Source organism: Rhinoderma darwinii, chromosome 2, assembly GCF_050947455.1.
Source record: "Rhinoderma darwinii isolate aRhiDar2 chromosome 2, aRhiDar2.hap1, whole genome shotgun sequence".
Lineage (NCBI taxonomy): Eukaryota > Metazoa > Chordata > Amphibia > Anura > Rhinodermatidae > Rhinoderma > Rhinoderma darwinii.
Genome location: NC_134688.1, coordinates 216,340,652 through 216,412,740, shown reverse-complemented (window position 1 = coordinate 216,412,740; position 72,089 = coordinate 216,340,652).

The window sequence follows — 72,089 nt, the reverse complement described above, 5'->3', positions numbered from 1 at the left end:
ACTGTGTCGGAGCTATGGAGGCATTATACTGTGTTGCAGCTATGGAGGCATTATACTGTGTCACAGCTCTAGAGGCATTATACTGTGTCACAGCTGTGGGGGCATTATACTGTTTCACAGCTAAGGGGGCATTATACTGTGTCACAGCTATGGGGACATTATACTGTGTTGCAGCTATGCAGGCATTATACTGTGTTGCAGCTATGTAGACATTATACTGTGTAGCAGCTATGGAGGCATTATACTGTGTTGCAGCTATGGAGGCATTATACTGTGTCGCAGCTATGGAGGCATTATACTGTGTCGCAGCTATTGAGGCATTATACTGTGTTGCAGCTATGGAGGCATTATACTGTGTCACAGCTATGGAGGCATTATACTGTGTCACAGCTATGGGGGCATTATACTGTGTCACAGCTATGGGGGCATTATACTGTGTCACAGCTATGGCGACATTATACTGTGTTGCAGCTATGGAGGCATTATACTGTGTTGCAGCTATGGAGACATTATACTGTGTAGCAGCTATGGAGGCATTATACTGTGTTGCAGCTATGGAGGCATTATACTGTGTCGCAGCTATAGAGGCATTATACTGTGTCGCAGCTATGGAGGCATTATACTGTGTCGCAGCTATGGGGACATTATACTGTGTTGCAGCTATGGAGGCATTATACTGTGTTGCAGCTATGGAGGCATTATACTGTGTTGCAGCTATGGAGGCATTATACTGTGTTGCAGCTATGGAGGCATTATACTGTGTCACAGCTATGGAGGCATTATACTGTGTCACAGCTATGGGGGCATTATACTGTGTCACAGCTATGGGGACATTATACTGTGTCGCAGCTATGGGGGCATTATACTGCGTAGCAGCTATGAAGGCATTATACTGTGTAGCAGCTACGGGGGCATTATACTGTGTCACAGCTATGGAGGCATTATACTGTGTCACTGCTATGGGGGCATTATACTGTGTCACAGCTATGGAGGCAATATACTGTGTCGCAGCTATGGAGACAATATACTGTGTTGCAGCTATGGAGGCATTATACTGTGTTGCAGCTATGGAGGCATTATACTGTGTCGCAGCTATGGGGACATTATACTGTGTCGCAGCTATGGAGGCATTATACTGTGTAGGGTCAGCTAAGGGGAAAATTATACTGTGTAGAGGCAGCTATGAAGGGCATTATACTGTGGGGGCAGCTATGGGTGGCAATATACTGTGGGGGCAGCTATGGGGGACATTATACTGAGCAATTACAAGAGCTGCAGGTCCAAGGGGGGAGACGCTGTGTAGCACGATATACAAGGGGGGATTGTTGTATAGCACTATATAGAAGGGAGCGCTGTGTATCACTATATCTAAGGGGGATTTCTGTGTAGCACTATATACAAGAGGGGGAGGGCTATGTGATGCTATTTACAGAGGGGGAGGACTGTGTAGCACTATTTACAGGGGGCTGTGTGTGGTGCTATCTACAGTGTTTAACACAATTATATTCTGGTGCGCAGTCTATGGTGCTATAATATTTAGGGGCACAGTGTTTGTACTATTTTATTCAGGGGCGCAGTGTTTGGTGCTATTATATTTAGGGGCACAGTGTGTGGCACCATGATAATATTATCTTTGTTTATAGGTGTGGAAATGTTGGAAAAGTGAGGAGCCAAAGACATCTGAGTGGAAAATTCTGCAGAAATGGGTCATGGTCGGGAAAAGTCGTCATGAAGTCTGGACTGCATGGAGAAGTAAAGAGGAAAGAAACTACGTCGTCACCTGTGAGTCACTAGGTTTATAGACAATCTGTAATCTCTACTGACATGTTTATTATAGGAAATCCTTGTATTTCACAAAGTCTTTGTGCAGTCCAGGACTGATAGACAAATAAGTGTTACTATTCCCCTTGTCAGGAGAATTTGTCCCTACATGGTGCGATACTGTCAGCGATGGTTGGAGACTGTCAGTATGTGGGGACACAGCCTTTTGACAAGGGGAGTAGTAACACCCATTTGTTAATGTCTGGACAAAAAGGAAGTGTTAACAATAGTTACAGGGCGGCGGTGGAGAAGTGGGGCCCAAGTTTGGATAACAGCCCAGGGCCTATGGTCTACTTAATCCGCCACTGAATACAGATAGTTATACCACACAAAATAGTCACTAGTTACCATTTCCCATATGTCTACTTTATATTTGCATCGTTTTTTGAACATCCTTTTATTTTTCTAGGACGTTACAAGGCTTAGAACTTTAGCAGCAATTTCTCACATTTTCAAGAAAATTTCGAAAGGCTATTTTTACAGGGGCCAGTTCACTTCTGAACTGGTTTAGAGGGCCTTATATATTATAATGCCCCAATAAATCACCCCATTTTAAAAACTGCATCCCTCAAAGTATTCAAAACAGCATTCAGAAAGTATTTTAACCCTTTAGGCGTTTCACAGGAAATAAAGCAAAGTAGAGGGGAAATTTACAAATTTCTCTTTTTATTGCCGAAATTCATTTGTAATAAAGAAAATTGTATAACACAGAAGGTTTTACCAGAGAAATACAACTCAATATTTATTGCCCAGGTCCTGCAGTTTTTAGGAATATCCCACATGTGGCCCTAGTGCGGTAATTGACCGAAACACCGGCCTCAGAAGCAAAGGAGCACCTAGTGGATTTTGGGGCCTGCTTATTTTTAGATTATATTTTAGGCACTATGTCGAGTTTTAAGAGGTCTTGTGGTGCCAAAACAGTGGAAACTCCACAAAAGTGACATTTTGGAAACTAGACCCCTCAAGGAATTTATCTAGGGGTATAGTTAGCACTTTGACGCCACAGGTATTTTGCTATATTTATTGGAGTTAGTCTGTGAAAATGAAAATCTACTTTTTTTCTGAAATAACATAGACATTTTTAATATTTACAAGGAATTAAGAAGAAAATTCACCCCAACATTTGTAAAGCATCTTCTCCCGATTACGGAAATGCCCCATATGTGGTAATAAACTGCTGTTTGGACCCACGGCAGCGCTCAGAAGGGAGGGAGTGCCATTTGGATTTTGGAGCACAGATTTTGCTGGATTGGTTTTAGTGCCATGTCGCGATTGCAACCTCCTGGAGGGAACAAAATAGTAGAAACCCCCCAAAAGTGACCCCATTTTGGAAACTAGACCCCTCAAGGAATTTTTCTAGGGGTATAGTAAGCATTTATACCACACAGGTCTTTTGCAGAATTTAGTAGAATTTGGCCGTGAAAATGAATATAAACATTATTGTCCACTAAAATTTTGAATTTTTTCATTTTCACAAGGGATAAAGGAGAAAAAGTCACCCTAAATTTGTAACGCAATCTCTCCCGAGTACGACAATACCCCACATGTGGTAATAATTTATTTTTTTAATTGAAATTAATTAACCTTTGCAGGACTGATCCTTTTTTGCTTTTCCATTTTAGTTTTTCACTCCCCGCCTTCCAAACGCCATAACTTTTTTTATTTTTCCATGAATTGAGCGATGTGAGGGCTTATTTTTTGGTGGCCAAAAACAGTGATTTTGGCGTTTTAAATTCTTTATTTCTTACGGCGTTCATAATGCGCTATAAATGACAATTGTACTTTATTCTGCGGGTCGGTACGATTACGGCGATACCATATGTATATAGGTTTTTTTATGTTTTGCAGCGTTTGCACAATAAAATCACTTATTTTCTGTCACCATATTCTGAGAGCCGTAACTTTTTTATTTTTCAGTCAAAAAAGCGGTGTAAGGGCTTGTTTTTTGCGGGACGGGTTGTAGTTTTTATTGGTACTATTTTCGGGTACATGCGACTTTTTGATCACTTTTTATTCTATATTTTGGAAGGGGTGGTGACTAAAAAATAGTGATTCTGGCATTGTTTTTAGTTTGGTTTTTTGGCGGCGTTCACCGTGCGGTAAAAACAACATTATAGTGTTATAGATTGGGTCGTTACGAATGCGGTGATATCAAATATGTGTACTGTTTTTTAACGGTTTCATTTTTTCCCTATAATAAGAGACTTATTATAGGAAAAAAAATTCTTTTATTTTTACACTTTTGTAAAACATTTTTATTAACTTTTTTTTTATTTTTTCCTTACTTTTTACACTTTATTTTTTGACCTGCAGCTCTGATCGCTGCTAGAATACATTACACTACCTAGTTAGTGTAACGTATGTCCAACTGTCAGTGTGACGTCACAGTCACTCTGACAGTTAGTCTATGAGGGCCAGCCGGAGGCTGATCTTCATAGGCTTGCATACATGGCAGACCCGGGGACCCTTATCTGGCCCCCGGGTGCCATCACAAGCATCAGCAGCCCCCACAATTGCATGGTGGCTGCTGATGTGCTACAAACCCTGTACATGCGGGGTTAATTGCCAAAATCAGCGGCAATGAGCCGCTGATCGGCAACTAGTGGAGTGTCAGCTGTCAGGGACAGCTGACCTCCCAGTTCCCGATGCATACTGTCATCGACAGTGTGAATCGCGAACGGCAGTGACGTCCTGTCACTCTGACAGGAAGTCTATCAGGAGGCTGATCCTGATAGGCTTCCGTACATGGCAGACACGGAGGCCATTACTTGGCCTTTGATCGCCATGCTAGCCATCTGCAAACCTCACGATTTATCGTGAGGTCTGCCGATGAGCTAGAAACCCCTGAATGCGGTGATTGCAATCAATCACCGCAATCAAGGGGTTAATTGCCGATATCAGCGGAAATAAGCCGCTGATCGGCATACAGTGGAGTGTCAGCTGTCATGGACAGCTGGCCTCCCAGTTCCCGGTGCACACTGTCGCCGACAGTGTGCACCGGGAACTACGCAGTAACTGTACGTCCCTGTGCCTTAAGACACTGGCCGCATTGACGTACAGTTGCGTCCGATTGCGCCTAGGGGTTAAAAATGCCTTGAGAGGTGCAGTTTCCAAAATAGAGGTCACTACTTGGGGGTTTGTTTTACTATTTGACCCCAGAGCCCTGCAATCACCAAAATAGGCCTTAAATGAGCATTGTGCTCTTTCACTCCTGAGCCCTGTCATATGTCCAGGCAAATGATAAATGCCTTGAGGGGTGTAGTTTCCAAAATGGGGGTCACTTCTCTGGGGTTTTTACTGTACTCTGGTACCTCAGGGGCTCTGCAAACGCGATATGGCGCCCATACACCGATTCAGCAAAATCTGCGCTCTAAAAGCCAACTGGTGCTCCTTCTATTTTGAGCTCTGCCATGTATCAATCAGCAGTTTAGGGCCACACATGGGGTATTGCCATACTCGGGAGAAATTGACTAACAAATTGTGTTTTTTTTTGTCTCCTATTACGCCTCGTGAAAATAAAAAATTGGGAGCTAATTCTACATATTTTTGCAATACATTTTTTTTTTTCATTTTCACTGCCTAATTCGAATAAAATTTACGAAACACCTGTGGAGTCAAAATGCTCACTACACCCCTAGATGAATGCCCTGAGAGGTGTAGTTTTCAAAATGGCGTCACTTCTCAGGGGTTTCTACTGTACTCAGGGGCTCTGCAAAAGCGACATGGCGCCTAAAAAACAATCAAGCAAAGTCTGCATGCCAAGTAGCGCTCCTGCCATTCTAAGCCCTGCAGTGTGTCCAAACAGAAGTTTATGACCACATATGAGGTATTGCCATACTCGGGAGAAATTACTTTACAAATGTTGGGGTGCTTTTTCTCCTTTATTCTTGTAGATTTTCATCCTCACAGACGGATTCCAATAAATTCAGAAAAAAACCTGTGGGGTCAAAATGCTAACTATACCCCTATAAAAATTCCTTGAGGGGTGTAATTTCCAAAATGGGGTCACTTTTGGGGGTTTTCACTGTTTTACAAATGTTGGAGTGCTTATTCTCCTTTATTCCTTGTAAAAATTAGAAAATTCAATGTTTTTTCAGAAAAAAAAATATTTCATTTTTACAGACTAATTCAAAGAAATTTAGCAAAAACACTATGGGGTCAAAATGCTAACTATAGGCCTAGATACATTGCTTGAGGGGTGTAGTTTCTAAAATGGGTTCACTTTTGGGGGTTTTCCACTGTTTTGGCACCGCAAGACCTCTTCAAACCTGACATTGTGCCTAAAATATATTCTAAAAAAAGGAGGCCCCAAAATCCACTAGGTGCTAATTCTGAGCACTGTGCTTCAGTCCATTAGTACACTAGGGCCATATGTGGGATATTTCTAAAAACTGCAAAATCTGGACAATCAATATTGAGTTGCAGTTCTCTGGTAAAACTTTCTGTGTTACAGATTATTTTTTTTAATTACAAATGAATTTCAGCAAAAAAAATAAAAATTACATTTGTCAATTTCACCTCTACTTTGCTTTATTTCCTGTGAAATGCCTGAAGGGTTAAAACACTTTCTGTATGATTTTTTTGTATACTTTGAGGGGTGCAGTTTTTAAAATGGGCTGTTTTTTTAAGGTTTTCAAATATATGGGCCCCTCAAAGTCACTTCAGAACTGAACTGGTCCCTGAAATAAAAGCCTTTTGAAATTTTCTTGAAAATGTGAGCAATTGCTGCTAAAGTTCTAGGCCTTGTAACATCCTAGAAAAATTAAAGGACGTTCAAAAAACAATAAGTAGACATATGGAAAATGTTGACTAGTAACTATTTTGGATGGTATTACTATCTGTTTTACAAGCAAATAAATTGAAATTTCGAAAAATCATAATTGAATTTATGGACCAAATTTTTTCACTAACATAAAGTACAGTATGTCACGAGAAAACAATCTCGGAATTGCTTGGATAGGTAAAAGCATTCCGAAGTTATTTCGACATAAAGTGACACATGTCAGATTTGAAAAAATGGGGCTGGTCCTGAAGGCCAAAATGAGCTTGGTCCTGAAGGGGTTAAAGCTATACTTTAAGGGTATGTTCACACGGCTTATTTATGGACGTAATTCGGGCGTTTTACGCCTCGAATTACGTCCAAAAATGCGCCTTGATAGCGTTGGCAAACATCTGCCCATTGAAAGCAATGGGCTGACGTTTGTCTGTTCACACGAGGCGTTTATTTACGCGTCGCTGTCAAAAGACGGCGCGTAAATAGACGCCCGTGCCAAAGAAGTGTCATGTCACTTCTTCAGACGTAAATGGAGCCGTTTTCCATGGACTCCATGGAAAACCAGATCCAGTTGCGTCCGTAATGGACGCGGCGTTCAAGCGCCTGCACATGCCGTTACGGCTGAAATGACAGGGCTGTTTTCTCCTGGAAACAGCCCCGTCATTTCGGCCGTTACGGACGCTGCCGTGTGAACATACCCTAATAATTTACTACATCTGAATTGAAGTCCATAGGACACAGCTGATCCCATAGCAAATCAATAACATGACCCCGTTCTGTTTTTCCCCACCAGTTCTTTGCATGCATATTAGAAAGGGATATAAATTGAAAAAAGCAGGTTGAGTTGTAGGTGATATATGTTGATGGTCAAATCAATCCCAACATGTTATAAGGAGGAACATGCTACTGCTTGGATTTATCATAGTGTCTCAGTCTTATAGTCCTCACAGGAGGAAGCTATGGTCGAAGTAGAGGCCAACCTCTGGATAAAAAATTAATACAATTTGGCTTTGTTCACATCTGCGTCGGGGCTCTGTCCATCCGTTCCGTCTGAGCTTTCCGTCAGGGGAACCCATGAACGGAACCCTGACTGAAACAATATTGATTTCAGTGGTGACAGATCCGGTGCAAATGGTTTCCATTTGTCTCCGTTGTGCAAGGGTTCCGTCCTTTTGATGGAAGCAATACAACAGTCGACTACGCTATTCATTCCATGAAAATGACGGAATCCTGTCACAACGGGGACAAACGGAAACCTTTAGCAATGTTTCCGTAATAATTGACATCAAAGGTGAGAGAAACGAAAGCTTAGGTTCCCGTTTGCCTTTCCGTTGAGGGGTTAACCCAACGGAAACCTCAGATGGAACCCTTTAAGGGAAGGGCCATGGAGATGTGAACATAGTCTAAGATGCAAAACTCACAAAAGATAAAACCAGCAACCAGTCTGATAGTGTTCTCAATACAAAAAAGGTCAAGGAAATACAAAAAGGTCAAGGAAATGAAATCTGTTTAACAAACTAAAATGCAAGGTCAGCCAGAGCACAAAAGAGCTTCAGATAAGGCAAAAAGCCAAACAAAAAAGGGTTGTGTTGTTCAGTGGGCAGCTGCAATGTATTAGCAGTATCCAGTGCCGCACCTGCCATGAGGCGAGGTGAGCCAACAGCCTCAGGTGGCGCCACTTAGCCGAAAATCGGGGGCGGTGTCAGTGGCGTAACTACCGCGGTAGCAGCTGCTACGGGGCCCGTGGCTTGAGGGGGCCCGTGCCGCTAGCCGACACGCCCCCCCATATGCACGGTGGCGCCGCTAGCAGCCGTTATGGCTGCCATTGCTGTAGGGACGCTACTACGGGGCCCGCACCGCCGAGCCTCTACGGCAACACGGGCCCCCTCATGCCCGAGGGCATTGCTAGCACCAGGGGGGCCCAATGCTAGTGACAGCCACCCCGTCTTGCAGTAATTGTACCTGTGTCTACAGCATGCAGGTACAAATACATGCATTAGTGCTGAATGGCCGGGCAAAATGACTTTCCCCCGCCAATCAGCGCCTTTCAACAACGGTAGCGTCGCGATAACGCCATCGCGCCGCTTCCGTGCTTGAAAGGCACTGATTGACGGGGCAAGTCATCCTGCATCGCCAATCAGCTCCTTTGAATGATGCGTCGTTCAGCTACAGCAGACCTGCTCAGTAGAGAGCAGATCTGCATTGCCACCAGATGGGATCATGTGAGTATGTAAAGTTTTATTTTTTTCTCTACTAAAACTGTGAGTGGCATTATCTACAGTGGGTGCTCTACAGGGGGATCTATATGTGGGGATGTGGGCCACTATATACAGTGGGGATCTATATGGGGATCTGGGCCACTATATACAGGGGGGTCTATATGGGGATGTGGGCCACTATGTACAGGGGGGTCTATATGTGGGGATGTGGGGCACTATCTAGAGGGGGGTCTATATATGGGGATGTGGGGCACTATATACAGGGGGAGCTATATGTGGGACACTATATACAGGGGGAGCTATATGTGAGGTACTATCTACAGACACAGTGTATGGTACTATTATAATCAGGGACACAGTGTATGGCGCTATTATATTTAGAGGTTTTGAGAATTTTAACCTTGTTTATAGGTGCAGAAATGTTTTAAAAGTGAGAAGCTGAAGACATCTGAGCGGAAAACTGCAGAAATGGGTCATGGCCGGGAGAAATCCATCATAGAGGTCTGGACTGGAGGGAGAAGAAAAGAACTAGAATCTGAGACGTCACCGGTGAGTCACTTAATGTAAATGCTTATTCTGCCTCTAATCAGTAATGTAGTCACTGTGTGATCTGCAGCGAGATGATGGGTGGTATGATTTTTTTTGTGAAACAGCATCTCCCATCATATCCTTACCATTGTTTGGTCCACACTGGGAGCTGTAGTTTTACGCCGTACAAACCTATACGGCAGGGGTTGCACTAAATTGAGCTGTATTTGTTCTGGTGCTGCATATATGTACTGAGCTTGTTCTGGTGCTGTATATATGTATGAGCTTGGTTCTAGTGCTGCATTTATGCACTGAGCTTGGTTCTGGTGTTTTATATATGTACTGAGGTTTGTTCTAGTGCTGTATATATATGTACTGAGCTTGGTTCTGGTGTTGTATTTATGTATGAGCTTGGATCTAGTGCTGTGTATATATATGTATGAACTTTGTTCTGGTGCTGTATATATGTCAGAGCTTTGTTCTAGTACTGTATTTATGGACGGAGCTTGGTTGTGGTACTGTATATATATACACAGGGTGGGCCATTTATATGGATACACCTAAATAAAATGGGAATGGTTGGTGATATTAACTTCCTGTTTGTGGCACATTAGTATATGGGAGGGGGGAAACTTTTCAAGCTGGGTGTTGACCATGGTGGCCATTTTGAAGTCGGCCATTTTGTATCCAACTAGTTTTTTCAATGGGAAGAGGGTCATGTGACACATCAAACTTATCGAGAATTTCACAAGAAAAACAATGGTGTGCTTGGTTTTAACATTACTTTATTCTTTCATAAGTTATTTACAAGTTTCTGACCACTTATAAAATGTGTTCAAAGTGCTGCCCATTGTGTTGGATTGTCAATGCAACCCTCTTCTCCCACTCTTCACACACTCATTTTACAAATTTTTCTCTAGGTATGCTATCAATTTTATTCCTATGTGTTAGCAGCAGCTGTTTGGGGTTAAACTCTCTGTAAAAAATTAGTAATCATTGTATCCAAAGATGAATCAAGTTCAATGGGATCATCAACTATACGCTTGATTCTTACCATCTGACTGTATGGTAGCGATCGTAACATATTCTTAGGGTGGCTACTCTCAAATCTTAAGAGTGTATTCTGGTCTGTATCTTTAGTGTACAACCCTGTGGTCAAGGAATTAGCAACCAACTTAACATTAACATCAAGAAATTGAATATTATCTGTTGAAAAAGACATTGTATACTGTATATTCTCATCAATTGAATTAAGAAAATGATGAAGGACTTGAAAGAATCTTCTGTATCTGTCCAGATGAGGAAGATGTCATCTATGTATCGCAACCACCCCAAAACATGAGTGAAGTGGTGGGATACATAGACGAGCATCTCCTCCATCATGTCCATAAAAATATTGGCATAAGTGGGGGCCATATTGGACCCCGTTGCTGTGCCTTTAAGCTGGATGTAATATTTATCATCAAAGGTAAAATAATTAGATGTCATGATAAGATCAAGTAAGGATATAATAAATTCACAACTGCGGGCATCATAGTGTGAATTCATAAGCTTTCGTCTAACTGTCTCTATACCCTCACTGTGTCCAATGGAGGTATAGAGGGACACAACATCAAAAGACACCAGCAGAGACCCTGGAGGTGGTGTCAACATTTTAAATTTATGCAAAAAAATCACATGTATCCCTAATATATGACCTAGTCTCCAGGACAAATTCTGTAAGTGCTTTATCCACAAATATGGAGATATTGCTCAATAAAGAGCCCCTCCCCGATACGATAGGACGATCCGGTAGATTCACCAGGCTCTTGTGAATTTTAGGGAGTAAGGACAAACTAGGAATTTTGGGGTGGTTAACTGTCAAAAACGTTTGTAATGAAATATCTATAATATCCTCCTCAAGAGCACTAGTCAAACACGCCTGAATCTTTTTTTCAATGTTGCACCTAGGATCATGCTCTAAAAGTCTATACACTTCAATATCATTAAGCTGTCTATAGGCCTCTGCAAATTAACCATGTAGGACCATGTAGGAAGCTATGCTTACCTTACTTCACTATGTCTTGTGACGAGTATTTTTACATTTATTCTTGAGATTGTATTGTTTATTGAGTGAGATTGAGCTGTGGTAAAATTCCAATATTACGGTATAACCCTTGTGCTTACATGCTGCTGTGGAATTATCCAGTGGGGTTCGATACACGAGTGTTGGTTGTAGTGGGCGACGGTACACACGAGAGTGTGATATGGTAGTCTCACCAACCTTGGTGTTGGGTGTCATTGGTCATATAACAGTGGCCTTGAATCCTCCCCCTCGTATGAACTCTTGTTAATGTCCACCTATATATTATTATGATACTAATTTTAAAAAAAATATAAAATAAATGGTTCTTCGTAAAAAATTAACTTTATGTATTTAGATTATAATTTTTACTGGTCTTTTGCTGCTTCTCATTTTTACATTCATTAATTTCTATAGGATTATTTACCTTCCATGATACGGATCCAGGACATTCTTGAATCTATACATATATATTATACATACCCATATTTGGGCTTTCTATTTCATTCTTTTATCCAATGAGGGTTCAATTAGATTGGGCTTGTTCGCAACCTATATATACAAAGCTTGTAAACACTAATTTTGTATCTCTCATTGCTTGTAACCTGACAACGATTAGTTGATGCCGCTTTTGGCTCTCGTCTGCTCGGCGCATGTGTGTTGAGGGTTGGTGACGCTTGCGTACCAGGATTAGGTATCCTAGTGACTGATTACACTCGTCACTTCCGGTTTTCGTCGGCCGGCTCAGCGCACGCTTGAGGGACATGGACGCCGTGAACAGTGAGCATTATTTAAATATTTAAATATATGAATTACTTATCATGGTCTCGAATGGTTAGAGGTCCTATATAGTTAATTTGCAGCACAGCTTTTTGAATATTTGATTATCATATAATTATGTCTGTATTATGTCTTTTTTTCAGCAGACAGAATCACACATGATAGGATTAGATACAATGGCTCAGCAGACAGTATCACACATGATAGGATTAGATACAATGGCTCAGCAGACAGTATCACACATGATAGGATTAGATACAATGGCTCAGCAGACAGTATCACACATGATTGGATTAGATATAGGGCCCAGCAGATAGTATCACACATGATAGGATTAGATACAGTGGCTCAGCAGACAGTATCACATGATAGGATTAGATACAGTGGCTCAGCAGACAGTATCACACATGATAGGATTAGATACAGTGGCTCAGCAGACAGTATCACACATGATTGGATTAGATATAGGGCCCAGCAGACAGTATCACACATGATAGGATTAGATACAGGACTCAGCTCGCTGACATTGCAGCTCCAGCGCTGGACCCAGGAAAGGTAAGAATAATAATTTAGCTTCTTTGTGTTACTGATTATTTTTGTGTGTTTGTGTTTTTTTACAGGTTCGGTTGTTGGACTTCGGATTCGAGGACTTCAATGACAGCGTTTTTTTATTGTCAATAAAATGGTTAATGGGGGTTGTGTTTTTTTATTTCAATAAAATATTTTTTCTATGTGCTTGTATCTTTTTAAACTTTATTATCACCGCCTTAGTAATGGCCGCTGGCTGATTGGCAACGTCCATTACTAAGGCGGGGCTTAATGTTAGCCGGTAAAAAGGCCAACACTAACCCCCATTATTACCCCGGTACCCACCGCCACCAGGGGTGCTGGGAAGAGCCAGTACCCGACCATCTGCAGTGACGGTCAGGCACCGGGGCGGCCGCAGGCTGGTAGTATTAGGCTGGGGAAGGCCAAAAACAGTGGCACCTACCACCCTGGTAATGCTGGGCTGCTGCTGCTGTGTTGTATCTGGCTGGTTATGAAAATTGGGGGGGGGGGACCCCACATCATTCTTTCCAATTATTTTTTATTTTATATTTTTCAAATGACGTGGGGTTCCCCCCATTTTTCATAACCAGCCAGATGCAATAAAGCAGCAGCAGCCTAGCATTACCAGGGTGGGAAAGGCCACTGTTTTTTGCCTTTCCCCTCCTGATAATACCAGTGGCCGACCATCACTACAGATGGTCAAGTACTGGATGGTACCCGGCTCTTCCCAGCACCCCTGGTGGCAGTGGGTACCGGGGTAATAAAGGGGGTTAGTGTTAGCCTCTGCACCGGCTAACACTAAGCCCCGCCTTAGCAATGGATGATGTCAATCAGCCGGCAGCCATTACTAAGGCGGTAGTAATATAGTTTTTAAAAAAACACAAAGACATAGAAAAAATATTTTATTGAAATAGAAAAAAACCCACACAACCCTCATTAACCATTTTTTTGATAATTAAAAAAGCCGTCATCGCAGTAGTCCTGGAATCCGACGTAGTCCAACGACCGAACCTGTAAGAAAACACACACAAAAAAAAAGATTAGTAACACATGTGTTAGGCTTAGATACAGGGCCCATGTGTGATACGGTCTGTGGGATCCTGTATCTAAGCCTACCACAAGGTAGGCTTAGATACAGAGTCCAGCAGACAGTAATCTTATACAGTATAAGATTACTGTGTGCTGGGGCCCTGTATCTAAACCTACAGTGTGGTAAGCTTATATACAGGGCCCATCAGACAGGATCACACATGGGCCATGTATCTAAGCCTACCATGTGATTGGCTTAGATACAGGGCCCAGCAGACAGCATCACACAATCTGTGATCCTGTCTCATGGGCCTTCTAAGCCTGCTGCATCATAGGCTTAAAGGGGTTGTCCAGTCCCTAAACATTGATGGCCTATCCTCAGGATAGGCCATCAATAGCTGATGTGTCGGGGTCCGTCTCCCGGGACCCGCCAATCAGCTGTTTTGAAGGGGCCGCAGCACTCGTACGAGAGCTGCTTCCCATTAATTTCCCTTACTCGCTCACACTGTGAATCGCCGACACTGATTCACAGCGTGACCGGAATGAAGTGACCGGAATGAAGGGGAAGCAGCTCTCGTACGAGTGCTGCGGCCCCTTCAAAACAGCTGATTGGCAGGTCCCGGGAGTCGGACCCCGCCAGTCAGCTTTAGCAGTCAGGGCTACTAATCTTACCTTCCTCTTCAGCCGCGGCAGAGGTCTTGTCCTCTCGATGTTGTGCGCGGCGCATAGCGTTGTGACGTCATGCGCTGCGCACAGCGCTTGATGTCAGGACCTCCGCTGCGATCCGGAACCAGGAAGGTAAGTACAGTCTGTTACTATAGTAACAGGGGCCCGTGGCCCGAGTTACTATAGTAACTTTTTATTGATGTGGTGCGGGGGGCCGTGGGCCCCCCTGGCTTCGGGGCCCGGTCGCAATTGCGACCCTGGCGACCCCTATAGCTACGCACTTTATATATATATGAGCTTTGTTGTAGTACTGTATATATGTATGAGAATGGTTCTGGAGCTGTAATTATAGAAGATATATCTATAATAACAAAATTGCAGGGCAGATGGAATTGTTCTCAATTCATTGTATATTTCATGGGAACCTGTCTGGTAGTTTTAACCCCTTGAACCGCCCCCATGCAGTAATACATGACCTGACAATATTTCCCCTGTATGTTTTTTCTCAAATGCAGCAAAATCTTTAAAATCCACTTTTAAAATGGCGCACACTATATTCTAATAACTCATTAAAGGGTCATGGGGCAGTGCCGCTATCCTGACCAGTCACATAGTCCTGCCTCCAAACCCAACTTTCCATGTTTGATTGACATCCCCTGGCTTATACAACTTTTTCGGATGCGCCATTGCATTGTGGCACTATACACAAAGGGGGGCTGCGTGGCACTATATACAAGGGGAGCTGTGTGGAACTGTACACATGGGGAGCTGTGTGGCACTATATATAAGGGGCCGTGTTCACTACTAAGGGGGGGCTGTGTGGCACTATATACAAGGTGGAGGGCTGTGGCTCTATCTACAGGGGGCTATGTGTGGCGCAAACTACAGGGGTCTGTGTGTGGCACTATCTACTAAGGGGGGGCTGTGCAGCACTATATGCAAGGGAGGGGGGCTGTGTGGCACTATATACAGTGGGAGCTGTATATCGCTATATACCAGGGGGGCTTTATGGCGATATCTACAAGGGGGAGGTGGGGGTCACTATCTACAAGTGGGTTGTGACACTGTTTATAGGCGGGGCTGTATAACACTGTCTACAGGGGGGCTGTATGGCACATTCTACAGGGGGCACTATCTATAAGGGGGGCTGCTTGTGGCACCTGGGGGGGGGGCCCCAGTCAAGAGTTCTTGTCTGCCTGCTATAGGGCCCAGTCTTTCCTAGTTACACCCCTGGGTGGCATTTTGAACCAGGGACGGACTGGACCGGGGGGAGGGGGCATGCCTTATTTTACTTAACTAATGTGCCGCATGATGGCGCCCATCTGTAAGAACACTCGTCCTCCTCACTGACGCTGTGCGCAGCACGTGCCGCCAGAGAGGAGCAGGTCTGCAGAAGGAGCGGTCTAGTGCTCTCTCCTCAAGAAGAGGAGTAACGACATGCACGATGCACAAGGTGAGCGGTGAGCGGTTGCCTGTATTAAAAACTGAGCGCCACTTATAGCGCTCACGCTCCTGCCTTCACTAATTTAAAAGGTGTCAGTCGGTTGAAGCTGGGGGACCAGGACCTGGGAGTATACTGCAAGAAGGTCTGGGCATTTTACTGACAGCCAAGGGCTCTATGAGGGGGGAATAATCCACCCCATGGAGCCCTCACGTTACTATAATGGAAGGATAGGGGGATGCAGGGGAGGGGCGGTCTGAGCGTCTGACTTATTGCAGAGGGCTCTATAGGGGGGAGTATTCTGCCCCCCCCTTTAGAGCAGTCAGTCGGATGCTCAGACCCCCCTAACCTTTCATTATAGTAACTAGTGAGGGCTCTATGGGGGGGATTATTCCCCCCAATAGAGCCCTCTGCTGTCAGTAAAACACCCAGACCCCCCTTGCAGTATTCTCCCGGCCCCCCAGTGTCGGCTGACCCCTTTTAAATTAGTAGGGGCAGGATCGAGCTGTTACCGATCACATCTAAGTTCATAACTTAGATGTGATCGATAATAGGTGACCTAATGGATTCAGGTCTCAGCACTAGATAAATCTCCTCTGTATACAGGATACAAAGCAGCTGCATCTCAAAAAGTTTAAATAATTTTCAATAAAAAGTAATTAAAACTTGCACCAATCACATTGATATATATGTCTCCTAAGGGATTGAATATAGAATATCCTTGTGGTCCACATATATAAGGATGGGCCACTTATTCTCTCCCTAAGATCGATAGAGATATGATTGGTTGACGTCCCCAAAGGTGTAATTGTGTGTTCTTGATGTATGTTTTTTGAGGTCCTATTTTGACCTCTTTCTAACATGCATTTTTAAATTTGTTTTTATATGTCATATACATTGTGTTTTTCCTTCTTGTATATTTCAGATACACAATCACATGTCAAGCAATTTTTGAGAGATATTGGAAAGCGGCAGAAGTCTTCTTGTTTCTATTTACAAAAAAGACAAATTCATGTTTGGATTATATATATGTACTGAGCCATATGAGATAGCTTATTAAAAATAACATGGGTCGTGGAGAATTATATATTTAGATTTTTTGGTCCTTATACTGTGGACGTTCGTATCTGCATTTTGGGTATTTGTATCTATGTCTTATTATTTTTTCAAAATGTGGGCGCAGCATTAATATTTAACGCATACTATCTTATTCAGACAGATGCGTTTCTCCTTGAAGGTGACACTCACGTGGGAATGTGTTTTATTCCTGTTTGAGTGCTAACCTTCCTTATAGCACAATATCTTTATTTTTTGCCCCATTGGTGATCATAGTTAACAACAGTGATCCATTATGACATACAATTTTTTGTTTCTATCAGTAGGGGGCGCCAGAGTACACTATCAGTAGTGTCCTTTCAGCTCCCTTTATCCAAATCTCCCGATGTGTGGAAATTTGGTTCAAAACCCATATAACTTTGTGGGGGTTGAACCTGATAATCCACGATATCATGTGTATCATGACAAATAATAGTCTTGTTCTTAATACTAAGCAATCTCTGCTCTGCGTTTTTTATAAATCCCAGCTGGCGCATGCGCAATAGAGGTGGAACGCATGTTCCGATGTGGCGCATGCGCAGTGGGGATTTATTGCCAGATGCGTTCCACCGGACTTAATATCCCGTTTGGGCGCCATCTTGGGACATGCGCAGTTGACACACGTGTGTGTCGGGCGCAATTCCCTATTCTCGGCATGGATTAACGTCTGTACAGTAAGTACACTTCTACTTAGATTTAATGAGTCTCTGCCTGCTTCCAATCATCCATAATTGCCCCTAATCATAGCACTTTGTTTGTCTACCACTACACTGTTGTATGTATTTCATGATATTTATATGCTTTACAGTGGGAGAACTATGCACATGTTTTATATGTCTTTTTATATAACTGACACATTTGTATGTATATGTTTTGATGGTATTATGCATTTAATTGTGTGATTGCCAATTTATGTATACTCTTCCTATAAATACCTGACACTTTGTTTTGTTTGTTATGGCTTGAGAAAGGTTCCTGTTGAACCGAAACGTTGCTGTATTGAGGTGAATAAATCCACTTTTTGCTTTCATCTACTCTGAAGTCCTGGTGCCGTTGCTGTGGTCTATGTGTTTTTTCTCTATTCTATTGGGGAATTGATTCACCCCCAGGTAACGAGCACATGGCCTGATTTTTTGGAAACCATTGGAGAGCTGTGTTCATCTACCATTGGACTGTATATATATATATATATATATATATATATATTTATTTCGTTTTTTTTATAAATATATATATATGAGTTTTTAAAGGTGTACATGGCCTTTAAACTGTAACTAAACTTTTATCATGTCATACATGTCAGAAGTTTTCATTGGTGGGGGACCGAGCATTGAGACCCCCACCGATCACTAAAATGAAGCAGCTGAAGTGCTCATGTGAGCGCTCAGCTGCTTCGTGTCTGTTCGGCTATTTCCGGAAATAAATGTATCGGTGTACGGACTCAATAGAAAGTCTATGAGCCCGTACACAGATACATTAATTTCCGGAAAAAGCCAAACAGACACGAAGCAGCTGAGCGTTCACACGAGTGCTTCAGCTGCTTCGTTCTAGCGATTGGTGGGGGTCTCCGTGCTCGGACCCCCACCAATCCAAACTTCTGACATATCACTATGACATGTCAGGGGTTTGTCGAACGTTTAGTTACACTTTAAGCTTTTTTTTCAATTTAATGGTTAAAAGGGATTGTGTGGAAGATTTATTTCAATAAAACTTTTTTTTTTATGTCTATGTTTTTAAATACTTCCTTACCGCCTTAGTAATGGCAGTTGTCTGATTGATAGCGTCCATTACTAAGAAGGGGCTTAGTGTTAGCCAGTAAAAAGGCTAGCACTAACCCCCTATTATTACCTGCTACCCACCACCACCAGGGGTACCGAAAACTATCCAGTACCTGACCATCTGAAGTGAAGAGTACTGGGGTGGCCGCAGGCTGGTACTATCAGGCTAGAATGGGAGAAAAACCATGGCCCTTCCCACCCTGGTAATGCTAGGCTGCTGCTGCTTTATTGTATCTGGCTGGTTATGAAAAATGGAGGGGATCTCACGTAATTTTTTTTTCAATTTATTTTTAAAAAATTACGTGGCGTTCCCCCTATTTTTCATAACTAGCCAGATACAATAAAGCAGCCGCAGCCTAGCATCACCAGGGTGGGAAGGGCCACATTTTTTGGCCCTTTCCAGCCTGATAATACCAGTTGCGGCCTAACCGTCGTTTCAGATGGACAGGTACTGAATCGTACTCGACTCTTCCCGGTATCCCTGGCGGCAGTGTGAACCGGGGTAAAAATAGGGGTTAGTGATAGCCTTTTTACTGGCTAATGCTAAGCCCCAGCCTTAGTAACTGAATGCTGTCAATCAGACAGCAGCCCAAAGTATTAAAAAAACAGACATAAGAATTTTTTTTTATTGAAATCAAAACTCCCCCATGCAACTTCCTTTAACAATTTTTTATTTTTTTTTAAAGTAGATAATTGAAGTAGTCCAATTAATCTACAACGTAGTCCAAACGGTCCAGCGGAACCCATCAAAAAAAAGTATAAAATGTAAAAAATGTTCATAAAAGCTTGTTTTTGTGTCGCAACATGCTGAGTGCCATACCTTTTTTTTATACCGTCTACAGGCTTCATGAGCAGTGGCGTAACTACCGCCGTAGCAGCCGTAGCGGTATCTCCCGGCTCTGCCATTAAACAAAAGACATGTATCCCCTATCCACAGGATAGGGGATACATGTGTGATCGCTGGCATTGATAGGGAGAACAGGGGACTAAAAGTCCCCTGAAGTTTTCCATCACAAACCTCGGACTTCCGGGGTCTGTGTCGGCAGCTCCGTAGAAATGAATGGAGCGCCGGTCGCGCTTGTGCGCATGCGTGACCAGCGCTCCTTTCATTTTTATTGAGCTGCGCAGATGCCGGAAGTCAGAGGTTAGTCATGGAGAACTTCAGGGGACTTTCGGTCCCCCGCTCTCCCTATCGCTGCCAGCGATCACACATGTATCCCCTATCCTGTGGATAGGGGATACATGTCTTTTGTATGACACACTGTAGGTCAGATTTTTTTGGGAGGGGGGACGCTGTATGGCGTTCCCTACAGGGGGGGGCTGTACGGCGTTCCCTACAGGGGGGGGCTGTATGGCGTTCCCTACAGGGGGGCTGTATGGCGTTCCCTACAGGGGGGGCTGTATGGCGTTCCCTACAGGGGGGCTGTATGGCGTTCTCTACAGGGTGGGCTGTATGGTGTTCTCTACAGGGGGGGCTGTATGGTGTTAGCGCCATACAGCCCCCTCTGTAGATAACGCCATACAGCCCCCCCTGTAGAGAACGCCATACAGCCCCCCTGTAGATAACGCCATACAGCCCCCTCTGTAGATAACGCCATACAGCCCACCTGTAGATAACGCCATACAGCCCCCTCTGTAGATAATACCATACAGCCCCCTGTAGATAACGCCATACAGCCCCCCTGTAGATAACGCCATACAGCCCTCCCCCTGTAGATAGCGCCATACAGCCCCCCTGTAGATAACGCCATACAGCCCCCCTGTAGAGAACGCCATACAGCCCCCTCTGTAGATAATGCCATACAGCCCCCTGTAGATAACGCCATACAGCCCCCTGTAGATAACGCCATACAGCCCTCCCCCTGTAGATAGCGCCATACAGCCCCCCTGTAGATAACGCCATACAGCCCCCCTGTAGATAGCGCCATACAGCCCCCACTGTAGATCACGCCATACAGCCCCCTGTAGATAGCGCCATACAGCCCCCTCTGTAGAGAACGCCATACAGCCCCCACTGTAGAGAATGCCATACAGCCCCCCTGTAGAGAACGCCATACAGCCCCCCCTGTAGATAACGGCATAAAGGTCCCTCTGTAGATAACACCATACAGCCCCCTTTGTAGATAACGCCATACAGCCCCCCTGTAGATATCTACAAAGGGGGCTGTATGGCGTTATCTACAGGGGGGCTGTATGGCGTTCTCTACAGGGGGGGCTGTATGGCATTCCCTACAGGGGGGCTGTATGGAGTTCCCTACAGGGGGGGCTGTATGACGTTCCCTACAGGGGGGGCTGTATGGCGTTCCCTATAGGGGGGCTGTATGGCGTTCCCTACAGGGGGGGCTGTATGGCGTTCCCTACAGGGGGGGCTGTATGGTGTTCCCTACAGTGGGGGCTGTATGGTGTTCCCTACAGTGGGGGCTGTATGGCGTTCCCTACAGGGGGGGCTGTATGGCGTTCTCTACAGGGGGGCTGTATGGCGTTAGCGCCATACAGCCCCCTCTGTAGAGAACACCTTACAGCCCCCCTGTAGAGAACGCCATACAGCCCCCTGTAGGTAATGCCATACAGCCCCCTCTGTAGATAACGCCATACAGCCCCCACTGTAGAGAACGCCATACAACCCCCCCTGTAGGGAACGCCATACAGCCCCCTCTGTAGATAATGCCATACAGCCCCCTCTGTAGATAACGCCATACAGCTCCCCCCTGTAGGGAACGCCATACAGCCCCCACTGTAGATAACACCATACAGCCCCCCCTGTAGATAACGCCATACAGCCCCCACTGTAGATAACGCCATACAGCCCCCTCTGTAGATAACTCCATACAGCCCCCTGTAGATAACGCCACACAGCCCCCTCTGTAGATAGCGCCATACATCCCCCTGTAGAGAACGCCATACAGCCCCCTGTAGATAACGCCATACAGCCCCCTGTAGATAACGCCATGCAGCCCTCCCCCTGTAGATAGCGCCATACAGCCCCCCTGTAGATAACGCCATACAGCCCCCCTGTAGATAGCGCCATACAGCCCCCACTGTAGATCACGCCATACAGCCCCCTGTAGATAGCGCCATACAGCCCCCTCTGTAGAGAACGCCATACAGCCCCCACTGTAGAGAATGCCGTACAGCCCCCCTGTAGAGAACGCCATACAGCCCCCCCTGTAGATAACGGCATAAAGATCCCTCTGTAGATAACACCATACAGCCCCCTTTGTAGATAACGCCATACAGCCCCCCTGTAGATATCTACAAAGGGGGCTGTATGGCGTTATCTACAGGGGGGGCTGTATGGCGTTCCCTACAGGGGGGGCTGTATGGCATTCCCTACAGGGGGGGCTGTATGGAGTTCCCTACAGGGGGGGCTGTATGACGTTCCCTACAGGGGGGGCTGTATGGCGTTCCCTATAGGGGGGCTGTATGGCGTTCCCTACAGGGGGGGCTGTATGGCGTTCCCTACAGGGGGGGCTGTATGGTGTTCCCTACAGTGGGGGCTGTATGGCGTTCCCTACAGGGGGGGCTGTATGGCGTTCTCTACAGGGGGGCTGTATGGCGTTAGCGCCATACAGCCCCCTCTGTAGAGAACACCTTACAGCCCCCCTGTAGAGAACGCCATACAGCCCCCTGTAGGTAATGCCATACAGCCCCCTCTGTAGATAACGCCATACAGCCCCCACTGTAGAGAACGCCATACAACCCCCCCTGTAGGGAACGCCATACAGCCCCCTCTGTAGATAATGCCATACAGCCCCCTCTGTAGATAACGCCATACAGCTCCCCCCTGTAGGGAACGCCATACAGCCCCCACTGTAGATAACACCATACAGCCCCCCCTGTAGATAACGCCATACAGCCCCCACTGTAGATAACGCCATACAGCCCCCTCTGTAGATAACGCCATACAGCCCCCCTGTAGATAACTCCATACAGCCCCCTGTAGATAACACCACACAGCCCCCTCTGTAGATAGCGCCATACATCCCCCTGTAGAGAACGCCATACAGCCCCCTGTAGATAACGCCATACAGCCCCCACTGTAGAGAACGCCATACAGAGTCCCCCCTGTAGATAACGCCATACACCCCCCTTTGTAGATAACGCCATACAGCCCCCTCTGTAGATATCTACAAAGGGGGCTGTATGGCGTTATCTACAGGGGGGCTGTATGGCATTACCTACAGGGGGGCTGTATGGAGTTCTCTACAGAGGGGGCTGTATAGCGTTATCTACAGGGGAGCTGTATGACGTTATCTACAGGGGGATGTATGGCGTTATCTACAGAGGGGGCTGTATGGCGTTATCTACAGGGGGGCTGTATGGCGTTATCTACAGGGGGGCTGTAAAAAAGGCACTATCTACAAGGGGGGGTTGTGTGACACATAGGGGAGGGGGGCCCCAGTCAAAAGTTTGCTATGGGGCCCAGTCTTTCCTAGTTACGCCCCTGTTCATGAGGGCTTATTTCTTGTGGTACGAGTTGTAGTTTCCATTGGTACCATTTTAAGGTTCTTTCCTGGGAATGAGATTGAACAAAACACAGCAATTCCGCCATTGTTTTTTTTTAACAGAGTTTACCTGTGGGATAAATAGTGCATTCATTTTATAGTATTTTTTTTTTTTTTTTTTTCTATAATAAGGCATTTTGTAAGGAGAAAAAAGGGCTTTTGTTTCTTCATGAACATTTTATTTAAGTTTTTTTTACATATGTTTTTAGTCTTGGACATGAAATTATTTGATCACTGACATGATACACTGTATTACTTATGTATTGCAGTATATTGTGCCTGCCATTGTAAAATGAACAGGCAGCCTTTTATGTCAGCAGGACCTAAAGCTTTGTGCACACTACATTTTTGCCCTACATTTAGCGTGTATGTCTTTAGATTCGAGGACTACTTCGATAACGGTGTCTTCTTATTCCCAATAAAATGGATAATGAGGGTTGTGTGTTGGATTTTTATTTCAATAAAATATTTTTTTTGTCTTTGTATTTTTCTAAACTTTATTACTACCACCTTAGTAATGGCCGCTGGCTGACTGACATCATCCATTACTAAGGTGGGGCTTAATGATAGACATGAAGAGGCTAACACAAACCCACATTATTACCCAGGGGTACCGGGAAGAGCCGGGTACGATCCGGTACCCGACCATCTGCAGTGATGAAGGGGCACCGTCGCGGCTGCAGGCTGGGAAAGCCCAAAACCAATGGCCTTTCCCACCCTGGTAATGCTAGCCTGCTGCTGCTATGTTGTATTTGCCTGGTTATACCATGGGGGTACCCCACATCGTTCTTTCCAACTATTTTTTTTATTTTTTTTTAAATGGCTTGGGCCCCCGCCCCCCATTTTTTATTACCAGCCAGATACAACACAGCAGCAGCAGGCTAGCATTACCAGGGTGGGAAGGGCCACTGCCTTTGGCCTTTCCCAGCCTAATAATACCAGCCTGCGGCCTCCCCTGTCTCCAGCCATCACTGCAGATTGTTGGATACAGGATCGTACCCGACTGTTCCAGATACCCCTGGTGGCGGTGCATATCAAGGTAATAATGGGGGTTAGTGTTAGCTTTTAACCGGCTAACACTAAGCCCTGCCTTAGTAATGGACACTGTCAATCAAGCAGCGGCCATTACTAAGGTGGTAGTTAGAAAGTTTAAAAAAATACAAAGACATAGAAAAAATAGGTCTATTGAAATAAAAATAAACCCCACACATTCCTCATTAACCATTTTATTGATAACAAAAAAGCGTCATCGAAGTAGTCCAACAACCGGACCTGTAAAAAAACACAAACACAAAAAAAAAACATTAGTAAGGGCCTGTTCACATCACCACTGCCCTTCCGTTGACCGGTTCAGTCAGTGGTTTCCGTCGGGTATCCCCTCAATGGAAAGGCAAACTAAAATCTCAGCTCCGTTTCCCTCATCATTGATCTCAATTGACCGCCGACGGAACCCCTCAACGGAAGGGCAACGATGATGTGAACACAGCCTAATACATATGGTAGGCTTAGATACAGAGCCCATGTGCATGAGTGCTACTGTTTGTTGCACCCTGTATCTAAGCCTACCACAAGGTAGGCTTAGATACAGAGTCCAGCAGACAGTAATCTTATACAGTATAAGATTCCTGTCTGCTGGGGCCCTGTATCTAAGCCTACCACATGATAGGCTACCCATTGATGGCCTATCCTCAGGATAGGCCATCAATAGCTGATGGGTCGGGGTCTGACTACCGGGATCCCCACCAATCAGCTGTTTTGAAGGGGGTGCAGTGCTCATCCAAGCGCAGCTTCCAGTGGCGTAACTACCCCTGTAGCAGCCATATCGGCTGCTATGGTGTCTGTGGCATGAGGGGGGCTGTGCCGCCAGCTGGCATGGCCCCCTCCATGCCCGTAGGCGCCGCTGGCAGCTGCTATGCCTGGTACAGCAGTAGCAACGCCACATTCAATAGTGTCTGCGTCCTTCGGACGCAGATGCTATTGAACACTATGACAGAGCAGGGAGGTATATATACATTTGGTATCACCGTAATCGTATTGACCCGCAGAATAAAGTTAAGTTGTTGTTTTTACCGCACGGTGAAAGCAGTAAAAACGAAACCCAAAAAGCAAATGGAGGAATCGCAGTTTTATCCAATTTCACCCCGCAAAGAATTTTATTTTCAGTTTCCCAGTACATTATATGGTACTTTAAATGGTGTCAATAGAAACTAAAACTCTTCCCGCAAAAAATAAGCCCTCACACTGCTCTATTGATGGAAAAAGAAAAAAATTATGGCGTTTGGAAGGCGGGGAGTGAAAAACTAAAATGGAAAAGCAAAAAAGGATCAGTCCTACAAAGGTTAATTAATTTCTATAAAAAAAAAAAAATTATTACCACATGTGTGGTATTGTCATACTCGGGAGAGATTGCGTAACAAATTTAGGGCGACTTTTTCTCTTTTATCTCTTGTGAAAATGAAAAAATACAACATTTTAGTGGACAAAACTGTTGATATTCATTTTCACGGCCTAATTCTACTAAATTCTGCAAAAACCTGTGTGGTATAAATGCTTACTATACCCCTAGAAAAATTCCTTGGGAGGTATAGTTTCCCAAATAGGGTCACTTTTGGGGTGTTTCCACTGTTTTGGTCCCTCCAGGCCATTGCAAACACGACATGGCACTCAAAACCAATCCAGCAAAATCTTCGCTCCAAAATCCAAATGGTGCTCCTTCCATTCTGAGCCCTGCCGTTGGTCCAAACAGCAGTTTATTACCATATATGGGGTATTTCTGTTATCGGGAGAAGATGCTTTACAAATATTCGGGTGCATTTTCTTCTTTATTCCTTGTAAATATTACAAATTTCTATGTTTTTTCAGAAAAAAAGTAGATTTTCATTTTCACAGACTAACTCCAATAAATATAGCAAAATACCTATGGGGTCAAAATGCTAACTATACCCCTAGATAAATTCCTTGAGGGGTTTAGTTTCCAAAATGGGGTCACTATTGGGGAGTTTCCACTGTTTTGGCACCACAAAACCTCTTCAAGCCTGACATGATGCCTAAAATATAATCTAAAAAAAAAAGCAGGCCCCAAAATCCTGTAGGTGCTCTTTTGATTCTGTGGCCTGTGCTTAGGTCCATTAGGCCACTAGGGCCACATGTGGGATATTCATAAAAACTGAAGAAACTGGGCAATAAATATTGAGTTGCGTTTCTCTGGCAAAACCTTTTTTTATTACAAATGAATTTCGTAAAAAAAAAATGAAATTTGTAAATTTCCCCTTTACTTTGCTTTATTTCCTGTGAAACGCCTAAAGGGTTAAGACACTTTCTAAATGCTGTTTTGAATACTATAAGGGGTGCAGTTTTTAAAATGGGATGATTTATTGGGGGATTCTAATATATAAGGCCCTCAAAACCACTTCAGAACTAAACTGGTACCTGTAAAAATAGGTTTTTGACATTTTCTTGAAAATGTGAGAAATTGCTGCTAAAGTTCTAACCTTGTAACGTCCTAGAAAAATAAAAGGACATTCAAAAAACGATTCAAACATAAAGTACACATATGGGAAATGGGGAAATGGTAACTAGTGACTATTTTGTGTGGTATTACTATCTGTTTTACAAGCAGATACATTTAAATTTAGAAAAATGCAAATTTTTGTAAATTTTCTCTAAATTTTGGTGTTTTTCACAAATAAATATTTACAATACAATATGTCACGAGAAAACAGTCTCAGAATCGCTTGGATAGGTAACAGCATTCCCAAGTTATTACCACATAAAGTGACACGTCAGATTTGAAAAAATCGGCTATGCCACAAAGCCAAAACAGGCTGCGTCCTGAAGGAGTTAATGAAGCCCAGTTTTCCACTCTGATAACCTGGAGTCGCCTGAACCTCTATTAATGTCCTACCAGGTTACATAGTTAGTGTAACGTCTATGGCCACGGTCCGTCGTTTGGTCGTTAACCTCGACGGCCGTGGCCATGGACATCTTATCTCGCTGCAGCGTCGTCCTCCTGTGAGGCTCCGGCACTCACTTCCAGATCTCGAGTGTCTCCGGCGAGCGCAGGCGTCCGCGCGTGCATGGCCTTAAAGGGCCAGTGCGCGCATTTTTGCAGGAAGTCTGCAATCTAGCCCAGGATGCCCTGGGCTATAAAAAGGGCTCTGTCCTCTTGCTCTTTGCCAGAGCGTTGTGCGTTACCCTTCGTTTGTCGTGCTTATGGTCTCCCAGTGTCTTCCAGTTTGCCAGTGTACCTTGCTCCTGTATCCTCTATCCCGTATCCTGTTTCCGTGCTACCTAGTGCTATTGCCGTGCTGTGCTATTGCCGTGCTGTTCTACAGCCTACGCTTGATGTGCTACGCCTCACCTGACGACTTCCCGCCGCCTGGTCCTGGACGTGCCTGCCTCACTACTGCCTACGATTGCCTCAGGTACCCTCGCTGAACTAATTGAACTCCGTACTTACCTGTTCGGGCAGCTGCCAATCCGCTACGCGGTACGGCCCAGTGGGTCCACACCCCGCATCGTGACAGTTAGTACGGTTGAAAAAAGACAGATGTCCATCCGAATATGATGTCTATGTAAGACTTGATCCATACCAAATCTCTAAAGTGATGACCAATTATGTCCCCTGTTGGGCATATACCGTATCTCCCAGGTTTCTTTTTCCCCTCTGCCCCCCACATGATCTTCCTTTCCACTTTCCTTTTTCATTCCCTCCGCTTCACTGTTTCTGAAATCCCTATTTAACTCCTCTTCACCTGACACTATATTATGCTTAAGACTCCATGGCTTGTTAAATCATTTAGTGCTATCTCACGCTATGATTTATCCATGTTATTGTGCTTTGTATTGTTTTAAAATTCAAAATGTAAATCTTACAAGGTAAAGGCCCTTTTACACTGTGCAAATATCGGGCAGACAAGCGCTCATAGAATGCTTGTTGCTGATAATTGTCCTATGTAAACAGGGCAGCGTTCATCTGCTGATCGTATTGTTTAAAAAAACGGAAATATTATTGTTGTCGGCAGCACATCTCCCTGTGTAAATAAAAAAAGGAAGAGTAGCAGCACATCACAAACCCAGTTACTTCATGGAAGATAGTTCACCAAATTGTAGGTATATGTCCGGTGCACGCAGTATAGAATCGTAGCCAAATAGACTCCAGATATAGACATAAAAAAATTTGAGAAACTGCAAAACATGAGGTATCAAAAGAGTATAAAAATTAATGTTATTCCACCATAATACACAACCAGAAAGATGTGCTACCAACATGATAGAAATGTATAGAGACAAGTGATCGGGATAAAGACCGCTCTTCCCCATACATAGCTCCTTGTGACAGGAGCAAACGAGCTCCGGTGTAATAGGGTTTAGGCTTTTTTAAAATCTGCGCTGTGGACTCCATTTGTAACAGAAGACACAACGCTCTGCTGGATCTGACATACGTCGGATAACAACAGTGCTTAAAGGATCCCATTGACTTAACAATGAGGTCTGTAAGGGTTTCATTGTTGTATCTGTCGTTTTAACGTCAAGAATAGTGCTGCATGCTGCGCTATTCTAGCTATCAATCTGATGGAATTGACGAAATTGTGCATCTGACGTAAATGAGTTCTAATTAAGAAATGTTGAAGCCTACTGGGAAAAAAGCTTAAATAAATCCGAAAAAGGTGCTCATAACCATCCTAAATAACAGAAACTGATCAATTTGTTATTCACTGGAATGGATTACAATATGATTAATTCCAGCGAATAACAATTTCAGATTCTGTGCATCTCTGCACAAAGTTAATTTTTGATGGTAATGGGGGGCCTTTTTATATTTATTTTATTTGCATTGTGGAAAGGTGGACTCATTGAAATGCTGCCCCTGTCCAATTAAGGACTTAAATATTGTTTTCTCTTTTATGTAAAATGAGAACATTTGATTGTTTTATGAAAAGGAGCAAAATAAATAATAACAGGGCTCTCATGGCTATATTTGGAATGGGGCTATGTGTTATGATCGCCTTTAGCAGCAAGTGAGTTCAGAACATAAAATGCTTTTAATTATTTCTTCTCCAATCTGTGGCATGTGTGTTTTCAGAGGCGTAGCTAGGTTCCCCTGCACCCGGGGCAAAGATTCAGTTTGGCGCCCATCCCCTCAACTTCTTTGCCGACATCTCCTTCCCCCTCTCTATGTGTAACATCCAACGTCCGCGGACCGTCGTTCCGACTTACTCCTTTACAGCCGCGGCCATGGACTTGTGAGTGCTGACCTACATCTCCTTCCTAGGAGACGCCAGCACTCACTTCCGCTCCGCTCTGCTGAGTCCCGTAGTGTGCACATGCGCGCTCGCGCCCGGCCTTAAAGGGTCAGTGCGCGTATATGTATAAAGTTAACAATTAGCCCATGATAACCCAGGACTTTAAAAAGGGCTCTGCCCTTTCACTCCTTGCCTGAGCATTGTTGTGTATACTCATGTCAGTCTTAGCAAATTGTCCCTTAGTGTTATCCTGTTCCCGTGCCCTGCTACCTGTATCCTGTATCCCGTGCTGTATTTGTACCTGTGCCTTAGAGTGTTGGGGTCGTGATGCTGTCTTACACCACATCGGGTGCCACCTGCCACGCCTGATATCATCCGCCATGTCTGGCATCATCTGATTTCAAGTTCATCTGTGCCTAAGCCTCTGCTACTATCTGGACTATCAAAGGTACTCTTGTACTAGGACTTTGTATAGACTGTTGGTTGGCCAGCTGCTACTCCACTACTGCGGTGCGGCCTAGTGGATCCACATACCTCTAGGATCCAAGAGATAGGTCATTGGTATATCATCGGTGCAGGTTCGACATCCAGGCTCCGCACCGATATGCCTCTCTGGTGGCCATGGAACTGTGAGCGCTGGTCCCCATCTCCTCCTCAGAAGACGCCAGCGCTCAAATCCGCTTCTCCAGGCCGGGTACAGTAGGATGCGCATGCAAGCTCGTCCCTGCTCATAAAGGGCCAGCGTGCGCACCTGAAATTAATACTAAATTAGCCATTGAGTACCCTGGACTATAAGAAGGACCCAGCCCCTTCCTGCAATGCCTGAGCGTTGTCATACCCAGTTTGTCTAAGCAATTGGTTAGACAAATACAGTGTTCCCCATTCCTGTACCTGTATCTCGTGCTATCCTGGTTAAGTGCCGTGCTGAGCTGAAGTCGTGCTGTGCTGTATACCACGCCTGTCCTTCTGCTGCCTAGTCCCAGCCGAGCCTGTCTCACTACTGTCCAAGCTGCCACAGGTACACTATACGAACTATAGACTGTGACCTGCGTCCTGTTGGCCAGCTGCCATACCGCCAAGGTGGTACGGCCCAGTGGATCCACGTACCCAACGTGACACGGATTATGGCACATAATGCTATGTACGGAGCTCGGAAGCAGCTGGCTCCGTACATAGCATAGCGGCCGTGCTGCAGAACTGCAGGTCCGCTTCTGTTCACTTGAATAGGAGCAGAGCTGCAGTACTACAGCTCGGCCGCTATTCCGTGGCCGGAGCTAAGTGCCTCCGGCATGTACCTCCAGTGCACGGACGCACCGGACCAGCTGATCTGTGTGGGGCCCGGCTGTTGGACCCCCACAGATCATGTACTGATGACCTATCCGCTGGTCATCAGTTGTCAAAAGGTGGAAAACCCCTTCAAGACCCCACCAAAGCCTACAATGTAGGAGTTTTGTCAACCACTTTGTTCTAGGTATAGTGGGGGTTGCAGTGGGTGTTGCAGCGATCAAACATGGGAAAGCTCATGTCCTCTAAAATAGATTTCTATTAAAAGTAAATTATATAAATAGTTGTTAATAGCAAATACTGCCGTTTAATAAATTATAAATTGCTGGTTTAAGTCACATAGTTGTATTACAATGTCACATAATTGTATTGGCCCTCTGGCCACATACAACATACTTAGCCATACTCTTTATTTAACTTTGCAGTTTTTTTTAAATTTTACTACATTCTTCGCATTACACATTACATGGCACAGACTCCAACTAAGAGACTGGTTGTTCTATTCTTCTATTATTCCTACTGGAAATGCACACATAAATTGACATCTGGGAATTACTATTCCCCTTGTCAATAGGGTTTGTCCCAACACACTTAGACACCTTCAGAACTGATTGGACAGTATTAGGCTGGATTCACACGAGCATGTTACGTCCGTAATGGACGGAACGTATTTTGGCTGCACAGTGCAGAGAGCCGGGCTCCTAGCATCATAGTTATGTACGACGCTAGGAGTCCCTGCCTTTCCGTGGAACTACTGTCCCGTACTGAAAACATGATTACAGTACGGGACAGTTGTCCAGCAGCGAGGCAGGGACTCCTAGCGTCGTACATAACTATGATGCTAGGAGCCCGGCTCCCTGCACTGTGTTTGGTCCGGGACTTCCGGCCGAAATACGTTCCGTCCATTACGGACGTAACATGGTCGTGTGAACCCAGCCTTAGAATTAGTAGGAACACACCCTATTGACAAGGGGAATAGTAACACCCAGCTGTCAATTTATTCATACATTTTTTAAGGTGCTCCAGAATGGTTGGACAGGTCCGCTTTAAAAATAGTGTTGTCTTCAGATATTATCATTTTACAAATGTATTGCTTCCACTAAGGCCCTGTTCACACAGAGTTTTTTGCAGGCAGAATTTCTGTCTGGAATTTTGAGGCAGATATTGACCTTCCTGCATGCCGTTTTCTTTGCAGTGTTTTGTTCGGCCATGGCCATAGAGAACCGCGGGCAAAAAATGCAGTGAAAAACACTGTTTCTGCCTCCCATTGATGTCAGTGGGAGATCAGAGACGTAAACGCCCGAAGAAAGGTCATGTCGCTTCTTTTTCCCGCAAGCGTTTTTTTCAGCTCACCGGAAAAAAAATGCCTCCACCTCCCATTGAGATCAATGAGAGGCGATTTCGGCCTTTTTTTGCCGCGGTCTCCGATACAGTTTCCGTGTTAAAAACCATGCCAAAAAACTTAGTGTGAACAGGGCCTTATTGTAAAGCATTATCATTATGAAGAATATTCTCATAATATGATAGCGTGAGTATAGTCAATAAGGACAGATCAGTCTTGAGGCATGTTGGTGTATTCACCTGTTACAATCTGTCAAGCGAGATGGGTGTATCTGACAAAATGAAACATATTTTCCTGTATATAATCACTACCTACAAGATGAACTCCTTTAACCTCAATGCCAGTCCTCCTCTGCAGAGCAATCTTATAACAATAATGATAATAATAATAATAACAACAATAACTACTAGAATTACAGTTCACTTTCTTGACTTCTTGCCTCATAATCTTTCCACATTTTCTTGTCAGAGGTAAACTTGGCAGTGTAGCACATAGAAATTCCACAATTAATCTCATATTTCTTTGCCCAAAAGGAATAAATTTGCAATGAGTAAGCCCAGTCAGCCTTGAATGTCTTCCAGAGAGTATTGCTGGAGTTTACAACACACTATCGTATTCATACAATGTTAACTTTTATAGTCACTGTTCTTGTTTGTCATTGTAAGGGTATGTGCACACACACTAATTACGTCCGTAATTGACGGACGTATTTCGGCCGCAAGTCCCGGACCGAACACAGTGCAGGGAGCCGGGCTCCTAGCATCATACTTATGTACGACGCTAGGAGTCCCTGCCTCGCTGCAGGACAACTGTCCCGTACTGTAATCATGTTTTCAGTCCGGGACAGTAGTTCCACAGAGAGGCAGGGACTCCTAGCGTCTTACATAAGTATGATACTAGGAGCCCGGCTCCCTGCACTGTGTTCGGTCCGGGACTTGCGGCCGAAATACGTCCGTCAATTACGGACGTAATTAGTGTGTGTGCACATACCCTTACAGATCTCCTTGGCTTATGAATAAAAGCTTTGCACTAGGGGTTGCCCCTTATGTAAGTAGCTAAGAAATCATGTTTTTTGTATAACAGAGCTGAAGATTGAAGTATTTCATGACGGTATTTGATGCTATAAAGTTATGTATGAGTTCATAAACTCAGACTCCTTTAATCTGGCACCTGATGTGGGAAATTATCTGATAGTCCAACACTGGTATTTTCCCTAGCAGTGGTAAATCAGAGGAGGGTCATTGGCTAGTTGGCATCAGATCATTGGCAAGTTAGTGCTTTGATAGCTTGCCATTGGAACATTGGCGCATATGATTTTAGGCATATGATCTATTCTAAGGCTTAAAAGCGGCGTCAACATGAGTATACAGCAGAGTGTATACAGAAATGTGTGTACAGCAGCGGGAGGATATTTTCATTGCCAAGCACAGGAACTTGATGAAGAACAAGACATCCACAGCGTGGTCCAAATTATCAATACATACTTAAAAAAGATCTGAAATATTTCGGCACTTTCAAGCAGGAGAGTATTTGGAATGCAACTGTACATAATAAAGAAACATTTTGATCTTCACTTGGCAAAGTTTCATTTTTATCAAATACAACCAGAAGGATAATATTACCACTAAAACTAGATTGAGGTCATACATTCATGTTAGTAAATAATTGATTCGTGGGAAAATGTTCCTTGAAATTTCACCTTCAGCTTATATTGCTACTCAGTGGCGGACACAGACTGCAAAAGGCCCCTGTGCAGATAATGTGCCAGGGCCCCCCCGCCCCCCCCCCCCAATACCGACAAAGTTACCTAAACATATATATGCATATAAAAATAAACCTTACTAATAAAAATTATGAAGGAAGATTTATATTGTACATTTTATTACCAGTTTAGAACACAAGTAACACATTTTTTTCCGGGTTAAATTCTTATCTAAACTAAGTCCCTAAATGTGGGCAAAGAAAATGAAAAACCTATACTCACCTCCTCCGGCGCCTCCGTTCCCCCTCCGCAGCCCCTATCCCTTTCTGTGTTTACAAAGCTGCTGTGGTGACGCGCGGTCGATGGCACATGACCGCTGCAGCCAATCAATGCCCTCAACAGCGATTTGCTGTGGAACTACTGTCCTCAGCAGCACACCAATGAGGAGTTATTGGCAGCAGCGGTCACGTGCCATCGGCAGCGCGTCACCAGTGCAGCCTTGTACACTTGTAACACAGACCGAGACAGGAGGATGGGGGCTGCGGCGGGTGAACGGAGGCGAGGGAGGAGGTGAGTATAGTTTTTTTATTTTCTTTGCCCACATTTAGAGACTTAGGTTAAATTGAATCATTGAATATAACACAAAGCACTCATGCAACTGAGATGCAATAATTTAGATGATCTTATCATGCTTAGCTTACTGCACTGTTACCTATCAAGCAGGACTGAATCTCAAGATATCTACAGAGGGGGCTGTATGGCGTTATCTACAGGGGGGACTGTATGGCGCTATCAACAGAGGGGGCTGTATGGCGTTATCTACAGGGGGGACTGTATGGCGCTATCTACAGAGGGGTCTGTATGGCGCTATCTACAGGGGGGTCTGTATGGCGCTATCTACAGGGGGGACTGTATGGCGCTATCTACAGGGGGGACTGTATGGCGCTATCTACAGGGGGGACTGTATGGCGCTATCTACAGGGGGGACTGTATGGCGCTATCTACAGGGGGGACTGTATGGCGCTATCTACAGGGGGGGCTGTATGGCGTTATCTACAGGGGGGCTGTATGGCGTTATCTACAGGGGGCTGTATGGTGTTATCTACAGGGGGGACTTTATGGCGTTATCTACAGTGGGGTCTGTATGGCGTTATCTACAGGGGTTCTGTATGGCGTTCCCTACAGGGGGGGTCTGTAGGGAAAGTCATACAGCCCCCCCCTGTAGGGAACGCCATACAGACCCCCCTTTAGGGAACGCCATACAGACCCCCCTGTAGGGAACGCTATACAGCCCCCCCTGTAGGGAACGCTATACAGCCCCCCCTGTAGGGAACGCCTTACAGCCCCCCCCTGTAGGGAACGCTATACAGCCCCCCCCCTGTAGGGAACGCCATACACCCCCAATCACTCAAAAAAATGCGACCTACAGTGTGAAAAGACAAAAGACATGTATCCCCTATCCACAGGATAGGGGATACATGTGTGATCGCTGGCATTGATAGGGAGAGCGGGGGACCGAAAGTCCCCCGAAGTTCTCCATCACTCACCTCTGACTTCCGGTGTCTGCGCAGCTCAAGTGTGACCGGCGCTCCATTCATTTCTACGGAGCTGCCGACACAGACCCCGGAAGTCCGAGGTTTGTGATGGAGAACTTCAGGGGACTTTCGGTCCCCCGTTCTCCCTATCAATGCCAGCGATCACACACGTATCCCCTATCCTGTGGATAGGGGATACATGTCTTATGTTTAATGGCAGAGCGGGGAGATACTCCCTGCTCTGCCGTAGTGTTCCGTGGCATCGCGCTGTAGCAGCCATAGCGGCAGCTAGCGGAGATTCCGGCCAAGGTGGGGGCCCGTGCCGGCAGGTGACGCGGGCCCCCTCATGCCGCGGCCCCGTAGCAGCCGCTACGGCTGCTATAGCAGTAGTTACGCCCCTGTGTTAGGGGGAGTTCACACTGAGGTTTTTTTCGCGAAAAACGTCAGAAAGTGCCTCCCATTGAAATCCATGAAATTTTTCCTGCGAGCAGTAAAAACCGCATGCGGGAAAAAGAAGCGCAATGCCCTTTCTTCGGGCGTTTCTGTCTCTGACTTCCCATTGACAACAATGGCAGGCAGAAAATGCGTTTTTTGCTGCGTTTCCCTGCCCACGGCCCGATGGCCGAAAAACGCCACAAAAAAACGCAATGAAAAACGCGGGAAGTGTTCTACCGGCAGGTCAAAATATGCCTCAAAATTCCGGAAGGAATTATGAGGCAGATTTTTCTACATAAAAACTTCTCCCTTCTGACATGAACTTTTTAACTTCATCTACCTGTCCTCTGCAGTCTGCACGTCCTCCACTCGTCCTGTGTCTGTCCTCCGCTCATCCTATGAGTTCTCCGGCAGTCCTGACTGTACTGTCCAGCCGCCCGAAGTCTTACGTCGCACCGCCCCCTGTCCTCTCCCCTGCCTGAGCGCTCCTCCTACCACCAGCATCGCCGTCCTGTCCTATTCATCTGTGCCAGATTGGCAGTGCAGTGTAGCGGCTATCACCGGGCCCGGGCACCCGCCCCCTCCCTCCCGATTGGTAGTGCAGTGTGGCGGCTATCACCGGGCCCCCGCCCCCTCCCTCCCCTCATGCCTAGTGTTGTGATGCTACTAGGCATGAGGGGGCCCGTGCCGCCAGGCCTGGTACATAAAATGTAATGTGCCTGTCAGGGCGACACGGGCCCCCCCATGCCGCGGGCCCCGTAGCAGCTGCTACGGCTGCTACTGTGGTAGTTACGCCACTGAACGGGCCCCCTTCCCACGCGGGGCCCTTGTGCAGCTGCACCGGCTGCACATGCGGTATGTCCGCCCCTGTTGCTACTGTTTCCCTCCTAGGTCATCCTTTAGTAATAGAAGACACCAAACATTTTAGATAATTAAATCTAAAGGTTTATGTATCTGGCACATGTAGCAACAGAACCGGTATTTCTACTGTCAAGGACATAGGAGGAGATTTATTAGGGCTGGCATTTCATATTTAAGTCTTAATAAACAATTATTTAGAGTAAGATGCAACATATTTATTAAGAGGTAAATGTCTGTTAATAAATGTGTTGCATCTTTCGACTGGCCGTGCGACACCATCCATTCCCTTTTTCCCATTGGACATAAAATAAGAGAGGCTAAGGGGACCCGGAGGGCAAAAGCAGGGCGGTGACGTGAGCTTACTTTTTTTTTCACACTGTCCGATTGGGGTAATTCGATGGGGTGGTAGTCCGACCAGGGGGTGCAAGGTACGGGGCCCTGATATGGGCCTCTACCATGCAATGCCCCACAGGGGAAATGTCGATTATAATTTATGCCACTTTTGTCCTTTGGGCCCTTTTGTATCTTTTTGATAAATTCCCCCTATAGAGCTTACGCCATGTGGAGGGTAAGTATACCATAAATCAAAACTGTAGAATTTTTCAGTGTTCTAGTGATCAGACGTCATCAGAATAACAATCACGATAATAATCCCAGTATTATTATCTAGCTTCTTGTACAAGGGAATGCCCCTGGTTCTGTAGCTGTAGTTTTAAAGCATTTGCATATATGGTCTACGAATATACTTGCATACAGAATGTAAAATCGTCTAAATAAAGATACAATCTGAAAACACCAATACCCCATATATTTCCTTAATTTACCTTAAATATCTATCCATTGACCATTTTTATACATTATTTGCATTTTGAGATCCATATTACACTTATTCAAACATATATATAAGGGTTCCCTTTCCAGGAAACCAGTAAGATTACTTGCTGCTTCTTAACACCACTATCTAATACAGATATATACCTTTTATACGTTAGTAAACTTGCAGCAAGTAAGGTCTTTGCTTTTAATTATTAATCATTTTTACTGTGTTCCCAGTGATCTACATTGGAGAAACAATACAAAAACTACAAACCAGGATGATTCTTCACAGACATACAATAAAACAGGAGGTGGATACACCCGTGGGAAAACACTTCTCTGGACCAGACCACAGTTTGGCAGATTTAAAGGTACTCATTCTGAAGGGTCATTTTAAAAACAACAGAGAAAGAAAAATTTGGGAATTCAAGATGATGATAAAATTCCAGTCATTGACACAAGGCCTCAATCTAACACCAGGATTTATGAGCCACTACATGGACACACGTCACGTCCCCCATCAGACTGACTCCAGATGCCTTAACTCCTAAGTCATCACCCCTATAACCTCAGTTTTATTGCCCCGGCTTATCTTAATGATGTATCACCTCATGTACTAATTGTCATTGTGTAACATCTAAATGTTGTGCTTTTTTCTAAGTCATTCATTTGTAAACTGCCTGAAGAAGGGGCCTCTGTGCTCTGAAAGCTTGCATATAGAACTTTTATAGTTAGCCAATAAAGGTATCATACCTATTATACTTTTGTCTTTTTTGACACAAAAGTATTTAACATTTCATATTGTGTCTGGCTAACACGGTACTACACAATTTTTTACTGTACCCAGTGATTGGGGAATTTTTACCATTTAATGCCAAAAAGATTGATACTGAGCCATAGTGTTTGTGATAGTATTTTTCAACAGAAATATTTTTTGCATGCCAAACAACATAAATATATAGAAGAGATCTGTGACCTGCTTGGCATTTGCCTGGATGCCTGAGGCTTGGCTTACATTGACAAAAAGTATTATTTTCCTTTCCATGTTCTGCTTTCTTATCTCCTAAGGATTATGCATCCATCACGTTTCGAAATCAACTATTGGAAACAAGTGTTTTATTGCTTAGTTACTATACATTGATCATTCATTTTAACTTATTATATGTTGTCTTATGTAGGGGCTTCATGCCCACTTCAGTCTTTTTCTTCAGGGTGCTAGCCGTTTCTCTGACGGCTAGCACCCTGACCCATTCATTTCAATGGGGCCATGCACACTTCAGGTTTTTTTTTACGGTCCCGTTGCTCCATTCCGACAAAAGTAGAGCATGTCCTACTTTGGTCCGAGATTCCGTGACCGTGAGGCCCATGCAAGTCAATAGGGCCGTCAAAAAAAACTGAAGGCACGCGGAAGGCATCCGTGTGCCGTCCGTGTGGGACGGAGCCGTTGCCTAGCAACGGCCAGGCGGGCAGAAGTACATTAGAGATATTACACTAATCGGCAGCCACTTCTCTCTATCCAGGACTCATAGAGAGAAGAGGCTGCTGATAAAAATAAAATAAAAAGCAGTTCATACGTACCCCGGTCGTTGTCTTGGTGACGAGTCCTTCTTCTAGCTCCAGTCCAACCTTTCTGTTTGACGCGGCAGTCCATGTGGCCGCTGTAGCCTGTGATTGGATGCAGAGGCTGTCACATGGGATGAAGCGTCATCTCTGGAGGCCGGCCTTCTGACGTCATCCAGTCTGGCGTGACCGCCATTACAGCCTGTGATTGGCTGCAGCAGTGACATGGGATGAAACGTCATCCCAGGAGGCCCTGACAGGAGGAAAATGCAGGGCGTTCTGGGTAAGTATGAACTTATTTTTTAATTTTTGATTTAATTAAAATTGCATTTTGAGAGCGCCGAGCATGGTCATTCTTCAGTGCTAGTCACTGTCCAGGGTGCTGAAAGAGTTAACGCAAATCAGTGCAGCCCATTAACTCTTTCAGAACCCTGTACAGTGACTAGCTCTGAACAACCCTGCTCTTTAAGCACCCTGGACAGTACAATGCTCAGCGCTCGGAAACGGAAACACGGAGTGCACACGGGAGTGCACACGGAAACCACATGGCCGCTAAAACGGGCACACGGATCCATCAAAAACAGCCGCTAAAAGGGTGAAGGAAGTGTGCACGAGGCCTAACACTTCTGGATTATACAACAATGTAAATGAGTACTAAAACCCCAAGCATCAGTTTGTGATCAATATGGCCTTTGGGTGTTCAACTCTTTCCATTATTTCACATGTAGTGGAAAGTGATCAAATATAAGCTGACTATCTCTTTATGGTTAGATAGCGTTTATGCTTGTCAGTACTAACTATGTATTACTGAAACAGTGTGAAGGAAACATCTTCTGGTTATACACATCTCCACTAAAATTCTTGACTTTTTTCTGTATTAAGCTTGCACATAGACATTGTCAAGGTCTGTAGCAGGCTTTGAGTCCAGTGGCTGAAACGATTTGGCAAGGGGGGGGGGGGATAATAGCAAGAGTATTCAAGTAACAATCAAGTTTGGCAGACAGATAAGCGCCAACAGGTTGTAGTGTGAGGCAGAAACATGGTCAGGAAACAATCCAAGTTTGATACACAAATGAGCAGCAACAGCTTGTAGAGAGGCAACAGTGAACTGGACTACAGGCAGGAAACTCAATAGTGGGGTAAGGAGGAATTCCAAGGGCCAGGCTTATATAGGAAGCCAAAACCATGAAACGAATAAGGTAACCAAGGCAAGAAATATCAAGAGGCAAACACTAAGAGAATTTGGACAGTAGATTCAGCAGTAGAGCTGTCCACCAATACCAGTTAGCTCAGTGAGAAGAGCTGCTGCCTGGGACAAAGGAGTTTCTGGGTTTGAACTTGACAGACATCTGAACCTGCCATTATGGTAACTGGCTAATAATTAGCAAACTGGGATCTGACAGGCTATATAGAGGAAGATTAATTTTCCAGTACAATACGTTAGTTGAAGCAGAAGATATATGAAAAAGAGAATATCATTGTGTGCACATTAGATTAGAGGAGGAATCTGCAGTAATCAAGAGAAGATAGAACATCGTAGTTGCTCTTCATAACCATTTTTGATCATATTTGGACAGAGGTTTCTGATGTAGCCATTTTCCTGTATTTGAAAAAAGAAAATCCCTTGATCACATGCCCTGAACTTAAAGGAACAGTGTCATGGCAAATAATTTTTTTTATATGTTAAAGATGTTAGTGCTTTAATAAAAACGTTTTTATTCATTTGTGTGTTTGTGTTTTACTTTTTCTTATTTTTACACTTTTTCTTCCCTATGGGGGCTGCCATTTTTTGTTCCATTTCTGTGTGTGTCGATTAACGACACACACAGACATGGAGTACGGCAGCCACAGTCCCATAGGGACTGTGAACGGCTCCCGTCCCATTCACGTCCGTGTACGGCGTCTGTGTGGGAACTGCGCATGCGCCGCTCCCACACAGTCCTATTCGAAATTGGCGCCGTCCGGCGCCATTTTCCTGTGGACCGGAAGTCGCGGCCGGACTGTAATATTACTACTTCCGGTCGCGGCTTCCGGACTTGTGCACATGGAACAGCGGCAGCAAAGGGAGCGGACGGGCCGGAGGGAGCCGCGGCGGCAGGAGCAGGTAAGACATTTCAATGTATGTTAGTGTTTGTGTGTGTTTACTACTGTATGTAAACCTACTACACTGTGGGTTACCTCAAAAAATGGCGACACACAGTGTAGGAGGTTAAACCTTTCAAACCCCTCGTTTATCCCGGCACTAGCCAGGATAAAGGAGGGGGGGATGCTGAGAGCTCACTAGAGCGAGGGCTTTTAACCCAATGTTGCAATGCTGCAATTTTGGGAACTAGCTCCATCTAGTGACCAAAAATGGGTAGTATTATAAATTAGAATTAATTTATAATATTTCCTGACTATTTCCTGACTCGTGAAAAAAATAAAAAAAATTTGAACCATGTTTAATCACCCACACACTAAATGTTTAATTTTTAAAAAAAAAACATGTTTTTCTGGCAACACCATGCCTTTAAAGAGGCTCTGTCACCAGATTTTGCAACCCCTATCTGCTATTGCAGCAGATAGGCGCTGCAATGGAGATTACAGTAACGTTTTTATTTTTAAAAAACGAGCATTTTTGGCCAAGTTATGACCATTTTTGTAGTTATGCAAATGAGGCTTGCAAAATTCCAAGTGGGTGTGTTTAAAAGTAAAAGTCCAAGTGGTCGTGTATTATGTGCGTACATCGGGGCGTTTTTAATACTTTTACTAGCTGGGCGCTCTGATGAGAAGTATCATCCACTTCTCTTCAGAACGCCCAGCTTCTGGCAGTGCAGACAGCGTGTTCTCGAGAGATCACGCTGTGACGTCACTCACAGGTCCTGCATCGTGTCAGACGAGCGAGGACACCGGCACCAGAGGCTTCAGTTGATTCTGCAGCAGCATCGGCGTTAGCAGGTAAGTCGATGTAGCTACTTACCTGCAAACGCTGATGCTGCTGCAGAATCAACTGTAGCCTCTGGTGCCGGTGTCCTCGCTCGTCTGACACGATGCAGGACCTGTGAGTGACGACACAGTGTGATCTCTCGAGAACACGCTGTGTCTGCACTGCCAGAAGCTGGGCGTTCTGAAGAGAAGTGGATGATGCTTCTCATCAGAGCGCCCAGCTAGTAAAAGTATTAAAAACGCTCCGATGTACGCACCTAATACACGCCCACTTGGACTTTTACTTTTAAACACACCCACTTGGACTTTTGCAAGCCTCATTTGCATAACTACAAAAATGGTCATAACTTGGCCAAAAATGCTCGTTTTTTAAAAATAAAAACTTTACTGTAATCTACATTGCAGCGCCTATCTGCTGCAATAGCAGATAGGGGTTGCAAAATCTGGTGACAGAGCCTCTTTAAGATCGTGTGATGTGGAATCTAAGTTTCTTCATGACTTTTGAGGGATCCTCCTCTCTACTCCTGGTATCAGCAAGAATCCAGCAGCTCCTGCTGACATGAGGGTACCAGGATTTTTTTTAGACAATTCTGGAATATATTACAAAACTCCATTGTTCTACCCAATACAATCACAATAATACATAGTAATCATGGCTTTGGAATGAAATCTCTTCAACAAAAAGCTACTAAAAACTAATCTGAGATAGAAATCACTCTAAGTTGTGTGTAACAACAAAAAGTCAAAGCAGCAGTGGTTTATAAGGAAAAGATTAGAAGCGATTGCTTAATCTAATTTTAGTCAATGCCTTCTGGTCTTGTGTTCAAGGAATTTATTCATTTACGACGACATAAGACGACTTGTCTGGAAAGTCTGCACACATGATATCTTGTGACAGATTGTACATCAGTTCCACTGAAAATACATTGTAGGGAAAAATTCAGAATGCATATATTTATAATTTTAATACATTTATTTTATTTTCCTATTGTTCATGGGTACAGTATATCTCTATAAAGGCTTGTTGACCTTTTCATGCACATTTCTGAAGCACAATGTTACTAAAAAGTAGTCAAAATCTCAGTAGAAACTCAAAATCTGAAAAATGGATATACATTTGGTTTTCAGGAAAGGTTAAAGAGTAATTCCCATCTTGGGTATATATGGCAAAAACATAGAATATGCCATGAATATCTCATAGGGGTCCCACCTCACCTCTGGGCCTCACAGGACAATCAGGGTCCTCTGACCCCAGTTTTGTTAGGCAAGATGGCCCCATATGCCGCTGTCAGGCACCTTGCCTGGCAGAACGAGAGGAAGCGGCACTGGCAGCCTTGTGCTACAGAAATTTAAAGAAAAAAAAATTCTTCTGATATGTCATAGACAGGTGAAGTCTCACATCTCAGACCACAATTGATTTTCAGAACAAAAGGTTGAGAACTTAAAACCCTTTAGCACTGCGCGGATATTTCCTATACTGAAAATATGACACAACATTCTAAGCAAAGGGCTATTCAAAATCAATAGCTGTTGTTTGAATAGCAGAAATCTATGAGCAGTGCCAAGGGGTCTGAGCACTGTTTAGACTCTTTTTGTCCTAGAAATCAGTGGTGGTCCAGGATCAAATACTCCACCTATGTAATTTCACATCTGTTTGTGATATATCAAAGATCATTGTGAATACATTTGTTCTTTAGAGGCCCTTTTACATGGGTCAATGATCGGGTCAACGAGCATTCTTACAAAGGAACATTCCAGATCATTGCCCCCTCCATCAGCCCATCGCCATCTCTGAGACAATTACAGGGTGCCGATGGTTATCATGGCAGCCTGGGGGACTAAAAAAGGTGCCCAGATCTGCCATCTTCCTTCTCCTATTAAGCCTTGAGGCAGGGCTTAAAGAGGCTCTGTCACCACATTATAAGTGCCCTATCTTCTACATAATATGATCGTAGATAACAACAGTGTTATTATTTTGAAAAATGTTAATTTTTTTACCAAGTTATGAGCAATTTTAGATTTATGCTAATTACTTTCTTAATGTTTTTTAACTTTTGACCAAGTGGGCGTTGTGAAGAGAAGTGTATGATGCTGACCAATCTGCGTTATACACTTCTCTCCATTCATGTCCATTTGTATTCAGCACAGCGTGATCTTGCTGTGCTGTCACATACACCCACATTAGAATTACTGAAGTGTCTTGAGAATGAATAGACATTGCCTCCAGCCAGGATGCAGTCTATTCACACTCCCAATACTTCGGTATAGTTTGTGTGGGACTTAAAGAGGCTCTGTCACCAGATTTTGCAACCCCTATCTGCTATTGCAGCAGATAGGCGCTGCAATGTAGATTACAGTAAAGTTTTTATTTTTAAAAAACGAGCATTTTTGCAGGTAAGTCAATGTAGCTACTTACCTGCAAACGCTGATGCTGCTGCAGAATCAACTGTAGCCTCTGGTGCCGATGTGTCCTCGCTCGTCCGACACGATGCAGGACCTGTGAGTGACGACACAGCGTGATCTCTCGAGAACACGGCTGTGTCTGCACTGCCAGAAGCTGGGCGTTCTGAAGAGAAGTGGATGATACTTCCCGTCAGAACGCCCAGCTAGTAAAAGTAGTAAAAACGCCCCGATGTACGCACATAATACACGCCCACTTGGACTTTTACTTTAAACACGCCCACTTGGACTTTTGCAAGCCTCATTTGCATAAATACAAAAATGGTCATAACTTGGCCAAAAATGCTCGTTTTTTTAAAATAAAAACGTTACTGTAATCTACATTGCAGCGCCTATCTGCTGCAATAGCAGATAGGGGTTGCAAAATCTGGTGACAGAGCCTCTTTAAAAGCTGCACAGCGTGATTTCGCGAGATCACGCTATGAATGACAGCACAGCGAGATCACGCTTGTCAGCTATTAAGTCCCACACAAACTTTACCGAAGTGTCAGGAGTGTGAATAGACATCGCGTCCTGGCTGGAGGTGAAGTCTATTCACTCTCAAATAAAAAGTAAAAAAAACTGTTAAAGTTTTTTATGTACCAAAAAATATAAAAAGTTTAAAGAAAAACTTTTTCCATTTTTTTTCCTAAAGTAATGCAAAAAAAATAAAAAATTAACATAATTGGTATTGCTGCGTCCGTAAAAGCCCAAACTATTACAATATAAAAATTTTTGACCCGCAGGATCAAAGCTGTGAAAAAAACAAAAAAAAAACTTTGTTATTGTTGTTTTTTGTCTCAGCTTTCAAAAAAATGGTCAAAAAGTCGAATGTACCCCACTTGCCCAGCACACCCATCATCTCGCTGCAGATCATACAGTGACTACAGTACTGATTAGAGGCAGAATAAACACTTACATTAAGTGACTCACCAGTGACGTCTCAGATTCTAGTTCTTCTTTTTCTCTTTTCTTCTCCATCCGGTCCAGACCTCTATGACTTCACCCGGCCACGACCCATTTCTGCAGTTTTCCACTCAATGTCTTGGGCTTCTCACTTTTCAAACATTTCTGCATCTATAAACAAGGATAAAGTTAACATGGTGCCCCACAATACTTTCCTATATATAATACTACCATACACTGCACCTCTAATTATAATAACGCCATACACTGTCCCTGATTATAATAGCACCATACACTGTGACACACACACACACACACACACACACACACACATAGTGCCCCGTGTAGATAGTGCCCCCTGTAGATAGTACTCCCATAGATAGTGCCCCATAGAGCCCCCTGTAGATAGTGCCCCACATATAGCCCCCCTGTTGATAGCGCTCTGCATATAGCCCCCTGAAGATAGCGCTCTACATATAGCTCCCCCTGTATATAGTGCCCTGCATATAGTCCCCCTGTAGATTGTGTCCCACATAAAGCCTCCCCTGTAGATTGTGCCCCACATATAGCCCCCTGTAGTTTGCCCTCTACATATAGCACACCCTGTATATAGTGCCCTACATATAGTCCCCCTGTAGATTGTGCCCCACATATGGCCCCCTGTAGATGGCGTTCTACATAAAGCGCCCTACATATAGTCCTTCTGTAGATTGTGTCCCACATAAAGCCTCCCCTGTAGATTGTGTCCCACATATAGCCCCCCCTCCTGTAGATAATGCCATCCACACTTTTTAGTTGAAAACAACAAAATTTATATACTCACCGTGATCCCGTTCCCGCGCTGTGCTGTGTCAATGCAGGCCTGCTCTCTTCTGAGCAGGTCTGCTGGGTCTGAGCGACGCACTGACTGGCAGGGCAGAATGACATACCCCATCAATCAGCAGCGCCCTTCAACAATGTCATCACGCCGCTACCATCGTTGATTGCCAGGGCAGAATGACTTCCCCCACTAATCAGAGCCTTTCAACAAGTTGAAAGGCGCAGATTGGCGGGACAACTCATTCTGCCCTGCCAATCAGCGTCATTGTAAGGCGCTGAATGGTCGGGCACGGAACGTACACGGCCATTCAGCGCTTATGCATGTAATTGTACCTGTGTTCTATAGAAGCAGGTACAATTAGTGCAGGAGGGGGTGGCGGCGACTGGATTCAGTTGCGCTGTCGCCCCCTCAGAGAGGCAGCAGGACGGACGGTGCGGCCCTATTCCCTCTCAGCCCGCCCCTTTTCCCCATTAGCGGCGCTACCGCGATGCAATGTGGTTTTTTTGCGGTTCAGGCGGCAATGGGCCCCCTGGGAGACGTGGGCCCCAGGCGGCCGCCCGAACCGCCCATATGATAATCCGCCACTGTATGGACCCCACAGAGTTCTGATCTCAAGATCATCAAGTCTGTCTGGAATTACATGAAGAGACAGGAGGATTTGTGGAAGCCTACATCCACAGAAGGTCTGTGGTTAGTTCTCCAAGATGTTTGGAGCAACCTTCCTGCCGAGTTCCTTCATAAACTGTGTGCAATTGTGCCTAGAAGAATTGATGCTGTTTTAAAGGCAAAGGGGGTCACATCACATATTGATTAGATTTAGATTTCTCTTCTGTTCATTCACTTTGCATTTTGTTAATTGATAAATAAAAAACCTATTAACACTTCTATTTTTGAAAGCATTCTTACTTTGCAGCATTTTTCGACAACTGTCTAAAACTTTACTGTACGTCCAAGTTTTCCTCTACTGGGAAATGAAAGAAGCGCCATGAACAGTGAATAACTGCCTGGGATTTGTAGTTCAATAAAAGATTTATTATACTCACAATGTAGTTAAAACCGAACAGCATATCATAAAAGCTCTATCAGGTAGGCAATTTAAGTCCTCTCAACCAGACTCGAGTTTCGCACCAATGGCTTTTTATGCCGTAACCTGTGTGCAGTAGGACAAGCACAACAGTGTGAAACTAATGTGTGGCTACAGCTCTATACCAAAACCACTTGTTAGAGAAGGCCATGAAGCAAGAACCCAAGGTCACCAGTAGGTTGTACTGTTAAAGGGGTTGTTCACTAGAAGACAATCCCTTTTTGTTTGAAAGGATTAAGCAGGTAGTATTGTTGTTGGGACGGACCTACAGTGATAACTGTAATCAACATGGCACAAGTGTTACATTTTCCTACACGTAATCTGTACGTGTAATGCACGGATGTGCCAGATCCACTGGCTAATAAAAGAGGTCCCTGAATGGGGGACCTCCATCTATTAATGTAGCAAGAGAACCACTTTAATTGACTTCCATGAGGTATAAATCATTAGTAATTAAAACGTGATCATTCTTTTATTAAAACGTGTTTATGGGGCCGTCCTGCCCACATTCTCAGAAGTTCCATCAAAGGAGGTGGGGTTCCTTACTCGATTTGCCAGGGTGTCTATACGGACTTGTCACCGGCATGTTATATACCACTCTAATAAGATAATACCAATGTCAATAATCCCACAACAATTTACATAGTGATGTCACATAGCAAGTTACTTAAAAATCCACGGCACTCCAGAATATATAGGTGAAAATAACAAAAATGTATTGCGGTATCACAGACTATGTAGTAAACATCACATGAGCTCCTGGCTGGGGTTGTTCCTCCTGCGTAACCACTGCCTCTTCTATATGGATGACCAATGCCCAGAAGGGTAGAAACATCCAATCATAATTTATGACATAACTGTATTAATTATGCAATAGGGAAGGACACATTTTCATGTTGTAATCTTGCTATATGAAGGTGGCCATGGCAGAGTCGGGCCACTCTCCAAGTTTCGCTATGGAGCCCCATGTTTTTTGTTGTGCCCTTGCCTCATATCATATGTTAAGTGACACTAAACGGTCTTGACAAACAATGAATAATTCCAAGATCAAAGTGTAAAATCACGCTCTGTATTAAGCCACACCCCAAAAAACATGCCTCTCTTACCTTGGCCGGTATTTTTTGGTGAAAAATGTGGCAACCCTATTTTAAGGCCCATTATAACCACAGGGCAGAGAATCAGGCTGTGTAAGAGGAGCCTTTCGGGCAATTAGAAAAGCTCAAGGTCACAGAAGCAGATTTAGCAACATTCTGAAAATTCTCTGCGGTACGAATCATACACCTAAGGGGCTGCAAGTGGCCGCCACACAGGTTCAAGGCTGAACATATATCTTATTGACTGACAGGCATCTGCACTACCTTAATGGAACTTTACTGTATTTCTGTTTGATGCACAGGGCAATAGCTGCAGCCCTCCACTGAGTATACACTATTTATTTTAGAGAATGACAGCTTGTTGATCGGCGCTCGTTTGCTCCTTTCACAAGGAGCTATGTTTGGGGACGAGCAATCGTTACTCATAAATTTCTATCATGTCGGCAGCACATCCCCCTGTTTACACAGGGAGATGTGCCCCCGACAGCAATAATTTTTCTTGTAGCATAAACTATACAATCAGCCAATGAACGAGCATTTGCTTGTTCATCAGGTGATTGTTGCCGTTTACACAGGGCAATGATCGGGAACGAGTGGTCACATGAGCGCTCTTTTGCCCGATAATTGGCCTGTGTAAAAGGGCCTTAAGTGTTCCAAATAGAGAAATTGTCAGTCAAGAGCACTTAAAAACATTAGTCATATTCCTGAATGTTAGGGACAGCTAACTAGGGAATATGACCTTGTAAAATAATAAATGTTGTAACATGAACACAACAACTACAAAAATACTCAGTAAAATCTATTGCCCTTTGACCTCTGCTTCCTATCCCTGCATGTTATACACTGTAACACTTTTCCTATCCCTTATCTGACCAAGCCCCATCTGCTCATGTTTTTCTAAATGAAGAAGATAAGCCCAATAGCCCAGCAAACACAGTGAAACATCTAATCCAATGAAACTACTGGACAAAAAAAATTATATGCAACATATTGTTACTTCATTTTTTAGGAGAAGAGTCTGCATTAATCTTATTGATATTTATAGCAATAAACTGTTATTTTCTTGTCTTGGAAGTTGGACTGGAGCTCGGTCGATCTCTGGTCTGAAGCATATGACAGCGCTTTTATCATTCATAACTGAAGCAGATTCTTGTCAAGTTTCAAATATATGTATTCAAATAAAAGATTTTACAATAAAGTTGTCTTGTCTTATGTAAATAAAGCACAAAGGGGAATTCTTAACTTATGTCATGACATATATAGCTTGGTCGGCTGTTTTTATAACTCCCATAAAAATGAATAGGGGGAGCCGCGCACTTTTGGCCACTTTTACATTCATTCTCCGCCTGGATGCAGCAGCTGCTTCGCAAGGCGAGATGAGGGTCGGGTAACCCTCATTCTGGAGATAGGTGCGGGTCCGGAGATAGGACTTGCATCTATCAGACATTCATGGCATATATCGTGGATAAGCCATAAAAGTTTAAATTGGGAATACCCATTTAATCCCTGTATAATGAAAAATAATGCATCTTCCTAATATACTTTATAGATATATGTATTTTAAATCTCAACCATTCTCAAGATCTCTGCTTCCTGGCGTCATATAGACATCCTCTTGATTACATTCAAAAGGCTGTGAATGTCCTAACCCCGTGTAGCAGCATAGAAAATGCTCGCTGTGCTCAGTTCACACTTTATTTTAACAAGTATCTGCATAGTTGCATTATACATTTTTCAGAAAGAAAAAATTATGTATATCTCAACTGTATAGTCATAAATATGGTATAAATGGGTCACACAGCTGCAACACAAATGTCTCTCTCGTCCTAACTACATTCTGATAGCTCTTAGAGCACGTTCAGACTTGGCGGATTTGCAGCGGAATTCCGCTGCAGACATGCAGCAGTGGAAATCCACAGCAGACGTTTATTTTTATTTTGTTTCAATAGCTTTTTAGTTAACATAGTGCAAATGCTGCGAAAAACAACGGTGCAGAGTTTACACTCCGCCGCTTGCTCAGTCTGTTGAGGAGAAGCAGCGGATTTTCACTGTGGATTTTAGCCTTTGCAAGGCAAAGACTAAAACATTCGACAAGTCCGCTGCAAAATCTGCCACATCTGGATGAACCCTCACATATGCAAAGCGCCACGAACTTGCGGCAAAATTAGCAGCAGAAAACACGTCTGAACATGCTTTAAGGTTCTAGTATTTCCAAATCTTGGTTTATTGCTGCGATTATTGAAAAATCGCCACAAAATGTTGAGGTTTTGTCACGATTTTACAAAAAGCTGCTACATTTTGTGCGATTTCATGCGAATAAACCGCGATTTGACTACACTGTGCGAATAGACCATTTTTTCTGCTGTATATAGATTTTTTTTATAATTCAATCCTATAGGTGACTATAAAAAAAAACCTGCTGGAAATGGATGTCAAAGCCAGCAGTTATTAACCAACATTATCACTCACCCTCTGCATTACCTGATGCTGCATGTCTGAAGTTTACCGGCCAAGGCAAAAGGGAGTGTAATTATACATTTTGATCTGGAAATTATTCATAGTCTTCATTTAGGGCCAGCTTTAGGATAGAGGGCGCCCTGTACCGGATTATTATGGCGCCCCCTTGTATACTACATACTTTCCACCAGCGGCGAAGCTATAGCTCCCTATCTACAGTGCCACACAGTGTCCTTTGTAGAAAGTGCCACACAGTGCCCTCTATAGATAGTGCCCCATATCTTCCCATAAATAGTGCATCACACCAACCTGTATACAGTGGCACACACCTCCTGTAGATAGTGCCACTGTGCCTCCTAAAGATAGTGTCACTCAGTGCCCCCGTTCATAGTGCCACACTGCACACTCCCCTTGTAGATAGTGCCACACTGCCCCCTGTAGATTTTGCCACACACCACCCTGTATATAGTGCCACATCCCCCTTGTTTATAGTGCCACACACCCTCTTGTAGATAGTGCCACAATGCCCACTGTGATAGTACTCCATTAAGAAATAGTGCCCCCCAAATAAATTAAAAAAACTTGAACTCACATAGCCCCGTACCTACAATGAATGGAGCTGTGCAGCCTCCTCAGCCACGTTAGGCCAGACTATGAGATGCCGAGACGGGACCCTTGCGTAGGCTGGCGTGATGCAGTGACGTCATCGCGCCAGCGTTTGTAGGGATGCTGTCCTGGCATCTTAAAGGCTGCAGGCATAACGTGACCTGAAGCCAAGTGAACGGTAGAGCAGGGAGTTGATAGGTCCCTGCTTTGCCATAGTATTAAATTGTGTCTGCGTCTTGAGGACGCAGATATAAATGGATGTGGAAGTCTCGGGCCAAAAAATGTCAGGTGGTAGCGGTGCCCCTTTTATTCAGGAGGAGTGATGCGCCTTGTACTGCCACAAAGATCACACACCCCTAAGGGTGGTCCTGTCTGCTTTAATGTTAGTGATATTTATCGCAATCTAGCAATAAACTGTTATTGTCTTGTCTTATAAGTTGGACTGGATCTCGGTGGATATGTAAACAATTGACAGGAGGACAGCGCTTTTATCATTCATAACTGAAGTCCAAGAGGGCCTAAAGCAGATTCGTGTCAAGTTTCAAATAAATGTATTCACATTAAATTTACAAAAAACTTGTCTTGTCTTGTAGGGGATCCCGTGGATATGCCATAAACATTTATGGCATGGTTGGGAACATCCCTTTAATCAATGTATATTCAAAAATGATGCATCTTTCTAATATACTTTGCATATCAAATCCCAACCATTCTCAAGATCTCTGCTTGCTCTCCTTAAAAAGACACACTCTTGATAACAATCAAAAGGCTGAAAAACATCCTAACCCCATGTAGCAGCATAGACAATCCTCGCTGTGCTCAAGTTCACACTTGTGTTATTTTAATAAGTATCTGTACAGTTGCATTATACATTTTCCAAGAAGATAAAAATAATGTATATCTCAACTGTATGGTCATAAATGTGGTATAAATGGGGCACACAGCAGCAACACAATTGTCTCTCCCTTGTCCTAACTACGGACTGATAGCTCATAGATAGAGATGAGCGAACCGGGACAACCGAACCCGGTTTCGGTCCGAACTTCCGGAAAAGTTCGGTTCGCAGCGAATCCGAACTTCACCGGGTTCGGCCGAACCCGTTTTGACCGAAACCGGTCAAAAATATTATACAAATCGGCAGCCACTTGTCTCTATCAATCACTGATAGAGAAAAGAGGCTGCTGATTAAAAATAAAATAAAAAGCATTTCATACGTACCCGGTCGTTGTCTTGGTGACGAGTCCCTCTTCTTCCTCCAGTCCGACCTTCTTTTCTGACGCGGCAGCCTGTGATTGGCTGCAGAAGCCTCTGCAGCCTGTGATTGGCTGCAGAGGCCTCTGCAGCCTGTGATTGGCTGCAGTGGTCACATGGGCTGTATCGTTATCCAGGAATGTCGGGCCGGATGTCGAGAGGGACGCGTCACCAAGGCAACGGCCAGGAGACCGGACTGGAGTAAGCAGAAAGTTCTCGGTAAGTATGAACGTCTTTTATTTTTACAGGTTACTCTATATTGTGATCGGTAGTCACTGTCCAGGGTGCTGAAACAGTTACTGCCGATCAGTTAACTCTTTCAGCACCCTGGACAGTGACTATTTACTGACGTCGCCTAGCAACGCTGCCGTAATGACGGGTGCACACATGTAGCCACCCGTCATTACGGGGCCTCATGCACACGACCGTAAAAACACCCGTTATTACGGGTCGTAATTACGACCCGAAATAGCGGGCCCATAGACTTCTGTTAGCCATGGGTACCTTCCCGTTTTCTCACGGGAAGGTGCCTGTGCCGTTAAAAAGATAGAACATGTTCTATTTTTTTTTTTACGGGCCATGCTCCTATACTTTATAATGGGAGCACGGCTCGGAAAAACAACTGGCTGCCCGTGGCCGGCCGTGCTCATCACCTGAAATACTCTGTGCTGCCTTAACTCTGTGGACAGGTCAGGATCCTGATTCTTTTAAATGCTGCTAGGGAACCCACTCGATCCACTATATAAGGCTGCGCTACAGTGCAGCATTTAAAAGAAACAGGATCCTGACCTGTCCACAGAGTTTAAGGCAGCACAGAGTATTTCAGGAGATGAGCGTGCACATTCAGTGCTGCTGTGAACTCTGCTCTTACCATTACGTAGCTCTCAGTCTGTTACCTCTCCTCCACTACTGTCCTCAATAACACCTTCATGATTGGCAAGTCACAACATAATGGTAAGAGCAGAGTTCACAGCAGCACAGAGTATTTCAGGAGATGAGCGTGCGGATCTTGTGCGGGGTGGTGACTTGCCAATCATGTGAAGGTGTTATTGAGGACAGGAGTGGAGGAGAGGTAACAGACTGAGATACGTAACGGTAAGAGCAGAGTTCACAGCAGCACAGAGTATTTCAGGAGAGGAGCGTGCAGATTCTGTGCTGCTGTGAACTCTGCTCTTACCATTACGTAGCTCTCAGTCTGTTACCTCTCCTCCACTACTGTCCTGAATAACACCTTCATGATTGGCAAGTCACCACGTAATGGTAAGAGCAGAGTTCACAGCAGCACAGAGTATTTCAGGAGATGAGCGTGCGGATATTGTGCGGGGTGGTGACTTGCCAATCATGTGAAGGTGTTATTGAGGACAGGAGTGGAGGAGAGGTAACAGACTGTGAGCTACGTAATGGTAAGAGCAGAGTTCACAGCAGCACAGAATCTGCACGCTCCTCTCCTGAAATACTCTGTGCTGCTGTGAACTCTGCTCTTACCATTACATAGCTCAGTCTGTTACCTCTCCTCCACTCCTGTCCTCAATAACACCTTCACATGATTGGCAAGTCACCACCCCGCACAAGATCCGCACGCTCATCTCCTGAAATACTCTGTGCTGCTGTGAACTCTGCTCTTACCATTACGTGGTGACTTGCCAATCATGTGAAGGTGTTATTGAGGACAGGAGTGGAGGAGAGGTACAACTGAGCTACGTAATGGGTAAGAGCAGAGTTCACAGCAGCACTGAATCTGCACGCTCATCTCCTGAAATACTCTGTGCTGCCTTAAACTCTATGGACAGGTCAGGATCCTGTTTCTTTTAAATGCTGCACTGTAGCGCAGCCTTATATAGTGGATCGAGCGGGTTCCCCAGCAGCATTTAAAAGAAACAGGATCCTGACCTGTCCACAGAGTTTAAAGGGTTATTCCCAAGTTGATAAATGTAGCTATGAAGCTCCCCCATGTAAAAATAAGACGTTTTCTAATTACCTGCCATCGCCCAGCGATGTCGTTTTCCTGCGATTCTTGATTGAAGTCCAGGTCGGTCCCTCTTTGTATCTTGCGCGTTGTCTAGCGGCGAGACACCAGGCGAGACACCAGGCGAGACACCAGTCGCACGGTATGTATATATATATATATATATATATATATATATATATATATATATATATATATATATGTGTGTGTGTTTGTGTATATATGTGTGTTTGGGTATGTGTCTTTGTCTGTTTTTGTTTTTATATGTGTTTGTGTATATGTGTGTGTGTGTGTTTATGTGTGTTTGTGTATATATGGGTGTGTTTGTGTATGGTTGTTTGTTTGTGTGTGCGTGTATATATGTGTGTAGGTGAGTAGAAGTATTGGTATTGTTCACATTGACAACTGTTTTTTTATGTTGTTGCAGATTTTGATGTACCGATTGGACTACATCTTCGATTCGTTGGACTACTGCATAGATCTACGTTTTTTCAAATTTTAATAAAATGGTTAACGAGGGTTTTGTTGGGGATTTCAATAAAAAAGAATTGTCTTTGTGTTTTTTTTTAAACTTTATTAGTGCCTAGATAATGGCAGTTGGCTGATTGACAGCATCCATTATTAAGGCGGTACTTAGTGTTAGCCGGTGCAGAGGCTAGCACTAACCACCCATTATTACCCCGGTACCCACCACCACCAGGGGTGTCGGGAAGAGCTTGGTACGATCCAGTACCCGACCATCTGTTGTGATGGTCGGGTACTGGGGCGGCCGTAGGCTGGTATTATGAGGCTGGGAAGGGCCAAAAACAGTGGACCTTCCCACCCTTGTAATGCTAGGCTGCTGCTGCTGTGTTGTATCGGGCTGGTTTTAAAAATGGGGGGGACCCCCACGTCGTTTTTTTTTTTAATTTAACAAATTTAACAATAGATGGGTCCCCCACATTTTTAATAACCAGCCATATACAAGGCCGCAGCAGTCTGGCATTACATGGGTGGGAAGGGCCACTGCTTTTGTCCATTCCCAGGCTAATAACACTGTGTTGTATGTGGCTGGTTATGATAAATTGGGTAAAACCCCATGTCTTTTTTAAAAAAAATAAAAAATTAATAAATAAATAATTTTAAAAAATGACGTGGGGTCCCCCCTACTTTTATAACCAGCCAGATACAACACAGCAGCAGCAGCCTAGCATTACAAGGGTGGGAAGGTCCACTGTTTTTGGCCCTTCCCAGCCTCATAATACCAGCCTGCGGCCGCCCCAGAGCCCGACCATCACAACAGATGGTCGGGTACTGGATCGTACCTGGCTCTTCCCAGCACCCCTGGTGGTGGTGGGTACCGGGGTAATAATGGGTGGTTAGTGTTAGCCTCTGCACCGGCTAACACTAAGTACCGCCTTAATAATGGATGCTGTCAATCAGCCAACTGCCATCTAAGTAGTCCTCGAAACCGACGTAGTCCAAACACCAAACCTGTAAAAAAATAAAAAATAAAAAAAATAAAACATGTCGTAGGCTTAGATTCAGTTTAATGTGTGATACTGACTGTTATACCATGTATAGAAGCCTGCCGCAAAGTTGACTTAGATACAGGGCGCCAGCAGACAGTATCATACATGGCCATACAGACATATATACAAACAAACATACATGCAAACATACATACATACATACATACATATATATACAAACAAACATACATACATACATACATATATACAAGCATGTACATATATACATGCAAATATACATACATGCAAACATACACACATATATATATACATACATACATGCAAACTATCATACATACATACATGCATACACACACACACACACATGAAAACATACATACATACAAACAAACATGCAAAGATACATACATACATACATACATATATACAAGCATGCACAAATATACATGCAAACATAAATACATGCAAACCTAATTACATACATGCACATATATATAAACATACATGCAAACATACATGCAAAAATAAAAACATGCAAACATACATACATGCACATATATACATACATACATGCCAACATACATACATGCCAACATACATACATGCCAACATACATACATACATGCAAACATACATACAAACATACATACATGCAAACATACATACATACATACATACATGTAAATATATACATGCAAATATACATACAAGCATGCACATATATACATACATGCCAACATACATGCAAACATACATGCACATATATACATACATACATACATACATACATACATACATGCCAACATACATACATACATACATGACAACATACATACATGACAACATACATACATGACAACATACATACATGCAAACATACATGCACATATACACATACATACATGACAACATACATACATGCCGACATACATACATGCAAACATACATACACATATACACATACATACATGACAACATACATACATGACAACATACATACATGACAACATACATACATACATACATACATGCAAACATACATACATAAATAAACTCACCTAAGACGTTCCCACGAAGATTTGAACGGTCCCGTCACTTTTCTTCTTACTGCTCATGTAGTGTAGTGTAGTGTAGTGTAGTGTAGTGTAGTGTAGTGTAGTGTAGTGTAGTGTAGTGTAGTGTAGAGTGCGCTGCAGCCTGTGATTGACTGCAGAGGCGGTCACGTGGGATGAAGCGTCATCCCTGGAGGCCGGCCTTCTGACGTCATCCTGACGTGCGTGACCGCCACTACAGCCTGTGATTGGCTGCAGCGACGACATGGATGAAACGTCATCGCTGGAGGCCGGACAGGAGGAAAGTAAGTATGAACGTATTATTATTATTTTTTTATTACATTAAAATTTTATTTTCCGCGCACCGAGCATGTACTGTCAAGGTTGCTGAAAGAGTTAGTGCAGCCCATTAACTCTTTCAGCACCCTGGACAGTACCATGCTCGGCGCACGGAAATTACAGTTTCGGTCCGAACTAGTTCGGTCCGAATCCAACTTTTTCGTGAAATTCGGCTAACTAGCCGAACCGAATTTTTGATAAGTTCGCTCATCTCTACTCATAGAGCCTATTCACACGGTAAAGTCAAATTGTGGCTTATTGCCGCTTGGCAAAATCACGTGCGTTTTATCGTAAATTGCGGAGTTTTCTTTAGATGAAACAAGAACTTGACTACGTGACTTATGTCTTGATTTCGGTCTGTAATGCACGCTGAACTTTATAAAAGGATTCATGTTACTTACAGTAAAGCCTAGGGCATGTCAGACACACCTCTTGTCCCTTATGAATTATATCCATAACCCTCTTTTCTAGATTTCTGGTTGGCTTACTGTCAAAGGTGTGTACACATATTTATCTCATACATCTTATTACTAATGTTAGTAACATCAAAGACACAACTGCTGCAAGTCAAATTTCCTGAAGGCAGTACATTGATAAATTGTTTCTTCCATAGGTTTGTTTTCCATAAATACCTATTAAACCAATTGCTAAAATATTACCAAAAAGTTCATTTTAAACATAATTTATTTTAGGCGTCATAATTATATTTACAGCAGTTCTTAACTAACAGATCCTTTTTTGCCTTTTTTTTTTCTCACCGTCTGCATTACCTGATGCTGCAAGTCTAAAGGTAATAGCCAATCAGCATCTCCATCTCAACACCACCCCTTCCCCCGTGCTACAAACAAAATCATAAAACACATTGCTGTTCAAAGGTTAACATAAAGCTAAGTGGTGAATAAAACATCAGACGCCAAGAATGGGTTAATATGAAAACCAGATATATAACTTCAGTGGTCAAGAGGGTTAACTACGGACACACTAACACATTGCGTAACCTTTTCCCAAGATAAATATGTAATTTCTTGTTCCTGATGAGCCTCTGCTGCAGGGAGTGACACAATGTTTTTTTCTGATTTAAGGCAAAAATAGTTGTTAAATATTTTTGCGGATGAGTTTGTGAACCCTAAAGCTATGTTTAAGTTAAGTAACATTTTTCATTCTACTTGGTTTTTTTCGCAAACATATGAGCAAAAATATACTTTGCTGATGATTCAAAATATGAAAGTGTAACTTTATTACAACATATTTTCCTCTAGCTTTTCATTTCTGTCCAAAATAACAAGGCAGATTTATAAATGCATTTATGAAAGCTTTCTGACATGAATACTTGAAAAATATGTACTTTGAACTGAACAGTGTCATAAAACATTGCTAGATCCGACCGGTTTTAGGGTACGAACACACAGCACGGATACGCTGCGTAAAACTACACAGCGTATCCGCCCTGGATACCGCAGGGAATTCTGTCCCTAAAAGCAACACCAAGTTGTAGTGCAGTTTTTCTGGCAGCATGTCCGCTGCGGAAATCCTGCAGGAATTAAAATAAAAAAAGTATACTTATGTCAGCCGTAGTCATGGCGACACATCCCTCTATTCTGAGCGTAGCCCGGCCTCCTGGGATGTAGTCCATGTGACCGCTGCAGCCTTTGAATGGCTGCAGCAGTCACATGGTATGAACAGTCATTCCAGGAGGCCAGGCTGCGCTCAGAATAGAGGATTGCGTCACAGGGACTATGGTAGGGGGTAAGTATAAGCTCTTTTATTAATTTCAGATAAAATGAAAACATTTTTTTCTCTCATTTCAGATTTTTTATTCATGAATAAAGAATGGTATCTAAACATCCTCCAAGAGCGACTTCTCCCAATGATCCAGGAGCAATTTAGTGAGTGAGTATGAGGGAGTACCATGTGTCACGATCTAGAGGGTATGTGGACCTACTAGGCCGCTTCGCCATAGCGGAGAGGCAGCTGAGCAAGTCACAGTCTATGCAAAAGTCTCTGCTTATACCATTCTTTATTTATTCAAGTTCTTGATGATCTGATAAATGGTTGATTTAAGGGCAATCTTACAAGCAGCAATGTCCTTGGGTTCACACGACCTATTTTCAGACGTAAACGAGGCATATTATGCCTAGTTTTACGTCTGAAAATAGGGCTCCAATATGTCGGCAAACATCTGCCCATTCATTTGAATGGGTTTGCCGACGTACTGTGCAGATAACCTGTCATTTACGCGTAACGACGACGCGTAAAAATACAGCCTCGTCAAAAGAAGTGCAGGGCACTTCTTTCAGACGTAATTTGAGCCGTTCTTCATTGAACTCAATGAAGAGCAGCTCAAAATTTACGGCTGTCAGAGAAGCCTCGAAAATGCGAGGAGGAGCATTTACGACTGAAACAAGGCAGCTGTTATCTCCTGAAAACAGTCTGTCTTTTCAGACGTAAATGCCAGCTAGCGTGTGCACATACCCTAAAGCCTATTTGATGCAAAGCAATTATGACTGCAAAGGAGGAAACCCAGCGGTTGGTGATGTCCATGGGTTCCACACTTCAGGCAGTCATTGTCTGCAAAGGATTCTCTACAAAGTATTAAAAAAAAACATTTTATTTATGGTAATTTGTCCAGTTACTTTTGAGCCCCTGAAATGAGGAGGCTGTGTAGAAAATTGGTTGCAATTCCTAAATGTTTCACAGGATATTTTTGTTCAATCCCTTGAACCTGAAAGTCTACACTTCAATTGCATCTCAGTTGTTTCATTTCAATTCCGATGTGGTGGCATACAGAACTCAAATCATGAAGATTGTGTCACTGTCCAAATAATTCTGGATCTAACTGTATGTCCAAGCGATTAACTATGGTGTTAACCACCTGCAATAGCTGATCCTGGCATAATCGTAGGTCTCGCATATCGTCTTGCATGACTTGAACATCAGTCCTGGGTTTGCCCATGAGGTCCATGGCCTGAGCAATCTGTAACGTTCAATGGGATTGTGGATCCGCCGGAACAGAGTAGCTGCTGGCCAGATAGGTGTTAAACAGTCACATGTAGATGGTACCTTGGTGGCAGCTGGATATAGGCAGATAGCGGATACAAGCTGGTGCCGGATTACTAGAAGCAGGCTGGTGCCACATTACTGGAAACAGACACACGATACCAACTGGTAACCGAGACAGGATAATGAACCTTCGCAGGATAACACTATGTTAGTACAATGTTGCTCAGGTACTGGCATATTGGGCAGACTTTCTTAAATAGTCCTGGGTTTTCAGGGATAGGCTGGGGGCACTATTCCTGGTGCACGCACTGGCCCTTTAAGTATGAGCAAGAGGCAGAACGCGCCGGCGTCCCAGGTAAGGAGGAAGGGGATGCCAGCAGTAAGTATTTACAGACTGATGGCCGCCGGGGTGGGGGAGATGCCGACGGTCTGCGGTCGTGAGCGCTACAATTGACGACAGCTGCCTTCTCTAGCTTTGGAATTGAAGAGGAAGGTGTAATGTCATTGTATGGATGCAGGTGATGCCCAAGGAACCCGCACTGGAATACTGGATTGCAGGGTCAGAGAATACTTTATTGTATGTCTTGCTCATTGGCTCTTGCTGTAACAATCTGCCTCCACACCATCTGCTCCGCCTCCTTAAAATATCACTGGTACTGGGCAGAACAGGCAAATTACTGAACCACAAATACAATTGCAGAACAGTAATAACAACATCACATCTCTCCCCTCCTTACAACAAAAAGAAATGAAATCCAACCATTTTAAATCGGCTACTAAACCCAAGTTCACTGTAAATGAATAGCTTTACTGGAGAACATAATCCATGAGGTAATTTGGTGGCCTTCGACTTGTTCGTTCTGGATAACGTTGAGCCACCTCATTACTGGACATCTGTGAGTTCTCCGAGGTGGTTGCTGTTGAAGTTGTAGAAGCCGGAACAAATGTTAAGTCAGTCAATGTATTTGGGACCAAATTTGTACCCGGAAGGAGTTCATCTTCATCTGCCTCCTCTGTACTGATTGCTTCTGGATCGTAGACATGAAGCTTCTTGAAATGGGACACATTTCTTGTGACCTGAAGACCTTGGCGTGGTGCAGTAATCATGGTACCCTTGACCTGTATGACTTGAAAAGTTTCAGGAAAATATGGAGATGATAATTTGTCACTCGGTCTCAGTCTTTTAACCAGGATCCAATCTCCTACACGTAATGCCAGCTGCTTGCAGTGATGCCTTATCTGCATATCTCCTCATCTTTTCTTTTGAGATGGCATCATTGACAACAAGTGGGGTCCTGACAAGAGTTGTCGGGACACTTGGGAGTTTGATGCGTAAAGGCCTGTTGAAAAAGTGCCTTTGCTGGTGGTGCACTAGTAGAGGAGTGTGGAGTGGCTGTGTTTTGTCCTCAGAATTTGTACAACTCTTGATGCAAATCCTTGTGCTCCAAGGTGGCAATCCTAAGAGTTTTGTTGATAGATTGCATGAAGCGTTCCACTTCACCATTGGCCTGAGGCCAGTAAGGAGTAATTTTCCTGTGTGTAAGGCCAAGATAAGTTGCAAAAGAATGAAAGTCTGTACTATTGAAAGGAGGCCCATTATCGGTCTTTACTATTTCAGGTATGCTATACGCGGAAAATATTTTGTCCAATTTTGGTATACGGGCTCATGCAGAGGTTGTTGAAACCGGTTCAACAACTGGAAATCTCGAAAAATCATCCATGATGACTAGTAAATAGGAATGATCTGGCAGGGAACAGAAATCAACACTTACATTAGACCATGGACTTGTAGGTAAAGGCGTCATTTGTAATGGTGCACGCCTATGGTCAGCAGTAGTCGCTTGGCAAGTTATACACGCTTTAATCAGTGCTTGCACTTTATTGTCAAGTCCTGGAAACCATACTTTCTCTCTAAGCAATTGCTTTGTTTTTACATTGCTTTGATGAGTCTCGTGAGCCAGATTAAGCACTCTATTCTGAAGTTTCTGAGGTATGACAAGGCGATTGTCTCTCAGTAGTAAATTTCAGTCTGACAACAAGAGTGAATGTCTGGCATTAAAAAAAACGAGCAAGTATGCCGTTTGTTCAGGTGGCTGAAGGTGAGTCTCCACATGGAAAGTACTCCAGTTCTTAGACCGAACAATTTCAATAACTAATTGAAGGTGGGGTTCAGAATCCACCACTTGTTTTATTTCCTCAATGGTCATTGCTCTTGGTACAGAATGTGCAACAACAAAATTGACATGCTCTTCAGCTTAGTTGCTGGTATTTTATCCTTGGCAGATTGTGGTGATGGATGTCTTGAAAAATAGTCTGCAGGGTTTCCAGCTCCCGCCTCATATCTCTAGTTAAAATGGTAGTTTTGTAGACAGAGTAGCCAGCGTTCAATTCGTGGGGGTGGCTTAGAGGAATATTTTTTGAAGATTGGAATGAGTGGTTTGTAGTCAATTACCACTGTGAATTGACGACCAAACAGGTAAAGATGAAAATGAAGGCATCCCCACACAACAGCAAGAGCTTCTCTCTCAGTTTGTGAGTAGCGCTGTTCTGTCCCTGTTAAGGCCTTGCTTGCATAGGAGATAGTAGAGACGTTCCCAGTATTGGATACTTGAGTTAAAATCGCACCAAGGCCTACTGGGCTGGTGTCGATGATGAGCTCTGTAGTCATTAGAGGGTCAAAATAGGCCATGACCGTGTCACTTGTCAAACTGGCCTTCAGTGTGTCAAATGCTGTTTGATGTTCAACAGTCAATGACCAAGGAGTATCCTTTTTTGTTAGTTGCCGAAGGGGTTCAAAAGCGGTTGCCAGATCAGGTATGAACCGTCCACAGTACGTGACCAGTCCAAGAAAACTGCGATCCTCAGACACATTTTGAGGCTGACTAGCAGATTTTATAGCAGCAATTTTCTGAGGTTCTGCTGATATGCCATTTTCTGAAAAAATATAGCCAAAAAAATGCAACGACCTTTTTGGTTAAAAAAACAGCTGCAAAAAAGACGTGCGGGACGTTTTCGGAGCCGTTTTCCATAGACTCGATTGAAAAAATCGTGAGTGGCACAAAAAACGTCTGAAAATCAGGAGCTGTTTTCTCTTGAAAACAGCTCCGTATTTTGAGACGTTTTTGACTCTGCGTGTGAACATACCCTTAAATTGCAGATTTGCAGTCTCTGAAATATTTGCTCTAAGCTGCTGTCATGTTCCTCTTGGGTTTTGCCAAATATTAGGATGTCATCACTGACGTTGGGGACTTCGGGTATTCCTGAAAAAACCTGTCTAATTACATTCTGAAATATTTCTGCTGCCGATGAAATGCCAAAGTTCAGTCTTTTGAATCTTTTCAGACCCACATGAGTACTATAAGTTGTAATATACCTAGAGTCTGGATGTAACTCAAGCTTATGATAACCAGATTTGAGATAGATTTTCTAAAATATTATTGTGCCCTTTAGATCCATGAGAATTTCATCAATGGTGGGCGTAATGTGCCTCTCTCTTTGAATAGCCCGATTTGCATGTCGCATATTCACGCATAGTCTGATTTTACCAGGCTGCTTTGGTTTAGGTGCAACAACAATTGGTGAGACCCATGGAGTTGGGCCTTCAACTCGTTCAACAACATCCAATACCTCATGAAGTTCTTGTTCTACAAGCTTGCGGACATGGAACGGGATGCGCCTATGAGGTTGAACTGAAGGTTGTATTGACTGATCAATGTGTAATTTTACTTGAAAGTCTTTCAGCTTACCAAGGCCCTTACCAAGGAACCCGCACTGGAATACTGGATTGCAGGGTCAGAGAATACTCTATTCCATGCCTTGCTCCATAGCTCTTGCTGTAACAAACCGCCTCCACACCGTCTGCTCCGCCTCATTAATACATCACTGGTACTGGGCAGAACATGAAAATGACTGAACTACAAATACAATTGCAGAACAGTAATAACAACATCACAGAAGCCTATTCCTTTGTTGGTTGCCACTTGTCTGACCTTTTATTATAGGGTTTTGCTTGGCTCTTTTCTGGTTGCAAAAGGACTTCCTCTGATGATGAAAGAATTTATTTTTAAGCAGAAAATCCTATTTTCTTGTCTGAAACCTGTTCTAGAATATCATCATGTCCAGAACTGAAAAGTCTATCTCCCTCACAGGGGATGGAGCACTCACAGCCATATGGCCCTAAGAGTTTGACAAGTCCGAAGCTTATTTCAACAATCCAGCTTTCCAGTTTAAGTGTCGCTAAATGCAGTCCGGCGGCTCAGTTAGCACACATGTCAAGATTGGGCAGCCCCTTTTTAGATAGTGCCGCAGTGCCCTCTGTGGATGCTGCCGCAGTGCCCTCTGTGGATGCTGCCGCAGTGCCCTCTGTGGATGCTGCCGCAGTGCCCTCTGTGGATAATGCAACACACCCCTAGATAAGGCCACAGTGCCCTCTGTAGATAAGGCCACAGCGCCCTCTGTAGATAAGGCCACAGTGCCCTCTGTAGATAAGGCCACAGTGCCCTCTGTAGATAAGGCCACAGTGCCCTCTGTAGATAAGGCCACAGTGCCCTCTGTAGATAAAGCCACAGTGCCCTCTGTAGATAATGCAACACACCCCTAGATAATGCCAGTGTCCTCTTCAGATACTGTCACACACCCACTTGTAGATAACGCCACAGTGCCCTCTGTAGAGGCTGCCACAGTGCCCTCTGTAGAGGCTGCCACAGTGCTCTCTGTAGAGGCTGCCACAGTGCCCTCTGTAGAGGCTGCCACAGTGCCCTCTGTAGAGGCTGCCAAAGTGCCCTCTGTAGAGGCTGCCAAAGTGCCCTCTGTAGAGGCTGCCCCAGTGCCCTCTGTAGAGGTTGCCCCAGTGCCCTCTGTAGAGGCTGCCCCAGTGATGTCAGGGGCTTGCCCAGAGCTGGAGTCCCAGGCAGAGCGCTAGTAGGCTCTTCTTGGGACTCCAGCTGTGCTCCTGACATCACTGGGACTCCTGCTCTGGGGAAGCCCCTGACATCGTTGTCGATGTATGGACAGCGATGTCAGAGGCTTCCCCAGAGTCCCGGAGCAGAGCCGATAATAGCGCTCTGCCCGAGACTCCGCTCTGGGGAAGACCCTGACACACTGTCCATATATGGGCAGCGATTTCAGGGAATTCCACAGAGTCCCGGAGCAGAGCCGACACCAGCGCTCTGCTCGGGACTCCGGCTCTGGGGAAGCCCCAGACATCGCTGTTCATATGTGGACAGCGATGTCAGGGAATTCCACAGAGTCCAGGAGCAGAGCCGACACCAGCGCTCTGCTCCGCTCTGGGCAAGACCCTGACACACTGTCCATATATGGGCAGCGATGTCAGGGAATTCCACAGAGTCCCGGAGCAGAGCCGACACCAGCGCTCTGCTCGGGACTCCGGCTCTGTGGAAGCCCCAGACATCGCTGTTCATATGTGGACAGCGATGTCAGGGAATTCCACAGAGTCCAGGAGCAGAGCCGACACCAGCGCTCTGCTCCGCTCTGGGCAAGACCCTGACACACTGTCCATATATGGGCAGCGATGTCAGGGAATTCCACAGAGTCCCGGAGCAGAGCCGACACCAGCACTCTGCTCGGGACTCCGGCTCTGGGGAAGCCCCAGACATCACTGTTCATATGTGGACAGCGATGTCAGGGAATTCCAGAGTCTCGGAGCAGAGCCGATACTAGCGGCTCTGTGTCCCGCGGGCCGCAGATGACAGCCCCAGGGGCCGCATGCGGCCCACGGGCCGCGTGCTTGAGACCCCTGGTTTAACTGAACCAAACTTAGATCATAATTGAACCCTAATACTAAATTCTGGTCAGCATTAATGCACGGGAACAGGAATTGTAGCTGAACTACAAAACCTAAAATGCGACCATGTTATGCTAGTCTGAAATAGGCCTTGATCTAGCAGTTGTCTCGAATTAACACAATATAGTCCCAAAACAAATTGTAATAAATTTCAAGAAATTATACTGCAAATCATCTGAACCAATTTGGAACCTTACAAGTTGAAAATGTGAGAATTTCTGTATGTGATTTTTTCCATTTCTTTCTAATAATTTAGAAGCTGCTTGATCCTTTTTAATACAAGTGAGCACTAAAAAAGTATTAACTGTTGTAAATGCTGCGCATTTAGAAATCTGCATTTTATCATAGCCTAGGGGAGGTAATCGGAGTAAGGCTAGTGATTGGATACATGAAAACTAACCACTCAAAATGTACAATATTACAATGGCATCATTATATTAATCACCATATACATGTTTACAGTGTTCCCTCTAAATTGAATTTCTTCCCAGAAATACATGTCAGAAAGCAGTCACTGCAGTGAAATGAGCTAGTGTTAACAGTTTAAAAAAAAATAAAAAATTCCTTGAAATAAATGGTGCATGTTTGTTCCTTGTAGTTTACATGAAAGCAAACGAAGAAATTCAGAAACATGTTTTGTTTAAGGAGACATGACATAGGGTCCCCATTCCTGCCACTCTACCCTTTCACTATTACTATGTGCTAAGCAGTGGTGACATATTGCAGTTGGATTACTTTTAGGCCTGATTTACACGAACGTGTGCGTTTTGCGCGCGCAAAAAATGCTGCGTTTGGCCCGCGTTTGTCCTGCGTATGCACTGCGTATACGCAGCGTTGGTGCGTTTTAAACGCGCGCACGCCTAGCGTTTGTATCGCGCGTAAAAAACGCAGAGGTCATTAGTGGGACGGCCGCCTACAAATAGGCCAGCTGGCCCAACCCCTGCTTGCTGGTAGAAGTCTGTTTCGAACCTTATTTCCGCCTCTGCAGAAACCACAGTGTGTGTTTTTCCCTTCACGTTGGAATCGCCTTGACACCCAACTATTATGGCTTCGCCAGCGCTGGCGCGTGTGCTTCTTCTCTGGATGATCTCACGTCGGTTTGGCGAGCGCCGACACATGCTGCAGCACTAGACGCCTGGAAGAAGTCGCATTTGGGTTCATTCACTTGTGGCCCAACGTACAATAAAAGGCCATTTCCATACCCTGTATGAGGACTTACGCCGGCATCCAGACAAATTTCGAGCCTTCTGCCGCATGTCTGTGGCCACATTTGACCTTCTGCTTGAGCAAACTCGCTCTGGTCTCACCTACCAGAATACCAACATGAGACGCTGCATTTCGGCCGAGGAACGGCTGCTTGTGACCTTGAGGTATGTGTGAAGCTGCTAGAACTTAGTCCATGCCGCTGTCTGCTTCACCAGCCCCCCACTAACATGTGTTCTGCCTTTCTTTTTCTTTCTCGTTCTTTTCTAGATTTCTGGCCACAGGCAATAGTTATCATTCGTTGCATTTTGAATTTCTTTTGGGAGTCACCACCCTTTCCTTAATTGTCATATCCACCTGTGTCGTGTTGTGGCAGAGGTTAAAGAGCACGGTCATGCCTCAGCCCACGACAGAACAGTGGCTAAGTATTTCAGAGGGATTTCTTAGAGCTACTGAATTTCCAAATTGCATTGGTGCCCTTGACGGCAAACACATTCGTGTGAGAAAGCCCCCACGCAGTGGCTCGCAATACTATAACTACAAGCAGTATTTTTCTATGGTATTGTTAGCCTTGGCGGACACTAATTATTGTTTCACTATTGTTGACATTGGCTCGTATGGAAGCTCGGCAGATGCACGCATATTCCGTACATCAAGAATGGGGAAGCGACTCGTGAATAGGCGACTGGCGGTGCCGGAACCCTCCATCCTCCCGGGCTCCAGCGGGCCCCCAATCCCGTATGTAATCGTGGCGGATGAGGGGTTTGCACTCACAAGGCAAGTCATGCGTCCCTTTGCAAGAAGGGGCTTGGATGACCGTCGGCGCATGTTCAATCTCCGCCTGGGCCGAGCTCGGCGATGTGTGGATTGTGCCTTTGGCATTATGTCGAACAGGTGGCGTGTCTTTCTGTCAACAATGCAATTGTCCATGCAGAATGTCACACGTGTTATACAAGCGGGTGTAGTTCTGCATAACTTCTGCCGCATTAATGATGCTAACTTTGATGCAGAATATATCCTAACACATGCAGGCACCACTGACAATGTCCCGGTGATTCCTCTCGGCCGATCTGTTTCCTCCGGCCTTCGAGTGCGTGATACTTTGGTGGCATATTTTGAGTGCCCATCTGGACCAGCACCGTGGGGGGCTGATGACCTTTGAAGGGGTGTATGTTGTTTGGCGGCTTCCCTACCCACGTCACATGTGACCATTTTTTAATTTCGTGTTTTTTTGGGGTTGGTGTTGGGTTAGGGACTCGCAAAACATGAGGACCCTTGACGCGGGTTGCGAGCTTACATCTCTCGGGGTTTGAGCAGGACTTTAGACAGTTGCCGAATTACTTTCCCCAGATATCCTGTTGTGCCGACTACAGTTAGGAAAGTCCAATTGCAAGTGTACTTAGTTTGCTTCGGGGCCCATGGCAGGACCTAAACTTTGCCATCGCTTGCAAGCCATGTCAAACCCCGAGAGATTAACTAAAACCTCATATCACGTGGGCATGCATTGGCCCAAAAGGCCAGAAGTGTGTGAGAGTGTAGGCAAAGGAAATGTGTTGCAAACCTTGTGTTGTGTGGTATAAATGAATAATAACACGAATTCAAACCATTAACCATGAAACAGTTTATTTATGTCTTAGGACCAAACACAAACTTTTAGTAGCAAAGCATAGACACCAACATGGTGTAAAGTAATCCAAATCAAAAACATGAGCCCACAACAAACGTGGCCAGGCCTGCACCACACATAACTGTGGCGTCCAAAACTATTGGCACCAACACACTCAGAGGTGTTGATATTGTTGTCCTGGGGAGGCATACGCCTGCATTTCAGCACCACTATGCTGGACCTGGAGCTGGGTAGGTTGTTCCTCGCCAGCATAGTGGTGCTGATGTTGTGGGTGCAATGTTGGCCCTGCGAAGTGGGGAGCCATAGGGCGCATGTACGGATGCGGCCGGCCCATCTGGGGGACAGGGTGGAATTGGGCAGGCACCTGGGGCATGGATGGCGGCATGTATGCACTGCGCTATTGCTCTATTGCCGTGAAACAGATGTTTGGATTGTGGGGCGGTCTGCAAGCGTCGATCACTGTGACTATCGACGCCTGCAGAAGGCCCATACGATCCATGGGCACCAGGCGTAGGAGGGGGACTATGCTGCGGCCGAAGGCATCATTCCCGTCCTCTTCTGCGGCTCGCCTAAGATAGTCGAGGACCCGAGTATCGACCTGGGCAGCTGTGGAGGGCTGTGGTGCACGAACACGGCGACTGCGGGCACGCACGGGGCGCTCCTGTGCTGGAGAGGCGACGGGCCCTGCAGACTGGCCAGGTGCGGGCTCCTGGGGTGTCGGCTCGGGGCTGGGCGGCAGGACATTGGGAGCAGGAGGTTCGCGCAGAGACTCCCCCACGTCAGTCTCCTCTGCGGTGTCCTCCAAATTGTCGGTGGTTCTACAAGGAGAAAAAAACTTAAGAATACAATATAGAACATTGCCCACACCTACACGTTGGCAAACAGGACATTGCCAAACACACATTAGACACATGCAAAGGCATAAACTCTTACATGCGCAAATCCATGATGTCCTTCAAGAACATGAGCTGCTTGGTGTAAATGTATGGGCGTTTGCGAGATGCCGCATCTCCGCTGCGACCCTTGTCACCCATCTCTCGCCTAAATTGATCACGGCAGCTCCGCCACCGTGTCTTGATATCTTGGACTGTTGGATGTAACAAAAACATAACACGCCATCAGAACTATCACCTGTCACTTCTAAATGAAGGGCCCTGCAGTGGCAATGACGTGGGACATGGGGATGCACCTGCTCCACCTAAGTTTCTCGTGCTAATGAGCGGACTACACATACAGGGCCCCAGGTCTTCTATAGGGATGACAGGCATTGACAGAAAATGCGTGGTACTCACCCAACCGAGTGCGGTCCCGGGTTCGGCCAGTCTCCCACTCTTGCTCAAACAGGTTCTGGGCGACCAACTCCCATGCGTCCTCCTTTACCGTCCTGTTGTGGTACTCCTCTGATCGGGTGTCCCATATTGCAGGATGGTCCTGGACAAACAGGATGAGGCGCTCGACATCCATCCCGCGCGGCATGGCAGTAGAATCGATGACACGCTGAAAGCAACCTTGACAGAGTCTCCAGGCACTGGCTAGGCTTGCCCCCTCGCACTGGAAACGCAGGCACTTCCTGGTTTGGGTTTGCTTTGTCTAGCTTTATAGACTCTTTTGCATGGACATAACAGCTCTTGCGTGATTTTCGCGCATGCAACGCAGGAGCGTCCGTGTGTCATGCGTTGTTTTCACGCACCCATTGACTTCAATGGGTGCGTGTTGCGTGAAAAACGCAAGATTATAGAACATGTCGTGAGTTTTACGCAACGCACTCACGCTGCGCAAAATTCACGCATCGTCTAAACTGCCCCATAGAGTAATATAGGTGCGTATGACACGCGTGAAAAGCACGCGCGTCGCACGCGCGTATATTACGCTCGTGTAAATGAGGCCTTAATGCAATGGAAAAAAAACAACTGTTTGTGTTTACATCATTACTTTGTCCATAAGCCAATGCTTAAAATGTGGACAACAGGCAGACATTTTGATCGGGTTAGTACACACTCTGTAATACACAGAAATATAAAGGCCGCAATGAAGTGTTGATTGAGTGTAAAAGAGAATACACAGTTCTCATCAAGACTGAAATACGCTGGTTTGATTTGCTTGATCCTGTTCTCATCATTAGAACTGGAGAAAACTGGCATGCCTCTTTATAGGAGTTGAGAACTTTAAAATGAGGTGGAGGTGCAGCCTAAAACAAGTACATAGTGGATCATGTTACATGCCTGGAAATTTCCATCACCTTATATTTAAACACTACACACATAACCAGCAATTATTTATTGTACTTTAAATGATCAATTTTGCATGTGTTTTGTATTTTAACCATTGCTCAAGGTGAAAAGTTTATTAACCCCTTAATGACCGGGCCTGAAAAGACCTTAATGACCAGCTAAATTTAGCTGTTTTTGCCTCTCTGCCTTTCAGCAGCCATAACTTTTTTATATTTTCATTGACGTGGCTATATGAGGCCTTGTTTTATGCGAGAGAAATGGTATTTTTTTTTCCCCACAGTTCAAAATTATCTTTACGGAGTGAATATAGGAAAAAGCGATTCTCTGCATTGTTTTTCTTATTTATTTTTTATCCCGTTCTTGTTTCACACTAAATAACCCATTAGATTAATTCTTCAGGTTATTACGGTCGTATAGATACCTAATATGTGTAGTTTTCTTGTTTTTATTTAGTGTAGGGGCAATAAAATATATTTTATGCAAAATAATGACTTTTTTGTGACTTTTTTTTTTTGTTACTTTAATCCCATTAAGAGATAACTTTATTTATAACTATTTTTTACTTGTAATGTATTAGCATACTCCTGTATGCTAATACATTACACTGTGTCACTTTGACACAGGCTGCTGTTAGGGCAGCACATAGTGTGCCCGAACAGCAGGCAAATGGAACAAACAGCCCTGGGGTCCTGTTTAGGTCCCAGGGGCTGACTGTAGAGGGATTCCCCAGTGTTTGATCCCGGAATCCCGGTGATGCGATCAAAAAGGGGAATTCCCTTTGATCATG